Source organism: Petaurus breviceps, unplaced genomic scaffold (assembly GCF_028583685.1).
Source record: "Petaurus breviceps papuanus isolate PSGF00001 unplaced genomic scaffold, PetGlider_PUasm1.0 90591, whole genome shotgun sequence".
Classification (NCBI taxonomy): domain Eukaryota; kingdom Metazoa; phylum Chordata; class Mammalia; order Diprotodontia; family Petauridae; genus Petaurus; species Petaurus breviceps.
Genome location: NW_027187280.1, coordinates 2,193,656 through 2,265,744, shown reverse-complemented (window position 1 = coordinate 2,265,744; position 72,089 = coordinate 2,193,656). Strand labels below are relative to the sequence as shown.

General features: G+C 41.7%; 2 protein-coding genes across 2 annotated transcripts in view; both read right to left on the bottom strand.

Moving 5' to 3' along the window:
- Positions 1 to 661, bottom strand: part of ACTR5 (actin related protein 5) — a 37,611-nt gene extending 36,950 nt beyond the window's left edge. Inside the window, exon 1 of the mRNA XM_069063555.1 lies at positions 262 to 661. Within this exon, the coding sequence (XP_068919656.1) occupies positions 262 to 633 (372 nt within the window). The 5' untranslated portion in view covers positions 634 to 661. The remainder of the gene's footprint in view (positions 1 to 261) is intronic.
- Positions 662 to 14,055: 13,394 nt separating this feature from the next.
- On the bottom strand, positions 14,056 to 18,612 carry SLC32A1 (solute carrier family 32 member 1). The gene is made up of 2 exons (XM_069063496.1): positions 17,862 to 18,612; positions 14,056 to 15,742 (listed from the first exon to the last, which is right to left on the bottom strand). Exons 1-2 carry the CDS (start codon positions 18,240 to 18,242, stop codon positions 14,555 to 14,557), a joined length of 1,569 nt encoding a protein of 522 aa, XP_068919597.1. The 5' UTR covers positions 18,243 to 18,612; the 3' UTR covers positions 14,056 to 14,554.
- Positions 18,613 to 72,089: the final 53,477 nt, after the last annotated feature.

The following is a 72,089-nucleotide window of genomic DNA, read 5'->3' as shown; positions in this document are numbered from 1 at the left end:
AGAATGGGTGGAGGCATGAGAAAGTGACAAGAGACTAAGCACTAAAGTTAAGTGGAAAGATCGGGGGATGCGGGCGGGGCAAAAAGGAAGAGGGGAGGATATGGGAGCAGCAAAAGCATAGTAGGAGAGCAGAGAGTGGAGGATAGATGTCTGAGGGGTGGGAGAATGAGAGGAGTCAGAGGGCTCCCAAAGGTGCGTGTGGGCGGGGCCTGAGGGGCAGGAGCCAGAGGGTTCCCGGGGTCAAGCTACGGGGCCCCTCACCTGCGAGGCGACGCCGAGGCGCTGGAAGCTGTAGTCGAGCAGCAGCTCCTGCAGCTCCAGGTTGACGGGCACATTGCGGTCGAAGGGCGAGCGGAGCAGCCAGCGCAGCGGCTCCAGGCTTCCCAGGTCGTTGCCCACCTGCGCGCCGCCGCCGCGCGCGGCCCCGCGACTGCGCGCACACACGGACCGGAAAAGCAGGCGCGGATCGGGCTCGGCCCCCGGGCAGGCCCAGCCCACACGTGCTTGGAACGAGCCGTTGTCTATCACTAGCGGCACCGGCTGCGGCACTCGCACGGCCGGAGGGGGCTCCAACACTGGGTCCGGCACCGCACGAACGTCCCGGAAAGCGTAGACGTTAGAGGCCGCCGCCATCTTGAAACGATCCGGCGGCGTCGGGGGCCGTCGCTTTTCCCTTCCCCCTGGCGCTACGGCCACCTCTGCCCCAGCGCAGACGTTCCGGTCTCGGTGTGTTTAGAGCGCGACTGCGTCTGCTTACTCCACGGCTCGCCATTGGACTAAGATCTTCGCCGGTCTTTTTGCTTATTGAAGCCAGTTCCACTAGAGGGCGAGAGGCGCTCTAGCCACTACTCTGAACAGTCTTTCCAGTGTGATGCACCCCTCCTCTTCCTCTGCCGTCCAGTGACACTGGAGTCCTGACTGTTCCAGGAACGAGACACTCCATGTCTTGGCTCTGGGCATTTTCCTGGCTGTTCCCCATGCCCTTTCCTCTGCTCCAATTACTGACCTCCCGGGCTTCCTTTAAGCCCCAACTAAAACCCCACCTTCTACAGGAAACCTTCACCAATCTTTCTTAATTCCTGTGCCTGCCCTCATTTAATTATTTCCTGTTTGTCCTGTGGGTGGCTTGCTTTATATATGTGTGTTTCATTACCCTGTTAGCTTCTCGAGGTCAGGAACTGCCTTTTGCTCCTTTTGTATGCCCAGCACTTGGCACAGTAGGTGCTTAGTAAATGTTTGGGATGAAATCGAATTTTTAAAAAATCGACATTTTCATAATCCTTATATACGAGAATCCAAGCAGGATGGACAGAACTTGAATTTGGCATTTTTTCCACTGATAAAACGAAAACTTTCATTTTATTTATTAGATTTTAATGATTTTTTGCCCCCTTTTCCTCAGACCCAAACCCCATCATCAGCATCATAGTTAGTATTTATATTGTTATAGTGCTTTAAGAATTACAAAGTTCTTTACATATCTTTATCTCATTTCATCCAGATATGAAAGAGTCAACCCATGAACTAGACACTCACATGTTTAGTTCCCCGTGGTCAAAACATCTTGATGAAGATCTGAATTTTTTTCATGCTTAGTCTCAGATGCTTTGATTTTGAGTTTGACAACCTGATTCAGGTTCTGCTACTTACTAAAGTTCTTTGCCTTGGTCAAATCCTTCTCTGCACCTCAGTTTCCCTTAAAATGAGAGGGAGTAGCTTTATCCAAGATCAGATAGCAAGTAATAAAATTCCAGACTCTTCTCTGCTGCACCATTATGTTTATCAAAGAATATATTTCTAACAAGTAGGACGCCCATTAATGGAATGAGCTTCCTTCAAAAAAGGACATCAAAAAAGCTGAATGATCATTTATCAAAGATATTCTAATCTATAGATTTTTGCTTCTGGTAGGGTTAAACTAGGTGGCCTCAGGGTGTGTGATTCTGTGAAATCTTAAAGGACTGGTTCCCCTCCTGAGTCACTCTGCCTTTTTGAAATGATCAACAAACACAATTCAGAAATACATCAGATGCTCTGTTTTTTAGCAGAGATATCTCCACCATATGTTAAGAGAGCTGGTCTCCCATCAGTACTATAGTCTGACTTTGTGCCAGTTTTGTGTTTGTGGTAAGAAATCGTGTTCATAACTCATGGACGTAAGAGCTGGAAGGGAACTGACAAGGTCGTCTATTTAAGGAATCATTTCATTTTGCTGATGGGGAAACTGAGGTTAAGTGACTTGCCACCCTCCATTTAGCTGAGTGAACAGTATTATGTTCATCTATCAATATGTCATTTTATCTCCATATATATAGCTTGTGTTCATTGAGTTGCAGTGATTTGAATCCATACAGTTTTGTTCCTTCCAAAGCTGCTTCTCTCTGATCTCTGTAAGCTGCTTTTGAGTATCGATTTCATCTATTGTATTTGTATACCCATCCCCTAACAATGCCTGGTATATAACAAGAGCTTAATTGATTATAATTATATTATTATTATTATGAATTATAAAAAGAGCTTACTTGGTTGATGTGTTTCTTTCAAATAAAACATACCTATGAGTTGCATGTTGCAATCATGAGTCCCACCTCATTACCTCTCAGTGACACCTGTAGGATTTATTTACCTCATATTGAATTTCCATTTAGTTTTAACTGGAACTCTACAGTATTTTGTACTGTTTTGGTGTCTTAAGATATGTTGAGACTTTTCTCTTATGAGTTATTCCATACTTCTTCCACTAGGTGGCTTTTTGTATATCTCATGCATTTTCCTCTGTATCTTTTTTTTTTTTTTAGTTTTATCTGGGCTCTTTTTCTTGCTCCCCATAACTCCAATTAAAACGTACGTGCTCAGATGAGTAAAACTCTAGAAAAATAATTTACATTCTATGTGAGGTGCATGCTATTTCTTGTTACATATAATTATAATGCAAATATTTATTACTCCTATTTTATAGAGAAGGAAATGCAAGAGGACAGAAACTGGTACACTTTTCAGTGACTTGTTTCCAAACGTCAACCTCTAACAGAGTTTGTTCTAAGAAAAACAAATTAAATTAGACTGTGTGTCCACATTTTATCTCTCTCAAGCTGGTTTGACACGCATTGCATGGGAGTACAGTCTAGCACTGGACCCCCCCCTAACGGGGCCATTCCAGAACTGGCTTGATTTGGGATTTGGGGGTGCAGGATTATATACCTTTTCAACAGGGGCTAATATCACCCACCATCATTCTACCTTCTGGACCAAGGAAGTATCTGTTCTATCAGACCTCCCACTATATCAGACCACTCCCAGTCGTGGGCTATCCAGGCAGAAGAATATAACTCTACCTAAACCTAGGCAGATTAGAAGTATATAACTCTTTAGAATTAGAAGTTTTAGAAGGAGAAGGAGGGGCCTGAGTCTGACTGGAACCCTACCGTGTTCCAGTCAGACTCAGGCCCCTCCTTCTCCTTCCTAATCCGTGTCCCTCTCCTCACCCCATAACTCTTTAGAATTAGAATTTAGAATTAGAAGTATATAACCTAAACCTGGGCAGATTAGATCACTTCAGGCCTGGTTTGGAGCTTGGCCAGGATAAGACTCAATGAAATCTTATTATCAGTCATGTTCTAGTGAAGAAGTTTAGAGAAGGTGGCTGGGGGGTGGAGGTGGGGGGAGGTTTTGATAATCATTTTTCACACAAACAATATTATTATCCAGGACTTGGAAATTGATTTTGTGAAATGTGAAAAGTCAAACCTCGGGGTGGCTAGGTGGCACAGTGAATAGAGTCAGGAGGACCTGAGTTCAAATATGGCCTCATAATACTTACTAGCCATGTGACTTTGGGCAAGTCAACTTAACCCCAATTGCCCCTCCAAAAGAAAAAGTCAAATCTCCTTTGTTAAAAGAGAAGGTGCTAATCAAATTTTCAGATGGGGGCACAACTTTCAAACCTTGATGAGGATGTACAAACCTCAATGCTGAAATTATCTAGTTTCTCCTCTTATTTTACAGTTGGGGGAATTTCTTTTCTAGGTTCTACTCCTTCCAAATATAATTCAAATCAATCTTACTTTTCCCCAACACACATATACACTCACACTCATACTCATTCACTCACTCAGTTTCCCCAAGAGCCAAAGATAAAGACATTCTAACAATACAGAGTCTGCTGAGTATTCTTCCCAGATGAGGCAACAATTTCCAAACTCTCAAAAGGACCCCGTAGTAAATGAGCAGATTTGTCTCCAGTTTTGTTTTCTCACCAGTCTCCAGGGTGGAAGGAAGTCCTAGAGTTGGGTAGGGGGTGGAGATCATGGTCAGCTCTCATCTGTCTTCCTCCCTGGTAACTCTGGACCCCTCCTTTCCCTCAGCAGCAATCACAGGGCTCATGATTGTGGCCACATGAGATCTTGCTAGCCCCTTCATGACCTTTCTTTGGAGCTGGGGTAAGGGGAAGCTCCCATGCTTAGGGTGCCATGCTAAACAGGGAGCAAAAGTGAAGGTTGGTGGCTATGAGCTGGGGACTCTAAATCATTCCCTCCACTTAGAACTCCTGTGGAACAGAAAGATTTCAAAACTCTTCTCTCCAAATGCCTAAATATTACAGAAGCAACTCAAGTTGTAAATTTCTTTTTCCTCACAATACCCTAGTAAAGAAGGTAGTGCTAGAACCACTGACTCCCATTTTGTAGCTGTGCAGAGGGGCTCAGAGGCTAAAGGGATTAGGGGCAGAGTGGATATCATGTTAGGATTGGAAGCTGAATGGGAATCCTGCCTCAAATGCTAGCTATGGAACTGGGGAAGCCACTTAATTTCTCTCAGCATCAGTTAACTATCTAAAAACAGGGGACAATTATAGCACTTACCTCAAAGAAGTTAGGTGCTGAAATGGTACCCAGCCTGGAGTGACTTATCTTCCTGAGTCCAAATCTGGCCTCAGCTACTACTAGTGTGACCCTGGGCCCTGTTTGCCTCAGTTTCCTCATGTGAAAAATGAGCTGGAGAAGGAAATGGCAGAACACTGTAGTATCTTTGCCAAGAATGCCCCAAATGGGGTCAGGAAGAGTCAGACAGGACACAACAACAACTCACAGAGATGTTCTGAGGATCAACTGAGGTAATATCTCTTATTATTGGCCGAAGTCATATCAATAGTATGAGAAGGAGCTATGACTTGAACCCACCCAGCTCTCCTAATTTCTAGGGTGGCCCCCGTACTTGTAATGCATTCCCTCCTTTCCTCAGCCTAGTAGAATCCCTAGTTTCCATAAAAGCTCAGCTGAAGTGCCACCCTGCCATAAGGCCTTTCATGACCCCAAAATACTTTGTATTTACTTATAGGTATACATCTTGTTTCCTTCCATGAAATGTAAGCTCCTTGAGGGTAGGGACTATTTCACCTTTTTTCTTTTTTTTTGTATACCCAACTCTTGTAGGATTTAATAAATGCTTGTGGATTGATTGTGGATTGATCAGCCTTTATAGGCTGATACTCTATATAGCTGTGGAAGCCCTTTTCAAAATTAAATTGTTAGACTCTTAGAGGTAAGAATAGCCACATCTGGGGATGGCTAGGTGGCCCAGTGAGCAGAGCATCAGCCCTGGAGTCAGGAGGACCTGAGTTCAAATTTGGCCTCAGACACTTAATACTTACTAGCCATGTGACCTTGGGCAAGTCACTTAACCCCAACTGCCCTGCCTTCCCCCCTCTAAAAAAAAAAGAATAGCCACATCTATGTAAAGGCTATATTGCTCCCTGTACCCCTTCAAATGGTACTTTACTGAGGCCTCTAATGTTGATTCATATTGAATCAAAGCAAAGAGGTAAAGTGACTTCTGCAACTGTATAGACTCACATCCAAGGGTCCTGGGGATTAATCACTATGGGCAACAATACAGAGTTCTGGACACTTGCCAAAAGCCATATTAGCATATTATCATAATGTCAGAGATGGAAAAAATTCTAAAGAACAATCTATTTATTTTCCGAAAAAGGGCATTGAGATCCAGAGAGGGGAAGGTGCTAACTCACACAGCAAGTCAAAGTCTAGATTAAAATCTAGGTTTCCAGACTCCTATCTCAACAATAAATTTCATATATAAGGTGCCTAATAATTTTTTTAATGAGTAAGTGAATGAAGGAATAAAAGTAAGATAATGTGCCTGTCAATTGGACCTACTCTTTTAAGAAGTTTTTGCTAGATTCATCTGTGGGGTAATTGAATAAAATCTGATAGTGAATTTTTATTAGATTTTTTTTTCAGCTCTGTATCCCAGGAAATAACATACAACCTTACATTTGTAGTAGGTACTTAATCAGTGTTTGTTGAATTCAACTCAACACCTAAAGAAGCAGCCTACTAACAGCTAAAAGAGAATCTGCTCTGTGAGCTGGGTTCTGGCACCAACATTTAATGGCTTTCTGGACACTGAACCTCAGTGCCCCAGTATCTCTGTGACTTCCAATCTCCACCTACCCTTCAGACATCTTGAACTAGATGTCCAGTAGCTGTCTTAACTTGAACATGTCAACAACCAAACTCATTATCTTTCCACTGAAACCCTTTCCTATGACTATCAAGGTCTTGCCATCCAGATGTTATCCTTAACTCCTTACTATCTCTTTACCCTCCATATCTAATTTGTTTTGAAAGTCTCTGGATTTCATCTTTGCAATATCTCTCTCCAGCAGGTCTTCTTCTCTCCTATGATTCTCTGCCACCCTGGTGAAGTCCTTCAACACTTAATGCCTGGACTACTGCAATAGCCTGCTGGTGGGTGTGCCTGCTTCAAGTCTCCCCACTCCAATTCATTCTCTATTTAGCCAAAAAAGTGATTTTCCTAAATCCAAGGTCCAACCATGTTACTCCCCATCCTCTCCCACCTACTTCCATCCCTCCAATGCTTAATAAACTACAATGGCTCCCAATTTTTTTCTAAGATCAAATACAAAATCCTTTGTTTGGTATTACAAATCCTTCATAACTTAGCCCCCTCCTATCTTTCCACTTTTTTTTGGAGAAGGGAAGGCAAGGCAATTGGGGTTAAGTGATTTGCCCAAGGTCACACAATAGTGTCAATGTCTGAGGCTGGATTTGAACTCAGGTCCTCCTAACTCCAGAACCAGTGCTCTATTCACTGTGCCACCTAGCTGCCCCCATTCTTTTTATACTTTATTCCTCACCTCATATTCTTACATCCAGTGACATTGGCCTCCTGCCTGTTCCTCAAACAAAACACTCCATCTCTTGGCTCCTGGCATTTTCTCGGTCTGTCCACCATGCCTGTAATGTTCCTCCTCCTGACTCTGCCCACTGCCTTCCCTGGCTCCCTTTAGGTCCCAACTAAAATCACATATTCTACAGGAAGTCTTTCCCAACCCCTCTTAATTCTAGTGCCTCCCCTCTGTTACTCAGACATATTTGTTTTGTTTGTCTCCCTCACTAGATTGTGAGCTACTTGATGGCAGAGACTGTCTTCTGCCCCTTTTTGTATCCCCAGTGCTTATCATGGTACCTGGCACTTTGTAGTAGCTTGGTAAATGTTTATTGACTGTTTCTTACCTGTAAAATGGAGATAATATTCACTATCTATCTCCATGAAAGTGTTGTTGTGATGGCATTTTGCTAAACTTTAAAGTGTTATAAAAAAAAATGGGAGCCACTGTTTGTTGTTTTTAAATCTTCTATGTCCCTGACCTGTTTCAACCCTTCTCTGACTCTTTCTGGATAAAGTAGTCATTTCTCTGCTTCTGTCCACATAAAAGCTCTGTGAACAATCCAGAAGTAGAGGATTATAACCTGTTTCATGGCTATGGCAAATGCCCCAAGAGTAAAAAGGATATTTTACTCATAGAACCTGGTTAAGGAAGCTGGACAAGTAGAACTGAAACTGGAAGGGTTCGAGAATCCTAAGCCTACATTGGGACAGGAGATGGGGAAAGGGTATAGGGGGAAGAGGAGCAGAGAGAGGACTGGGGAGGAAAAGGGAATAAAGGGAGAAGATGGAGAGCCAATTATTTTCTGATCCTTTTTATTAATCAGAAAAACAGAAGCCTGACTGTGTCTGACACTGGTGTAGTAGAAAGTCCACTGGGCTTGCTACCTAGGTGAAAAGTCCCTTCCCCTTCCTGGACCTGTTTTCTCATCAGTAAAACAGGAGGATTAGCCCTCCCAGCTCTAAATCTGCAAGCTTCTAACCTCCCCAGTTTCCTCCTCTGTAAAAGGATCAAGTTAGGCTCCCTTAAGGTCCCTCCCAGCTCTGAATGGATTCCATTTTTTTTAAACATGGTCAGATCTTTATTAAACATCACAACTATTTAGGGGAAAGGAAGATGAAAAATGACATTACTATTGCAAGTATGTATTATCCAGTGGCAGTAGCATATTTGATCTTCATGATTACTATATGAATGTTTGATTATCATGTTTCAGGGCATAGATAGTAAGAAGGGGAAAAAAGTAAGACTGTTCTTATCCATAAGGTTTTTATTCTACCATTCCCAAAGATGATGATCACCTCTAGCTATAATGGTCCAATATTTAGATACTGTTCATCTTTGTGCAAATGACTCATATTTATGTATCTATCCTTAAATAACAGAACCAACTACCTCACCAACTTCCTGCTGTACTTCTCCAACTAGATGTCCCAACATTTCTCAACATTTCAAAACAGAACCCATCTTTCCCCTTAAATATACTTTTCTAATGAATTTCTCTTTCTCTATCAAAGGCACTGCTATCATTCCACTCACTTAGGTTCTCAAAGTCAGAGTTATCCTCAATTTTTTACTCTCCCTCACATCACATATTCAGCTGCCAAGTTTTGTCAGTTCTATATCCATAAAATTTCTTGTCTCTGATCCTTTTTATTCCTATGGATGACACTCTAGTTAAGACTTTTTAGGACTTCTTACTCGGCATTTTCAATAGCCCTCTAATAGTAGATCCCATTATTTTCCAAATAAAACTAGCCTTTATGGCTGGAGATTTGGGCAGCATGGATGAGCAAGATGGAGGGGTTACAGGGTATGACCTGGGGAGAGGCCCAAGTCAGAAGCTTTGGTCCAGCTATCAGGGAGCAAGAGGAAAGGAATCTTCCTAGTTTAGCTGTTCTTAAAAGGGGGCCATTCTTGACTGGCAGTCCCAAGGTCAGCTTGGTTTCTGAAACATTCCTGCTCAGAATCAGGGTCAGAGTTGAAGTTTCTAGTTTTGCCCTGTCACTAAGTCACTGTGTCCTTGGATAAGTTATTAAATTTTTCTGAACTGCCACTTCTTTAACAGTGCATGATATCAAATGTTTTCTAAGGTCCTTTCTAGAGCTAAGTATAGCTTAATCTTAATTCCAAAGTGAACAAAAATAAAAACTTGGTCTCAACTGAGGTTCTTCTCCCCACCTGACTGGGAAACAAAGAAACTGATTGACTTCTATCCCATGGTTCCCATGGGGAATGAAAAAGAAGGGAGAGTGAAGGAGAGTGGTTAGAAGCCCTGGTTCCAGGAACCTTCACAACTCTTGCCCCCTCTGACTTCCACCCATAGGAGCTTAACTCTGGTGGTGAGATATAAGAGAACTCAAGGCCTTAGGCACACACTAGAATTTGAAAAACTGTGATCTAGCCAAGGAATACTTTATGGGAGCTGGGTCAGAGATTGTCACAGGGGAGCCTGGGAAGAGGGTACCCCTCTCCTGAAGCCAAGGCAGTGTTGTAGGACTGGACTGGGAAAGAAGCAAAAGCCTGGCTTCTACAGGATTGTAGCCTTTAGTCAGAGGTTTTCCTCCCCAGAGAAGGAAACACAGGGTACAAGATGGACAGACATTTTAACCTGATTGTCTTCCCCTACCTCAGTAACTGTCCTGTACAAAGGCCTAATTGGATAAAGGGAGTAAAACAGAGAGAGACAAATAAAAGGTCTTCCCAAGATTCTCCAGTATTGTTCAGTCCTTCCTCCAGCCCATGGGTGACTGGTCCTAAGCCCTTCAGGAAGAGATCTCTAGGGAAGGAGCTACTACGGATTCCCTCATTGCTAAGAAGGACACGGGCACAGCATAAGGTTGAAGGAAAATGTGAGGGAGGGCTCTTCCTGAGGTTCTGTCATCCTTGCCCCCCCCATTCCTTTCTACCCCAGAACTGGGCCCTCTCCAAGTCATCTTTACTCTCTTCTGTGGCTGACCTCTCAGGACCAGAGTCTGTAGCCCAGTGAAATTCATTCTGACTTCTCCTCCTCCAGTTCCCAAATTCTGGGGCTCTTTCCCAATCTTAAACCAGGAGCCCAGCAGGTTTCCATGTATCTGGACTTTGCAGGAATTAAAGAGGAATGGCATCCTGGTATAGTGTTTGGGTGTTAGGTTTCTCCTTCCCCCCACTTAGGTTGGTATCTGCCCACCCCGCCTTTATTACTGCATTGCAGAACGTCTGGAACTCTCAGAGGAGGCCTCACCCCAGACTGTGCTGAGATTTGGGCATCCCAAAGCCCAATCAGACAGTCCGATAAGCGGGTGCGTGGGAGGGGAGTGGGGGCGGGAGTCTACCAGCACAGGCAAAAAAATAAAAAGCAAGGACATTGTCTCCTGCAGTTGGTTACCCTAACCAAGGTTTCTTTCACCAGAACGCTGGGAGAGTGCTTCAAGAAGAAAGGCCACAAGTCTTTACACCTCAACCCATCTTTCATTGGCCCACCTCCTCCAATAGGAATCTCCGCCCCCGTCGGCTACTGACCTTGAAAGAAAAGTGGAGCGTGCACAAGATGCCGCCCAGCTCTGCTGACAGTGTGTTTTTGAGAAGGCAGCCAGTTATTTGTGCCAGAATCGATCATTTTTATTGTTCCTTTAGTTTGCTAGATGTAAATCTCAGAGAGAGAGAGAGAGAGAGAAAGAGAGAGAGTGTCAGCTAGGGGCTCTATGAATTGTACCCCACCCCCACTCCATGTTCACAACAGAGAATCTGAGAGAAACAACGAGAGGCTGAGACAGAAAGAAAGACCTAGAACCAGAGAACTTAGAGACAGGCAGCGAGAATGGGAAAGAGAAATCAAGAGAACGAGAGGCAATGAGAGAGAGCCAGAGAGATAGAGAGACAGAAGAGCAGAAAGGGTAGGCAGAGAGACAGATTTAGGAAACAAGAGGAGAAAGAGAGAGAATGAGAAACGAGAAAGACAGATGTAGGAGTAAAAGAGCAATTGTCTACTGAATAAAATTAAAATTCCCTATCCTGTCACATAAATCTTTCACAGCCCGGGTTCAATTTACTTGTCCAGTTCTATTTCCTTCCTACTCTTCCCCTTCCAAGTATTGTACAACATTTTGTACAACCAGTCTTGTATTCTTGACCCATTTTCTCTCTTTTTTTCTTCCTCTTTCTCTCTCTTCATTTCCTAACGCTTATCCCTACTTTCTGAAGTGGACCCCCTCTGTCCTTCAGTTGAAGTTTCTCTTCTTCAAGGTTCAGGTGCCACTTCTTCCTGGAAGCCTTCCAGGACCACTCTATCCCTAGATTAAAGAGACCCCTCCATCTTCAAAATGCTTGTATTACCCAGTCCGTATCTTTCCTTTCCCTTTACCCCACTCTCCTTGGTATTCAGTTAATTGGGGGCATAACTTTCCCATCTCTATTAGATTGGAAGCTCCCTGAAAGCATACCTGAATACTGTGTCTAACTGAATCCAGAGCGGAGTGTGAATAGTAATCCTGATTAATAAACTAAACTGAACGACAGAAGAGATAGGAACAGAAGCAGAGATATGCTGGGAGGGGAGAGTGGGGATTCACTCATTTCTTTGGAATCTTCTGTGAGTACGAAAGACCAAGAAGACATTTCAAACCAGCCTCTCAAACGAGGCACCAAAGCAGTGAAGCAGTCTGGGTGAAGCGGCAGGCCATCGACGAGGGGGGATTCACCAAAGCAACTCAAAAAACGCCTCCCCAGGGGAGGACTTTCTTCCCTTTCCCAGAGAGCTATAGCGAGCTCTCCGAGCTGCCCTAGCGCCCACCCTGCACTCTGTTTCTCATTCTCCTCATCACTGTCAGTCTTAAAAACCTAAAAACGTCTACTCTAGACAATCCGTGAGGGCAGAGGGCGATAACACCGAGACTCCCTCTATGGTTTTGAGAAGGCGAAGGTTGGGGCTTTTGAACTGAGAAGGGGAGAGAAGGAAGGCAGTTTTAAAAGTAGGGTTTCTGAATCTGTCTACACAGGTAAAGAAAAATGGACTAACTAGATAAACCTGGCAAATTGCTCCCTACAACTGAAGAAAAAAGGGATTTGTAATCAAAAAGATGAGGGTTGGTTTTGTAGAGAGATCAAATCCTTTCTTCTTCCTTTTGACCAAAATGAGTGGGGGCGGGATTAGAGAAACCCTATTTCCACTTTGACCCGGCCGTCATGTTTTTTAGCTACGCGTCTAAGATTCAGGGGGAGGAGTTTCAGTGTTTGCATATATCATAAGAGCAAGTGGCAGTGTCATAGATAGTATTTAAATCTAGAAGAGAATGGAGAGGTCAGTTGTTCCCAATGCCCTCTGTTTATAGATAAAGAGACTGAGACTCGGAAAAAATTAAATGATTTGGGCATGATCACTCGAGAGACCCGGGATTCAAACCTCCCCCCCCCCCCCCCCCGCAGTTTTTGTCCGATTTTCAGATACAGAATTCTTTCAACTATACCACATAGCCCCAAAAACGGGTGAGTAGAGTTAGAGAGAAAAAGAGTGACAGCAAGTTATCTAGGCTGCAATTTCAAATTCTGGAGGGTTTCTGCAAAGGCTACGTGAACTCTCAATCATTCAGTCAACAAGCATTTAAGTGTGCAGAGTAGCGTGCCTAGGTACTGAGGCGGACGAAAAATTTAAGTAAAACAACCCCTTTCCTCATGGAACCCCTCCTCTAGAAGACAATTTTCCTTCTGCCCATCTCTTTTTCCATTTCTTTCTATTGACCAGCTAGACATCTCCCTATTGATGTTTTAGTCATAACCTAAATGGTTCATCCGTTGACTTTAAGCATAGTGCCCTGCACTAAGGAAGTGTTTAATAAATATTTCTTGACTGAACGACGAATGAACTATTTTTTTAGTTGAAGTGGATCTCACCTTACTTTTTTTTCTAGCTGCAGGATCATCCTGTCGCAACAGATAGAGGCGAAAAATAAAGTGCTGGGATCAAAAACAAACAAAAAACACTCCAAGTCACAGGGTCATTGTTTCCTCTTTATTTGTGGATATAACTATGAACCACATCTTATGTTAAAGATAGATTTTTTTTCTGATATACATTTTCATCTCATTTACCACAATTACACCACACGCACATTTGAACAGCTCCACAATCTGATAGGTTGCACAGAATGGGGTGGGTTTTGTTTCCTGAAATCCAACAAGTTGCAGTTTATGTTCACCTCCCCCCCACCCAAAGAAAAGAATGAAACGTAAAAGAAACAAATTCCAGTTTATGTTTTCAGCTGAAGGCAAAATGTCCTCAGAAACGGGAAGCTTGCTGGCGATGGGGGAAAAGCGGAAGATTCTGGGCATATTTGTTGATTGGGAATTCCTTCCCATTCCCCATCCCCAGTCGAAACTCAGAGTCCCTGGACAGTTTCTCCCTCCCTAGGCGCCCCTACCGTAATATGTGCTGCACGTCCTAGAACAGCCTACAAAGTGCAAAATGCGCTTGGGACGAACCCACCCACACTGCTCTGGGATCGGTGCCGGGGGGGGGGGGGGGGGGGTGTAGGGGGAGGAGGAGACTCACAGACGGGTTAGCCTGGGCCTTGTCTATTGCATAGAGTCCTCGTGATCTCCTGCTGGAGCAAATCCCAGGAAAGGGGTTTTAGTGGGAAAAATTCCCTCAAATATTGACTCGGGTTTCCCTGTCCTCTGATGCCTCACCCCAACCTAACCCCCAGCTTTATTTTTAAATAAATACACGAATCCAAATTAAAACAAAATAAAGGCTTTGATTTAGGATTATTCCATTTCCCTCCAGAATAATTAAAAACAAGAAAATAGATATTTAAATTTAAAACTTAGATCGAAAAACTAAACAAAAAATCTAAGACTATGGGAAAAGAGAGGGGCAGGGGGAGGGGGAGGGGGAGGAGTGAATGGGATAAGAGCTTGGCCAGTGGCGATACAGTCCAAAAGCCTAGACACGTCTAGATAGACAATGTAGATCCTGCCTACCCCAAATGAACGGGACTGGATGGGGAGGGTCACAGAGATGCAAACAGCTGGACTGGGCAAGGCTTGGGGAGGGTGGGATGGGGAGGATTCCATAGGGGTGTGGGATCTGGACTGGGTGCGGCCGTCTTTGGGCCACTCACCCCAGCCACCCAAGCCCAAGACTGGAAAGGCCTGGATAGGAAAAAATACAGAGATGGAGCCTGGGGGAACTGGCAGAATGGGACTGGATTGGGCTGGATGGGATGGAACTGGGCAGAAAGCAGCCAAGGAACCTGTGGGACCGGAGAGAGAAGGCTGGAAGCAGTGCAGGTGTCCATGAGAGAGGGGAAGTTGCCAAGAGGACGCCCGCCAGCCCATCAGCCTTTCTGCCGCTGTCACAGGGTTTTAGTCTTCTGAATTGGTTCGGTAAGCCTCGATGAGCCCCTCCAGGGAGTGCACGAATCCGGACACGCTGCAGATGCCGCCAATGAGGAAAATGGCCGCGTCGAAGAAGACGTGGTGCCAGAGTAACTTCCGCCAGAGCAGCTTGAGATGGAAGAGGCTGGGCAGCAGGAAGCAGAGGCCCGCACCCGTCAAGCTACCAGTGAGGCCCATGAGCAGCGCAAAATGCGGCACGTAAATGGCCATTAGCAGCGTGAACACCACGAGAGCGCAGCGCAGCGTCAGCCCCCAGGGCTTCAGCCGTCCGTCGCCCCCATAGCAGTTGGGGAGGAAGGTGCGGCTACCTTCCTGGAAGAGGGACTTCTCCAGTACTTCCACAGCAGCAAAGAATGGCAGCGGGTAGGATAGCAGCGCCTTGGCCACCAAGAAGATGTTTACCACAGCACGAATGGTGGATGGCAGGTTATCGGTGATGACCTCTTTGGTCTCGTCGGCCCAGGTCAGGTAGGCCACTAGCGCAAAGAGGCCCTTCAGCACGCAGGCCGCGATGTGCGTCCAGTTCATCATGCAGTGGAACTCCTTAGGCTTCTGCATATTGCCTTCCAAGGACGGGAGGAAGATTTGTGAGGTGTAGCTAAAGACGATGATGCCTATAGAGATGGGGAACTTCTTCACGTCTATGTAAAACTTGACCTTCTCCCAAGCCCAGTCCCGGGCCCTGGACAGGCAGTAGGCAATGACAAGGATATTGATAACGAAGTGGGCCAAGGTGCAGAGCAAACTGAATTTGGAGACGGCTTTTAGATTTTTCAAAAAGGCGCAGGGCAATAACGCCGCAGTGGCGATGATAGACCAGGACTTCTGAGAGACCGGCAAGCTGGGAAAGCTGTTGTACATCAGATTGCCACTGACCACTACATAAAGGATGCACGTCATGACCAACTCGATAATCTGGGCCACATTGACTATCCTCCCTCCCAGTTTGGGGAACCTGGGAGAGCAGCAGGCGTTCGCAATGTCCACGTAGGAGTCCCTCACCCTGACTATCTCCCCGTCTTCATTTTCCTCGTAGAGGCACGCGATGAGGATTTTGCCAGTGTAGCAGCAAACCACAGCGGCGAAAATAATTAAAAACAGTCCTAAATATCCTCCGTGCAGAATCGCATAGGGTAGGCCCAGGACAAACATTCCCTACAAGAGACAAAACGGAAACGAAATAGCTTGGTGGGCCTGAGCTCAGCTTTGGCTAGGGAGGGGAGGGGAGGTAGAGGAGGAGGAAGGAAGGAGAAGGTGTGTGTGTGTGTGTGTGTGTGTGTGTGTGTGTGTGTGTGTGTGTGTGTGTGTGTGTGTGTGTGTGTGTGTGTGTAACACTGTAGACTGCCATCAGAGCCTTAATGCCCCAGTTCCCTTCTCCCCAGAGTTCTAGCTTCGGGGCTTCGGAAATAGCGGGATTTGGAAACGGAAAGAAACGAAATTGAGGGGAACTAAGGTCCTCGAGTTTTACCTTTCTCACAGTGCGTCCCCTACTCCTCCCTCACCCCCAACAACTAGTCTTGTCCTCAATCCCGAATTCAAAGCCTTTCTTCTTCCCACTAGGAAGGCAGCGCTAAAGTGAGCCTCAACAGAAACCTCCTCGGGCTTTGGGCTGCGCGACCTCTTGGCGGGAAGTGGGCAGCCAAGCCTGTCCAAGAGTCTTGACGAGGACTGGGACTCTAGATGCCCGCCAACCTCAGCGCACCGGGGGGAAGGCCGACTGGCTAATCTATAGCGAGGCCTCTCTGTAGGGGGAGGTCCTCCGTACAGGGAAGTTTGCCAGTGGCGCTACGTTGCCGGGGATCTCGACCAACTCGCTCCTCTTGGGTCTAGTAGCCCTGAATACAGGCTTCGCCAGGTCGCAGATTCAGCTTTCAACTGGTAACTGAAAAAGCTTTCACGAGGACATTCAATAAAAGGTCTGACAGCACCTCCCTACTTTCGTCTGCTCTAGGAGAATTAGTCCCTGCTGCCAGAGCCATAGGGAGAAGGACAAGACAGAGAATACCAGAACAGAACCAGCAGGGTAAGGGAGGCCTCGGTCTCTAGGGGCAGACTGTTGGAAAGCTCCCTGCTCCGCCCCTCCTCTGAGCCCCCGCCTCTCTTCCCTAGCCCCCTAGCCCGCCCCTAAAGGCCCAGGACTCCGAATTCACATCCTAGAACCTTAGAAGGGACGTTCCCCTCTCTAACTCTGTGAAGATATTTAATCTCTTTGCCGCTCTCCTCTGCTTAGTTTTCCGTCGGAACCGGGATTTGCATTGAAAGAAAAGAGGAATCGAGGGTGGTATGAGATTGCGTGTGTGTCGAATCTGTACTTGGTCAGATTTGTCTCTCCTAGAGATCTGTCTGTCACACACACACACACACACACACACACACACATCTATTTCGGTCATTGGCTATCTGCCCCACAGGGGGTCTGTAGGCCAGGATCCATGACAATGCGTGTTAATGTCCGTTTGTGATTTTGTTTGACTCTTGTGTATTGCTCGGGTCTCTATCTGTCCCGGAGCTCTGCGTGGGAGAATCGAAGGCAACCAGGGGGTGGGGAGTAGGTTGCGGGGAGAGGAGATTGAAAAGAGCTTCTAGGTCAGATATTTCTCTTGCAGCTTTGCCCTGAAAGTGGATCCATTCCAGAACGACTGACAATCCCATGATTTCTCAGCCTTGTTTTTTTCTCTTTTCTGTCTCTCAGCTTCCCCTCCATTTCGTTTTCTCTCTTCACACCCCCCCCCCTTAATCCCTGAATCTTACTTATGTCTCTGCCTATTTTTTTTTTTTCAGTCTGTTTCTACGTTCCTGATAGACTGTGTCTGTTTACAGGATCCTCTGTCTTTGTCTCTACTCTTTCTGGATCTCTCTAGAGCTGTGTCTCTGTCTCTCTTTTCGTGTATGTCTCTGTCTCTGCCCGTTTACCTCTGCAATATCTGCTTTTCTCTCTCAGATTCTGTCTCTGTGACCCTCCGTCTGTCATTTTGCCTCTGTCCTTGTCCACGTATGTGTCACAGCTTCGGTGATGCTCTGCCTCATTTTGTTTGCCCCCTCACCGTTCCCTTATGTCATAACTTCAGTATCTATTTAACTCCCCTTCTCACCACATCTCTGTTTCTATGTCTATCTCCATGTCCTCCTATCTACTTCTGTTTCTGTTTCTGCTTCCCCCATGCCCTGGTTTCTCTGTGTATATATGTCCCTCCGCGCTTAGTAAATCAGTAAGTGCTTCGCTTCCTCAGTCACCGCCGCAGTGTCCCTGGAGGGGAGGGAGGGTGGCGCTTACCTGGATGGCGTTGGTCACATTCCACCCTGCTTCCCAGGCAGTGATCTTGGGCTTGTCCTGGCCACCCCCGAATTCAGAGCACATGCCCTGCTCCTTGGAACCCGAGGGGGGCAGGGGCCCGGAGCCATCCCTCTGGTAGTGGAAGTCACCCTCGACGGGCGGCTCAGCGCCCTCCTCACTGGGCTCGGATTTGAGGATGTCCATCTGCAGTCCCTGCCGATGCTCCAGGTCCAAATCGTCGCAATGGGCGAAGCCCACAGCCTCCTCGTCAGTGGCCGCCTGGAAGCCCATCCTGGCGAACATGCCACTCACCTTGGCCTGGGACTTGTTGGACACAGAGGTGGCCACATTGGACAGTTTGCTGCGAATCAAGGTGGCCATGGCTGCAACTTGGACCCGACCCACTCCACGGACAGTTAAGGAGGCTGGAGGTCACCTGGGCAGCCTCCCGGCGCAAGCTATGCACTGGCTTTAGCGATGGCTGGTGAAACCGCTATCTCCACTTTCCCCCCACGTTCTTCCTTCTCCACCCACTGGCACCCTGGATCATGACCTCTCTCTGCGCTTGGAGATCAGGAGGTGGTGGGTCTGGGGGCCAGGCCTGGGCGGAAGGACTGGTAGAGACTGGAGGGAGGCGGCGCCGTCAGCAGCGGCGGTGCTAGTGCACTGCAGAGAAGCCGAAGGGGCGCGGGAGGGGATGGGGGAGCACGAACAGCAGCGTCAGATCTCCAACGCAAGCCTGGCGCGGCGCACCGCGTCCGCGGCCCAATGCGATCATCTGTCAAACGGGAGGGGGAAAAAATCCAGCGGAGGCGGGAGGGGGGAGAGGGGAGTAGGAGGGAGAAGGAGAGAAGAAGGGAGGGGAGGGAGAAGGAGAGAAAGGAAAGGGAGTGAAAAGAGAAGAGAGGAGAGGAAAGGAGACAAGAGCAGAGAAGTCGGAAGAAGGAAAGAGGGAGATAGGGGAATAGAGAAGACAGGAAAGGAGAAAAGGAGACAGGAGAAAAGGAGGAGACGAAAGGTGGGGAAGAAGTGGGGGGGGGGCGTGGAGCGGAGGGAAGAGAAAGTGCTGCATTTCTGGGGGAGGTTCTTCAGTGCCTTAGCCGAGCCCTTAGCCCTTCCTACCATCGACAGACTCCAGAATGGTGATGAGTTTGGATATTTTGGTTCCTCCCAAGTCTCTAATGCTCTGATTTCTGGTTAGTCCCTGAACCAAATCGGAAGCTCTGGAGCTTCGGAGTGGCCTCAAAGAAGCTTGCAAGAATCGGGCCTGAAAGATCCAAGAGGAGAAGAAACATCTAGCGCTCTTCAGTGTTACATCTTCTCTCTGCTTCCCTCTGTGTCTCTGTTTCTTGTCTCTTTCTGTGTCTGTCTCTCAATCAGACACTCACAGAGATACACCCTTGCGCACACACAAGAGAAAGTGCATGGCTCCTTGCCTCATCTCTGTCGGAAGTCTGGGTCATTTATTTCAATCAGAGAGAGGGGACTGGAGTGTCTCTAGAACTGAAGGATCAGGATGTATGTGTGGTGGGTTTCTGTCAGAGGTCTCTGTCCAGTGAGGATCATGGTTCAGGTCTCAGGCCTAGATGCCTCTCGACCCTTTGGGCCGACGATTTAAAGTGAGATCTATTTTCGGAAGCAGCAGTGAAGACTGGAGGTTGGTGATACATGCCTCCCCAATCCTCAGTTCATAGGCGCTCCCAGACGCGTGGCAGCACAGACTCAAGATCCCAAATCCCCTTCCTGCTTCGAATGTGCCTACTTCGTCGTATCCCTCCTATCTGTGTCTATCTGTGCGGCTCCAAGCGAGTCAGTCTGTGTCTGTACGCGCGGTTCTGTGTCAGTGCAATCAACAAGGAGTCCCAGGATGAGGGATGAATGGACCAAGAAGGGAGTCCAGGAGAACTCGGGAGGGAAGAGTCCCAGTAGAAGCCTCTAGAGGCTGACAGAGCTGACTGGAGGGGTTCAGCATAAAATTATTTTAGGGAAGTGTGCCCAGTCTCGGAAATTGTTTTTACAGAAGCAAAGGGCAATTAGCGAAGCAGGTATTCAGACCCCAACCCGACAATTCAGACGTGAACCATTTTCTCCAAATCATCTGGATCTTTCAGGCAAATTTTTTTCTGATCTCCCGGGGAGAGAGAAACGCAGGGAGGTTCAGGAGACAAAAATGAGGATTTTAAGTCTCTACTTTCACTTACATGTATAGATAGGCCTCCTACACCCAGAAACTAAGGGGAGAGAATTATTCGGAACAAACTGGAATAGAACTCAGTAAAGGCTATATAGAACCTGTCTGAGCTAATGCCAGGATCACAACCTCTTATGTCACAGGAGGCCTGAGCTGAGGGTCTGAGCCCCGAGACTGGAGAGGGAGTCGGACTGGGGGGAGGGGGAGGGGAAGAGGGAAGCTGAGAGCTTGTGTTTGTGTCTAGGAGAGATTATGCCTGTGTTCCCATGATACATGATACATGTCTGTATCACTGTGTATACCCCTCTCTATGAGTGTCTGTGTTCCAGTCTCTGGTGTGGGGGGGTGTATATGCAGGCGTTTTTAAGTCTCTGTATACATGCTTTTGTGACAGTGTGTGCAAGTAGATTCTGGAAGGGTGCATTTCTCCGTGTGTTCGTGCTAGCATCTCTGCATGAACGTGTTGTGCTCATGGCGGGTGATGGTGGTGTACAGGTCCAGTTTACCTCCCCAAATCTCTATGACCCAAAAGCCTTATCCCCAAACAGAACAAAACCCAATTATTGCAGCCGGCCTTTCTCCCTACCCTGACAAAACTGAGATTATTCACTGGAAGGGTTGGAGGTGGGGATGACACTGTGTTTCCCCCTAGGAATCCATTTCTCTTTGGGAATTCCTCCCACGCCCTTCACCAGATCTTCGTAGAAAAAGGGGTGCAGAAAGAGGTTTAGAGGGCTCTCCTTTCCCCCAGGCGCAAAAGGAATTAACTCTAGTCAGTGAGCAAAGAGGTCACCGACCACACTAGAACACCTGGAGCATTCTCAGCTCAGGACAGAGAGCTTTACAGAAGACAACCTCTCTTCCCATTCAAGACACTCACATAATCACCCAGGCTATCATACTCACAGTCCCCACACACACAAACCACTGAGAGAGACCATACACAGAAAGATTCATAGAAACCTGCACTGAGATCGGTCCACATAGACACCTCCCCTTCCCATTCATCCATCTCTCACAGAGACCCCTATCTCATCACTTCAGTCCTCCAACAGAAACCCTGGCACACACTTCCAAAAATCCTCCAGAAATATCCTCCTGTACAAAGACCCATCTTGCAAGAAATCCAAAAGATACCTGGCTGTCTTTTAACTTTCTTAATAATATTCCCTCAGAATACTGGGATGGGCTTGGATCCCTTCCTTGTGGGAGCCTTCTCCTTTTGACATGTTCCTGGATGGCATTTATCTCTAACAAATTAATCAATGATTTGCGTGTGTTTGTGGATTCTATAGTGTGTGGACTTAACTGAATTCCACATGGTCCTACGGTTCCTCTAATGCTTTCTTCCTTCCTGCACCTCTCCCTCTCACCCACCTCACCCATCTGGACTCTGAAACTGAGCAGGAGAGGGGGAGAACAGAGGTGAAGGATATGTGTATGTGGGGAGGGAGGATCCTTCATTCATTCAACAAACATTTATTAAGCAAATTAAATATGTGCACCTTCTCATGCTTAGCACTGCAGGAAATTGAGCTGATTAAGAGGTGGTCCGTGTTCTCCAGGATCTTACAATTGCGTCCAAAGACATTTGGAATCCAGTTCTCTCTATGTAGGTGTGCACTCACCTGTCACTGTGAAAGTGAGAATATCAGCACAAATGAGTTCCGCAGCTCGGAGTGAGAGTGAGTAGGTCACTGCGTGTGAGTTACACGTGTGAAAGTGTGTGAGTGAGAATGTTAATGAAAACAATAGAAAAAGGAGAATGGGAGGAGAGAACAAAGGAAAAAAGAAAATGGAACATGGGACGAATAAAAAAGAGGAAGAGTGAGAAGAGGTAAGCGAAAAAGAAGAGGCTGAGAACAGAAAATCCCCTTTTGCAAGTCAATCCCCTGCCCAGATGCTACGATCCTCTGAGTACCAGTGACAGGCTGTCTAGACCCTGAGAACCTAAAGCATGGACTCCGCGCCCAGGGTACCTATCAAGTCCTGCTCACTAGGTCAGGATGTGGTCTCCCAGCAGAAACTGAGTGACGGCTTGTCCAGGATATTGACTGTGGGAAGCTATGGACTGGATGTTGTGGCGGAGTCGCTTATGGTACAGGGATTTTAGAATCCACCCCGAGTCCACACAAGGTTTACTGAGCAAGGGGAGGGGGGGGAGGGGCGTCAAGCTCCACTGGATGGAGAGGCACGAAGGTGTGGACCTCTGACTTCTTACAGCAGCAATTCAGAGACAGAGGCGAATCAACGAGGCCTCGGAGGAGGAGCAGCGGGGAGACCAAGAGTGTTAAGCGAGGGACACCGGCACTCTGTCCAGGTTAACTCTTCATCTTTCCTGATTTTGCAACACGACCAGAGTCTGCTTGCAATCCTACACCAACTATCCAAACTCACCATCCCCCTTCCCACCCCCACCCCTCGCCTCCCACCAGGCATTTTAGCCCCCAGTTTAAGGACAAATTTGGCGCCTGGAGGTCACCTTGTGTTAACAAATGGCACGCAGAGGGTTAATTGTTTGCGGAGGGTCGGGGAGCAACCTATTTAAATGGAATGAATAGGGTTAAAGAGGCTGAGCTTATCTGCGGCTCACAGAGCCGACTCCGGAATTAACAGCCTGGAAAACGCGAGCATCAGGACGATCATTGAGGGGCAGAGAGAGCATGACGACGGGGCGTCTCCGCAAAACCCCTAGGGAATCTCCAGGAGACTCCATCTTCTGAGCATCGAGGAAGACAGTTCCCCTCAGGGGGGTTGAGGGGGGGGGTTGGGAGGGTTGGAGGCGGCGACAGATTCCCCTGTCTGCGGGGATTTGTGCCAGCTCAGAAGCAAACGGAGAAAGCCTGTTTCTGTTTGAACCCTAAGATGTTTCGGGCTTCTCAAACAGCAAAGATCAGCAAGCAAGATAATTGCACAGAAGAGAGTAGTTAAGAGGGCAAATATTGTTCTTAATAAGAACTAGTATTTCTTTGGTGCTTTCAAGGTTTATAAAGCACTTTTCTCTCATGAAGCCTGTGAGGTAGATTGGTTCAACTTTAAGACTCAGTTGAACAGAAGTGCCCGCTAAGAGAAGTGCTGCGCCATCTCCTAGTAGTTACTTTGTGAGAATCAGATTTACCTTATCCATGAAGGCATTGCAGCCTTCTCCTCCCAGGATAATGGGGGCTCCTTGAAGGCAGGGACCGTCTCACTTCTCTGTTTATATTGGATCACCTAGCACAATGCCTGGCATATGGCAGGAAATTAATCAAAACTCGTTGATCGATGAAGATGTTGGAAATGTAAGCATTATTATTTTCTCTCCATTTTATGGAGGTGGAAACCGAGGCTCATGGAGGGGTATCTCTCTTGCCCACAAGTACACAGATAGGAAGTGTCAGAATTAGGATTTGAACCCAGGTTTCCTTACTCTAATCTCATTTCTCTTTTCACTATAATTGGGAACACACAGAAGGTTAATTTCTTAAAGACTGTAGAGGTACATAATTCATTCTCAATCATTGTAAGTGTTCATTCAAACAGTATTTTGGAGACACTCTGTACCCCATAGCCAGGGGATGGTGGAGTAGATTCCTGCAGTGGGAGAAAGGTGGGACCAGATGTGACCTCTGAGTTCCCAGCCAGCTATGAGATTTGGAGATACATTTTGCTCATACCATCCTGGTACTACAGAGACCTCTTTGCAAACCCTAAGGGGCTCTAGAAATAGAAAGGATTATGCATTTGTTCTGGGAAATTCTTTTATCTAATATGGGAAAAGCAGGAAGCTAGAAGGTTAACAGGAAACTGATTATCCCTCCCCAATTCAAGCAGTTCTCTACCTCAGTTTTGAGAGGGTCAACTTAGCACACACAAAACAGAAATCAGAGGAGGAATCCCTTAAAAAGGTGATTTCCAAATAGAATGAGGCACTGACTCCCAGTCTCCCTATAGCAAAGCTAAGAGATTTAGAATTATAGCATATCAACAGGGAAGGGACCTCAATGTGCAAAAGGGCTCAGAGAGAAAGAACACTCCAGGATTTATAAAGCTCCTTTAAAGTCATCTGGTCTAATTCTCTCATTTTATAGATAAGGAAACTGAGGTCCACAGCAATGAAATGATTGGCCCAAGGTTATACACAATGAATAGCAAAACTGGGACAGGAACTAAGAATTTGATTCCAAATCCAGTGCCCTTTCTATTACCAAGGATTCTGGGGTCCACGAATGGAGTTCAGGAGGGTTAGGAAACTTGGATGGGGAAAAAAATGACACTTTATTTTTTTATCATCCCCTACCTGAAATTTAGCATTTCTTTCAACCACTTAAAAACATTCTTCTGAGGTGTCCATAGGTTTCACCAGAGTGCCAGAGGGATCCATGACATACCAAAAAAAGGTAGGAACCCCTGAACTAGATCATGCTTGCTGATATCAGAAGATTACACAGAGCAAGTAACAACTTGAAGGCAACCAACCACTCCCCTCCCAATATCACACTTTTCCTGCTAGGACTTTGGACAAATCCTTTGTTCAATTCCTCAAGAAATACAGGAAGTCATTTCTGCCTCTGTCAGACTTCATCCCAGTTCTTGTCACATCTACATAGCACCAATAAGCCAGTAAATGCATTTTATTCTCTAACCAGTATTATCAAGCAGATTTTTCTTTCAGATCAAGGGGTCTCTTGCTTTGGTTTCACAATGTTCTCTCATTTCCCTCACAGGTTCATGTTTATACTAAGGCACAGGGTAAATTCTACATTTGCAGGTCCTGTCTTGAATGGCATAATGGATGGAATACTGAACCACAGATTCAGGATTTCCTGAGTTCCAATCTTGCCTCAGAGCTACATGGCTCTGAACAAGTCACTTAGTTTCTTTGAACTTCCATTTACTCATCTTTAAAATGGGCATAGCAAAACACCTACCTCACGGGCCTGATGGGGGATCAAACGAAATAATGTATATACAGTGCTCTGTAAATCTTAAAGGGCATATGTATTTATATGTATGACTATACAAACAATTATTATTCCTTTTCCTTCTGTCCTGTTTTTGGTTTATCAGTAGCTTATAGGTTGCTGTTGCTATTTGTCCTTCATTTTCAAAGAGGACCATGACATCAGGGGGGGTGATGCCCTGACATGAAAGTGAATTGGATTTAAGTGAGAGAGGGCTGTGCAAAATCACCAGCCTCACTTCCTCCTCCAGAGCCATCTGGGTCCAGTGGCCAGATATGGATCAGCACAACTGTCAATGACCTAGGATGAAGTGGGGGATCTTGGCCTTTTCAAGCTAAGATCTTTAATAAGTTTCAGTTTGATTGAGGGAGGTAGTACCCATTCAGTGATTAAGGCTTAATTTTAAAAAAAGAGGCAAAGAATGGCCTCTTTAAAAACAATAGATCTGGAAGGGGAAGACCCTCAGGGTTTCTAGCCCAAAGAGAAAACAGAAAGTTAGAGGGTTTGAGATATGTAAATATAGAAAGGGAAACCTGTCAACTTCCTAGTGATGGAATCCTAATAAAGCTGCCCCCGGCCCCAATATTCTAACTTCATCATAGGCCTGGTCCCACTGAACAGCAGACCCACTGCACCTACCTAGGCTCCCCCTCAATGCCCTAACTTCTTCATATATGCCTCACTGCTCACTGGAACAACAGGTGTGTCCCTGAACTCTAAGTTCCCACAGAAATAGCAGGCGTGTCCATGTGATGGGAACCCAGCTACCGCCTCTACCTGGTTACTAGCCCCCAGACTCATTCCCACAGAAACAGGTGTGGTCTTGTATTCAATCACAGTCACATCATCCATCTAGGCCAAGACAGGACCACAATACCTAACTATCTGTCTTAATCAGACAGGACCACAATAGCTAGCCAGTTGGAGGGCAGAATGACCAGAATGTTTAACCACCGAACCACAGATGGGATCCCTCCTCCATTACCTAATCCCTTAACAAACTCCTCCTGCCTATTTAATGTTAATGATATTCCTCTATTCTGTGTAAATTTCTGTTATGTAATTGCATCAATACTTTATAAAAATCCATCTTGCTTTCTCTAAAGTTGCTGATTCCTCTTGGAATTTAGCCCACTTCATGAGAGGTGTCAATCTCATTAAATGCCTATACTTGGATTAGAGGTGGTCTGACTCTGAATTCTTTGATATGCTTCCACCACAAGACATCATGAAACCTCAACAACTTTTTGGCGTCCCTGAGTTTAAACCAAAATACTATGTTTAATGGTGACTGAAGGAGCAACTAATCCTATGATGTCCTCCAAGAGAGTGACCTTTCTGAGTTCTGGGGAAAGCTGACCATGAAACTAATCTACATCAATCTTCTGACTTCAGATTAGAATCTTTTTTGTTGCTTTCCTCATGATTAAGTCATTGCCCACCATTAGGACCAGTGTTCAATGGCTTCCTTATTGCCTCCTGAATAAAGTTCATATTTCTTTGTCTCACATTCAAGTCTTTATATAATCTGGTACTGGTCCACCTTTTCAGTCTTATTTAATACAAATCTCTTCCATATACAAACTTAAACCAAATTGGACTATACCCCGACCCCCATCTTTCCCCCCCCATTTGCCCTGTCCTTTCTCACCTCTGGGTCTCTGTTCATACAGTTCCTTAATCCAGATTGCCTTCCCCTTCCCCTCTTTTCCTGCTGAATTCCTGTCCTTTAAAGTAATTCAAATGTCACTCATCCATGAAGTCTCCATGATCATCCTGGTAAGTAATGACCTTTCTATTAAGTCAATACATAGCACTTTATTCTATGCCCCTCTAATGTGTTTATCACATGATAGAATAACCATTATCTGTGTTTGTATCTTGTATTCTTACTAAATCGTAAAATACATTGGAGCAAGGACCCTGTGTCTTCTCCAGCATCTAACACAAGTTTTCTACACAGTCATCATGTAAATGAATGAATGTCACGGTTAATAAATGCTCTTTGGCCAAGAAGAAAGTACCCTTTTCTGTGTCTCCATTGTCCTCAAATATATACTTTGCAGGCTCTCACTCAGCTCTAGGCAGGTGAACATTTCAGAGCCTCAATCTGGAGTCCCTCTTCTCCCCCTCTGCTGCCTTGGAGGGAAAATATGACAGGGTAATGAACAGCAGTACAAAGCTCTATAAAAAGGCAATTAGGTGAACTATTGGATTGGGACAAGCCTGTGTGACCTGGTTAATAGCTCTGCACAGAGTTGGGAATTTCTAGGGGGAAGGGGAAGGAATTGCATTTTGATAGTGGGAGGGTGACAGGCTTTCTTTCAGTCACAGGTACAGGGGACAGGAGCTCCATAATAAGGAGTTTGAACATTCCTGGCCATTGTGTGTGATTACACTTGGTCACAATATTGCCACCTCCTCCTTCTTTTCTGTTTCAAACTTTAAAGGCCCAGCTGTGAACTGTTGGAGACACTTGGAGGAACACAAAGACCTCAGTGTGATTTAGTCCATTAGGCAAGAGATTCACTGAACACTCAGAACTGACTGATTTCCAGCCTAATACATGGAACACCGGGCCCGCCCCCCCGCTCCCTCCCCCCCCACCTCAAACGTCCGAATACAAGGCACCTTGTACACAAAGGATCTCATCTCCCTATGTCTGCAGTACTCTGAGCTGGGATATCCTTTCCACCCAGGAAACAGCCAGCACTCGCAAGCTTTAGCTACCTGCACCCAAGAAAGCTCTGTCCTCTGGACTATGTATACACATAGTTGTGCATATACAAAATCCCAACCTTTCTACACAGGACATCTTGTACATTGGGACACTGGATGTATACAGAGCCCTGGTTCACTGTAACCCAGGCCACTTTGCACATGCAGTCCTGGATCAGGCTTGAAATCAGCAAATGCATAAGGCTTCCTGACCCACTCCATTTCCTTCTTTTCTCCCTGTAGCTCTCATTCCAGATGGAACAATCCGATACAATAGAGCAATCAGGAGTCATTAACAGCTCAGCTTGGGGCTTTCAACGCACACTCAATTATAGGACTGGCAGCAGGAACTAGCCAGCCCAGCAGTCCCCATCATTTCTAGCTCTGTGATTGGTTGGCTGAGGAGGACCCTACCCTGCTCTGTGCTCCCCCCACCCCACTCCCGCAAGTTGAAAAGGATGTGTGCAGAAAGCATACTAATGACCCTGAGCTACGGTACCAGGAACTCTCTGGGTTTTCCCTGAAATGGAGAGAAAAACTGGTCTCTTTCATTTTTCAGGTGTAAAAAGAATGGGTGAACCTTTTGTTGCTGTTGAGTCATATCTAATTCTTCGTGACTCCATTTGGTGCTTTCTTGGCAGAGATATTGGAGTGGTTTGTTATTTCCTTTTTTAGTCATTTTACAGATGAGGAAATTGAGGCAAGCAGGGTTAAGTGACTTGCTCAGGGTCACATAGCTTGTAAGTGTCTGAGGCCATATTTGAACTCAAGTCCTGCTGACTCCAGGGCCAGTGCTCTATTCATCGAACAACTTAGTTGCTCCTAATTGTAAAGATGAATCTTATATACTGTGTTTTCTTTTGGGGGGTGAAGTAGGGCAATATGCCATATGAATAACAGTTCCCTAGCACCACAATCCTCTGTGAGACCTGTAAAAAGGCTTGGCTGGTAATATAAAGGAAAGTCAGGTACTTGGTAAGAACACAGTCTCATCCCCTATATATATGGCTGTACTGCTTCCGGATTTCTCTGATTTCTTCCCGAGGGACCTTATCATTAGAAAAATTTCATCATCCTGTGAGAATGAATCAGTCTTGGTATTCACAGCCCATGACCCCCCCCCCCCTTCGTCTAATTGGAGAGCAGAACCATGAACTCCAAAATCTCCAATTAAGGAAGGGCCTTAGAACAGAAGTTCATTCCTCACCTGGCTGAACTTCTTTGGGATTTCTCTCACTTTCCTCTCACGTCCTCAAATTAGGTATCATTCAGTCCCCCCTCCTTTTTCACCTGCCTTTTTTGTGTTGCCAACCCTCATTAGATTGTAAATTCCTTGAGGTCTGGAACAGTTTTTTTCCCCTTTCATATTTGTATCCTCAGTGCTTCGCACAGTACCCGGCACATAGGGTGCTTAATAAATGTTATGGTGGAACCAGGATTCAAACCCAGGTATTCTGACTCCCATCTCAGCATTCCTTACAAGTAAGTAGGGGCAGGTCACTTTGAGAATGCTGTCTACCCTGCTGCAAACAACCTTTTAATGACCCTACTTTCTCCTTAGTCCTTAGTGATGGTCCTAGGAGATCATAAAAGCAAAGAATTAGAGGTGACTCTAGAGGCCAAATTGTCCAATTCACACATAAACAAAATCCCCTTAGAGCTGGAAGGGATCCTATAGAGGATCTATAATTTTAATAATGAGAAAACCAAGGCTTAGAGATGCTTTGCTCAAAGTCACATGGGTAAGGAATAATCAAGATTCAAGTCTAGATCCTTGGAATTTACATCCAATACTCTTCCACCTCCTCTTCATGTTTAAGTTCAATAATTTTCAGTTGGGTCTAATTCTTCATGACCTCATTTGGGGTTTTGTTGGCAGAGATACTGGAGTAGTTTTGCCATTTCCTCCTCTGGCTCATTTGAAAAATGAGGAAACTGAGGCAAACAGGGTTAAGTGACTTGCCCAGGGTCACACAGCTAGTAAGTGTCTGAGGTCAGATTTGAACTCAGGAAGATGAGTCAGCAGTTACCATAAAAACCAACAGAGAAATTTCCCCCCTGTTTGTGATATTGTTGCTTCAATTCTTGCTTTTCTGGCTTGTTTTTGTTTACAGTGTTGTTGTCCTTTTATAAATTGATTTGCTTCTACTCACATCAGTCTGTGTCATTCCATATGACCTGGCATTCCCTAAGATAGTCTCTTTCATAATTACTTGCTCTAGAGCTTTTATTTAATTTTTTTTATCTTATTTCATTTTTTAGAGTTCATGTAGTCCTTGCAGAAAATCCATTTTATCCTTTTGAGTCTTTGGCTGGAAGAAAGCAACAATCAATAAAAATTAATTGACTCACTCCTATATGCCAGGTAGCAAGGTGTAGTGGATAGAAAGCTGGCTTTGGACCTCAGAAGTCTGGGAGTCAAGTGTGGCCTCTGACATATATTGACTATGTAATGGTGGGCTGGTCATTAGGGACAACTAGGGATCAGTGGAGAGAGGGCTGGGCAGAGTTACTCTCCTTCTTTGGGGTAATTTTCTTTGGGGAAATAATTTGCAACAGTCTTTTAATACTTGGTATTTTCTTTTTCTACTTCATCTCTCTAGCTTTAGACCCTGAACCATGGCTTTATATTAGAGCTAGGCTCTGCTCCCTGCTGTCTTTTGGGTGAGGTGAGCTTTGGGTCCCCTGGGTTCTTGGACTGACTTCCAGGTTCCTGGATCTTTGAAGTTCAGACCAAGGTGTTAGAGATCTTAGCAGGCTTTTGTGGAGTGAATACTGTAACACCATGCTTTTTGCTCATTATTGCTTGATGTTGCTCCCTGGGACTTTCTTACCACCCTGGGGCTTTCCTAGGAGAACCCTCTGCTCTTGCTGCCTCTGGTTACAGAAACTTGAAGGCTATAGGTATTCATCTCTGATTGTACTGGGAACTTACTCCCGGCTGGAGCTGGCTTTGCTGAAGGAGTTCCCTTTTCTATTGCCCTCTGACTTCTGGCTGACTTTTTGTGTGGTTCTGGGGGTAAAAGAAGTCACTGTAATTTCTTATTGGATTTCAGGATCATTATTTGGTCTGGTGAAGGCTTCAGGGTTTTGCAGGAGTAGGTTTATGGGAGCTGGACAGTATGCCTCCCATTCAGGCTGCCATTTTGGAAGGAAATCAATTCAATTTAACAGACATTTATTAAATACCTACAATGTGTCAAACACTGTATTAGTCACTGGGGATTCAAAGACAGGACAAGTGCCTGCCTATAGGAACTTTATTCTATGAGTATGCATGTAGGAGCTTAAATTCCATATGTATGCAGGTTCTTTGTTCAATAGGTTTAGTCATGCCCTGCTCTTCGTGACCCCCATTCAAGGTTTTCTTGGCAAAGATGCTGGAAATATTTGTCATTTCCTCCTCCAACTCAATTTACAGAACTGAGACAAACAGGGTAAAGTGACTTGCCCAGGGTCACACAGCTAGAAAGTGTCTGAGGCCAGGTTTGAACTGAGGAAGATGAATCTTCCTGCCTCCAAGGCCATCACTTTGTGCACTATTGTGCCACCTACTTCAGGTGAGTAAATACAAAGCATTATAAAGTAATTTCAAGAGAAAGAAAGCTTATAATTGGCAGGATCAGGAAAGACCTCTCCCAAAGGAGATAGCCTTGGAGCTGTGCTTTGAAGGAAGTTAGGAATTCTGGGAGGCAGACAGGAGGGGAGTGCATTCCTTTAGAAAAGAAGGTCCTTGAGGACAGGGACCATTTCATTTTTGCCTTAGTATTTCTAGTGCCTAACAAAATGCCTGATGTGTGAGTGCATACACACACTTTTTGGGGGGAGGGCAAGAACCAGACCTGTGATTTGATTTTCATAAGGAGTTCTGGATGAGGAACTTGTACTAGCTCAGATCAGTACCTTTTCTGCAACTTAAGGTCTTAGAGAGTTGCCTCGGACAGTGAGAGATTAAATAATAGTTAATAATAAATACTAACATTTATATAGCACCTACTATGTTCCAGACAGTGTGCTAAGAGCTTTACGAATATTATCTCATCTGATTCTCACAACAACCCTGGGAGATAGGTGTTATTATTATTATCATATTTTACAAATTAGGAAACTGAGGTGAAGGTTAAATGACTTGCCCAAGGTCACACAGCTAGTGCCTGAAACCGAATTTGAAGTCAGATTTTCCTGGCTCCAATCCCAGCCCTCTCTCCACTGAGACACCTAGTTGTCCCTAATGACTTGCCCAGGGTTACATAGTTAGTATGTATCAGAGGCCACACTTGAGATTCAAGGTCTCAATGACTCCAAAGCTAGTTTTCTATCCACCACATCACACTACCTGGCACACAGTCATCACTTAACTAATCATTATTGAGTGTTGGTTGTTTTCAGCCAGTAATAGCTGGTTTGATTGAAATGGAAGATGTTGGGAAATAATGTGAAATGACTGTAAAGATGGGCAGGAATCACATTGTGGAGGACTCTAAATGCCAATATGAAGATTTTTATATTATATTATATATTTTTTATAAATATTTTATTTTTTTCAATTACATATAAAGATAGTTTTCAACATTCATTTCTTTATAAGATTTTGAGTTCCAAATTTTTCTCTCTCCTTCCCTCTTCTCAAGACAGCAAGCAATCTGATATAGGTTATACCTATATGATTGCCCAAGGTCACATGGCTAGTAAGTGTTAAATGTCTGAAGCTGGATTTGAACTCAGGTCCTCCTGACTCCAGGGCCAGTGCTCTATTGGTTGTGACACCTAGCCACCCCAAACTTTTTTCTTTTCTTTTTTTTCTTTTTCTTTTCTGCACGCTCTATTTCAATAGTCCCCAATTGATCTGTCTGCCTTGTCTCTGCCTGCTTTAATACATCTTCCATAGACCTACCAAATCAATTTTTCTAAAGTTCAAGTCTGACCATGTCACTCTCCTACTCAAATCCACTCCAGTGGCTCCCTATCACCAGTTTGAACAAATATAAACCACCCTGTGTGCCATTGAAAGCAGTGGTGTCAACCTCAAAAACAGGGGCCACTAAACTGTTCATAAAGTTCCCTCTTGACTTAGAAAACCCCTGCTAACATTGTCTATGTTCTATTGTATTTTTATTTATTTTGTTAAATATTTCCCACATACATTTTATTCTGGTTCAGGCTGCAATTGGAAATGCCCTCAGAGTGTGCGTTTGACACATTTGCCACACAATTTCTTACTTTCTGAGCTTATTATACATTACTCCTCTTCATGCATCCTATGTTTCAGTCAAACTGTTTCAGGATTTTGGCTTTCTTTGTATCCCCACTGCTAAATATAGTACCTGGCACATGGAAGGTGCTTAATTAATACTTGTTGACTGACTGACCATTCCTGTGCTTTTGTACAGGCTGCTTCCTGTGTCTGGATTACACTTCCAATTCATGTGCTCCTGAGAATCCCTAGTTTTTTATATAATATTTTACCTTTTTTTTTCTTTTTGGAGGGCAGTTGGGGTTAAGTGACTTGCCCAAAGTCACATGGCTAGTGTGTCAAGTGTCTGAGGTCACATTTGAACTCAGGTCCTCCTGACTCCAGGGCCGGTGCTCTATTCACTGAGCCATCTAGCTGCCCCAATTATATTTTACTTTCAAATGAATATCCACTTTCTCTCCTTCCCACCTCCCTTCTACTCTTCCACTCCTTTAGATAACAAGAAAAATGTACTGTTACAAACATGCAAAGTAGAACAAAAGAAATCTGGTGGAAGCTGCTTCTATACCAACTAAATGACAGATTCTTGGAGTAATAAAATAAATAACAAGCTCTCTGTGACTTATATACCACCTTGCCTTTTGACCACACTTGGTGGGAGATGGAATCTGTTTCTCATAAGGGCTTTGAAGGAGCTACCATTGCACCTTCTTCTTGCTCCAGTATCCCTATGAAAGTTTTGCTTAACTAAGCACAGGCACTCAGATAGTTTCTAGCACTGATTTTATTTTTATATTTCTGCATCATAGAGGAATCATGATACAGCAGATAGAGAGCTGGCCAAAAAGAACTGGGCTCAAGTCTCACCTCTGACCCTGAGCAAGGCACTGGTAGTCTAAGCCTCCAAGTTGCAGAGAAGATGTTGACTTCCATTGGTAGAAAATGTTCTCACCTGAAAACTTCCTATGCCATTGAAACCTAGGTCCCATTCCTATTCCCTGTTAGTACAGGAACCTCTACCTGCTTCCCAGTATCATTGTGAATCAAATACTTTCTGATATTTAAAGAGGTAGAGAAATTTGAGCTATGAAAATCATCTTTATTCATGCAGGGATAGTTCCTTCTTCTCTCCCTGCAGTTTCTAACTTTTGTTCCTTGGTGCTTGGTTTTTGACAGTCAGTACCTCAGATTCTCATAAAAGGTTGGAACTAGAGGGGCTTTAGGGCTCATTGATGAAGATGATCATTAACATTTTACATATGGGGAAACTGAGGCATGGGAAGAAGAGGTCACTCTTGCTGAAGGTGATGGGAAGCTAGCACCAGATCTGGGACTGAGCTAACATCTTCTGTCTTAAAAGCCTTTCCTACATGATTCTTTTGCTACACTATTCCTTGTAGTATACAGAATTTTATGTCAGCAATTGGGATAGGAGGGAAGGATTTGAACTTGGGTCTTTTTGACTCCAGACCCAGTACTCTAACCACTGCACCACCTGGCTGTCTAGGTAGGTCAGAATCTTCTTGGAAATATAATCTTAGAGACATGCCTGGAGTATTGAGAAGTTAAATGACTTGCCCAGGGTAATAGACCCAGTGTGTGTCAGAAGCAAGACTTGAACTCAGGTCTTTCTGTTTTGGAAGGTGACTTTCTATCCACCACACAATGCCACCTGACATATAGTAGTCATATACACTATGCTGCCTTCCCATTATTCTTTTTTCCCCAAAAATTTTATTTTAGACTCAAACACCAGAACACAAATAGAGAACAGAGAAAAGAAACAAAAACTTATCATGAACTTAAATATTGGAACTTAAATACAAAGTTAGAAGGAAATAAAAGCATGTCATGTGCATAGCAGAACATAAGAGAGGATTCAAAATATGTAACAATAGATCTTCATTTCAAGAAAGCCTATATGGGAGGGTGGCTAGGTGGTACAGTGAGTAGAATGCCGGCCCCAGAGTCAGAAGGATCTGATTTCAGATCCGGCCTCAGACACTTCACACACACACACACACACACACACACACACACACACACACACATGCACACACACACACACAATACTAGCTGTGTGACCTTGGGCAAGTTACTTAACCCCAATTGCCCTCCAAAAAAAAAAGAGAGCCTATATGATAAATAATACTCATTATGTTGAGAACTGTCCATCTTTTCTTTGCTTCCTTGTGAGTTTTCTTGTGTTCTCGGCTGCGCATTTTTTTACTTTGTTCTTTTTTCCCTCTTCCATGCCCCCGCACCACAATAAAGTTTAGATATGTTTCTCTATAGTTATAGATATATACGTACCCTCCCCCAACCCCTAGAAGGCTACAATAAAGTTTAGATATATTTCTCCATAGTTATAGATATATACATACACATATACATATACCCATTACTCTTAATAATTAAATATACATAGCACTTGAAGGTTTGCAAGATGTTTTTCCCATAATAACTCCATGAAGTGGTTAGTACAAATACTGTTATACCTGTTTCATAGAAGCAGCAAGGCTCACAGTGAATAGAGCACTGTCTCTGAAGGCAAGAGAAATCTGAATTCAAATCCAGCTTCAGATGCTTACTAGCCTGTGACCCTGGAAAAGTCACTTTCACTTTCTCTGCCCCAGTCTCCCCATGTGTAAAATGGGGGAGATAATAATACCACTTACCTCCCAGAGTTGTTGTATGGATAAAATGAGATAATGTTTTTAAAGTACTTTGTAAACCTAAAAGCACTAAGGAATGAAGCTAAGGAATGAAGAATGAGACTCAGAGAGGTGACAACTGCATGATGTAGTAGAAAAAGAACATGGGATTTATAGTTAGAGGACCTGTTTCTGCTACTTCCTATTGGTGTGACCTTGACCGAGTCACTTAACTCACCTTCCTGGGGTCTCAGTTACTTCAATTGTCAAGTAAAAGGACAAGACTAGATGATATCTAGGGTCCCTTCTGGACCTAATCCCTATTGTCCTGTACCACAAACTTGGACCTAAGTCTCCTGACCCCAGGTCTGCTGTTCTTGCTACTGCCTCACTTATTAGTCCCCAAGAGCCTGATCACTAGGAATACAGATGATGGAAAAAACATTCTGAGCTCAGTACTTTGTTCAGGGATCCTGGTCACAGAGAGGGTCCTTGCCTTCCCTACTGACCAGAAGATGCATTATTACCAGCCTACTCTGGCTGCAGCAGGGAAATGGCTTCCAGAAAGGCTCCGACGACCTTATGGAGCATATCTAAATTAGGACAGAGGAGATTACAAGGCCAGAGAGGAAGCAGAGGGAGGGTGCACCCTCCCACCTAGAGAAGAAAAATGGGAGAGATCATTCCGCCATCAGTAGTGTCTTATTCTTTCTAAATGAACTCATTGACTCACTCTTTCTTTGCCTGACCCTCCCTCGGTCTGTTTTCCCAGAGCTCATCTTTCACTCAGTTGTGTGATTCCCCCTGGGCCAGTCGAAGTCTGTTTCATTCCTCCTTTTCATTACACACTCGGCTGATCTGAGGGGGACAGGAGCCAGGATTCCAGTAAGATAGTAATTAATAGACTTTCTACCCTCGTTGCTATGCAGCAAAGGGCCCTCTCTAGCCCCAGTTGATTAGCTGTGAATGACACATTTAGGGAGGGGGTCACCTACTGACATCTCTTCTTCCAGGCAGGTCTGTGCACGGGAGGTGCTGCCTGGAACTCAGTGAGGTAGCCCACTGGGCTATAGTGCTGTTTGTCTGGGAGGCCCAGAGCAAGGGAGTTATAACAATGCAACAACAACAATAATAATCAGTTAGCACTTATATAGCAGTCAAAGGCTTGAAAATTGATTAAGATGTGTTACCTCATTGGTAGTAACAACAGCCGAATGAAGTAGGTGCTATATTGTTCCCATTTTAGAGATAAGGAAGCTGAAGCTGAGAGGTTGACTTGCACAAGGTCACACAAAGAGTGTCTAAGGCTGTATTTGAACTCAGGGCTTATCTGGCCCTAGGTCAGCTGCTCTACTGCAGAGTTATCCTGATTACAGGGCTTGCAAGGGCACAGTCTCACCATTTTCCATTTTCTTAGATAGTCATAGGATAAGTGAAGATTTGCCAAGGGAACAAAAGCCCTGGAAAGGCCTTCCTAGCTGAAAATGATTATAGTACAGGGCTAGTGACCAATTATGTATGTGATGTGTGATTTAGAAGAAAGGGAACTGAATTTGAACTCAGAGAAACAGAGCTAATTGTAAAAAAAAAATAGCATTTACATAGCAATTTTAGGTTAGCAAAATGCTTTAATACATGATTAAATTTTATTAATCAACAAGCATTTATTAAATGCCTACTATGTGCTAGGAACTATATAAGGCACTAGGTACACATAGACAAAGAGTGAAACAATCCCTCCTCTCTAGGAGCTTATATTCTAGTGGAGGAATTCCATGTATTACTTAGCATATCCAGAATAAATATAAAAGAATAAATACAAATGTAAAAGTGAGGTTGAAACCAGCCACCTCATTTAGCCACCATAACTGGATGAGAACATGTTTCAATCACTCAGTCACTCATAGGTCTTAGACTAAGTGCTAAAAGGACTTTGAACAAGAATGAAGTTTCCCAAGAATTGGGTTTGGAGAGACTGAGGAAACTTGGCCATGACTCAGTGATCATCTACAAATTATCAAAAGATTGGGAATAATCTAATGATTATTAGACCCAGGAGCAAGTACCGTTTTCTAACACCCTTGAAGAAAGGATGTGGGGTAGGGAAGGAGGCCTGACCAAGGCTGAAGCCAAGGTCTTTCCTTCAGTGAGAGTTGGGATAAGTATCCTTAAGGAAGAAGAGCATTAACAGTTCATATAGAAGGAAGCAGTTGAACTATGTCTGGAAGGAAGAGAGGGATTCTATGAGAAGGAGTATATTCTACACATGGGTGAAATTAACCTCCCAAGCCTGTGAGAGAAAAGACTATAGGTATCATTAGCTCTAATTTTCAGATAAAAAAAATTGAGGCTCAGGGGCGGCTAGGTGGCACAGTGAGTAAAGCGCAGGCCCTGTAGTCAGGAGGACCCGAGTTCAATTCTGGCCTCAGACACTTAACACCCACACAAAAAAATACTAGCCGTGTAACCTCGGGCAAGTTACTTAACCCCAATCGCCCTCCAAAAAAGAAAAAAAAATTGAGGCTCAAAAAGCTTACCAGATTTGTCCATGATCAAACAAATAAGTGTCAGAGAAGGAATTTAAGCTCAGGTCTCTCCTGATACCCAAACTAAGCACTCTTTCCACTCTATATGGGAGGAGGTAGCTTTATTACCAGGTGACCTTAACTTACTTAGTCCTCAACATCCTACTCTGTAAAGTGAAGAGTTGAAATAATTGTGTGTAGGGTCCTTGTAGCTCTAAATACTATGACCAGCCTAGATGAGTGCAAAGAGGCTCATTTCTAGAGGGTTGGCCAAGAGATAATAAATTTTTTTGCAAAAGCAACTCATGAAATTTATCAAGGTATGGAAGGGCTACTACCTGTGCCAGTATAGAATCAAAGAATTTAAATATGGAAAAGATATTAGAGATCATCTAGTCTAACTCCTTATTTTACAAAGGGGGAAAGTAAGACCCTAAATAAGGACATGAATTACTCAGGGCCCATACTTACAAACCATGGATTCTTGAAGTGTTAAAATAGATGAAATTGATAAATTCCAAGAGTCCAGCAATCGGTATGACACTTTGAGTCAGAATTGAAATAGGCATTAGAGACCATTGAGAACAACTCTGTTATTTTGCTTTTTACATTTATTTTCTTGATATCTCAACTTTACATTATAATCAGTTCTAGGAGGAATGCCCTCTTCCCTGCCGTTGATCCCTCACTTGTGACAGAAAGTAAAATAAATTAACAAAATGGAAAGTAAACAAAACATTGAGTTAACAAAAAACCCAAAATTCATTTAAAAATAATAAAATGGATAAGCTGTTCGTTTATATGATTTTTTAAAAGAGGAATGCTAAATTGGCAATGTAAAAAATGAAAAAGGAGGATTCACAACAAATAGGGAGGAAATTATTGGAAACTATTTTGCCCAATCATATGATAATAAATGAACTGACAAATGAAATGGATGACTATTCACCAATATACCCAGATTAACAGGAAATAATAGAACATGAAGAAGAGAATTTTAAAACACTTGGCCTCAAAAAAAGAAATTGAACAAGCAAAAAGTAAATTCCCAAGAGGGGAAAACCCGGGCTAAAATGAATTTAAAAGTGAATTCTATCAAATAGTCAAAGAACTACTAATTCCAATATTACACAAATTCTATGCAAAATTGTGAAAGAAGTTATCCTACCAAACTCCTATGAGACAAGTATGATCCCAACACTTAGCAGTTAAAAAAAGAGGGGAGGAGGGGAGGAACTATGGACCAATATCCCTAGAAAAATATTAGCAAAAATATAAGTAAAGAAAAAGTTAAGATATCAACAATTAAATCCAGATTGGATTTGTACTAGTAATATAGGATATGTTTAGAATTATAAAAACTGGGGGTGGCTAGGTGACACAGTGAATAGAGCACCAGGCGCTGGAGTCAAGAGAACCTGAGTTCAAATGTGGGCTCAGACACTTAACATTTATTAGTTGTGTGACCTTGGTCAAGTCACAACCCCAATTGCCCATCCTTCTCCCCTCCAAAAAGCAAAATTTAAAAAGAGAATTATAAAAACTATAAATGTAACAGACATCTCAACATTAACAGTCATTAATAACAACAGTAAGCATCACTTGATTATATTAATAAATGCAGAAAAAAAGATTTTGACAAAATATAGCATCCTTTATGGTTTAAAAAAGGAAACATGCGGCCTCAGACACTTAACATAAAAACTAGCCATGTGACTTTGGGCAAGTCACTTAACCCCAATTGCCCTCAAAAAAGCAAAAAGATAAAAAGAATGAAAAATATAGGAATAAATAGATCATTCCTTAAAATGGTAAATATCTAAAATCAAGAAGTAAAATGATCAGTAATGGAGAAATGCTAGAGGTCTTTCCAAAAGAGATCAGGGGTAAAGCAAAGATGTCCATTGTCACCACTATTATTTCATATGCTTGTAAAAATGCTAGTTATAGTACAAGACAGGATAAAAAATAATTGAAAGAATAAGCATAGGTGAAGAGAAAATAATCACTTTTTGTAGATGACATGATGATTTGCTTAAAGAATCCTAGAAATTCAACTAAATGTTAATTGAAACAATCAATAATTTCAGTAAAGAAGCAAGATATATGCTTTATTTGGCTTCTCACAGCTCACATTAAAGTAAATACCTGGGTTCAATAGTTCTAGAAAATCCCTACTTAAGACATTCATTCATTCATTCAATAAATAATTAAATAAAGGCCTACTTTGTTCCAGGCACTGTGCTAAGTGGAGGGGATGCAAAAAGAGGCAAAAGGCAATCTCTGCCCTCAAGGAGCTTATGATCTAATGGGAGGGACAACATATAAACAAATATATACAAAGCAAACAGAAAAGGTAGCCAAGGGGGCTGTGTCATCAAGGGAAAGTCAGGATTCAGAAAGAGTTGGTAGATGGAAGGAGTAAAATAGAAATAGATTTAAGATGAAGGGAAGTTTGTTGCCTATGTAACAGGCATTCCAGTGAGCTGTGGAGTTAGGATGAAACTTCTGGATGGGAGAGTTGAGGGGGATGGGAATGAGGAAGGAGGTGGCAAAGAGTGTTGAGTATAGATAATGATATGCAGGATTTCAGAATCACTGGGATGTGAGGAGTATAACCAGGTGTGAGAATGTTCATCACTGAGCACAGGGTGCCACTCCTCTCCCTTCAATGGACAGGTACATTAGAAGATGGGAGGTCAGAATTTGAATGGAAGGTTGCTTTTCTTTGCACCAGAGGATTTCCACATCCCAATTGGGAGACTAGACTGGCAGCAGGTAGTGGAAGACACCTTGTGTTGGCACAGATAGAACTGTTTGCTTTGGATTAGATGGAAGATGCCTGGCCTGGCTTCAAACAGCCTTTGCTCAGGAAACATGCAGGAGATGGAAGGCATAGAGCACCAGCCCACCCAATGTCTGAGGTCTTCTCACCTGAGGAAGCAGCAGGAAGCCTTAGACTCCCTGTGTAGATGGAAGACATCAGCCCGGCCCTACGTAGCCTTTTTTCAGGGGATTCTCTGCACCCTAGTTTTATTGTTATGCAATGTATCAAGCAGGCACTTAAGGTACACACATACACTAGGGCATACACAGAAGCAATATAAACAGACAGAAGTTTTTACCCACATGCAAGAAACTCACTCCAGTCTAAGGGTGAATGGGATGTATATACCCTGAGAATAGGCTTGATTGAGAATTAGGTAATTAGTGCCAGATGAGGGAGGGGACATTCCTAATCAGATCTGATGTGATAGAAAAATTAAAAGGGTTCTTTATTAATAACAGACTGAAGTAAGAAGAGTTTCTTAGAACCACAAACTGGGGAGGATTTAACATTAACTAAGGTAGCAAAAATAGAATGACTTAAGGTCCCTGCAGCAAGTTCATTCCATTTAAAACTTCAAGCCCTATCTACCTGTCACAGAGTTAACAGTGAAAAAGTACAAACTGTTTTGCTTATCTATGATTATGGACACGAGGCCCACTTAACCTTAGTGACTCCATATTAGAATCTAAGGACTCTAGGACCACTTAGCCTAAGTAATTCCATGTTGGAGTCCTACCACTACAGTATGATATCAGAATACAATAAAACAGTAACAACAAACAACATGAAGTTTATGATTATTGTAATATAAAATAAACAGGAGGGAGAATATTACAACTCTTTACTCCTCCAGCAAGTGAAGTCAGTTTTGCCTTAAAAGATATTTGAAACATCCTCAGGACTTGATTGCCTTAGGAGACTAATGGTTCAAGCTATTGACATAATTTCATGGTTACCTGAGTTTAAAAAAATCAACCAGTTATCAGGATCTCTAGGAAATGTCTGATGCTTACCTGGCAAATTGTGATGGAAACTCAGAAAAGGACAGCTTTGGTCAGCTAAATTAATTTGTGATCTCCTCGATGCATAACCTTGTTGAATATACATCTGTTATAACTCAATAAATCTCCTTTTGTTAATTTTTGAATGACCTACAAGTATCTCATTTCATTCAAATATTGAACGTAAATTATCAGGGGACTGACTTGAAGTGGGCCTAGCTCTGAGCACCCACAAAATTAATCAGCCTTTCTGAAAATTATCAATAAACTCCAGCATAGAAGTAGAGAACATAATCCATTCAAAATAACCACAGAATGTATAAAATACATTGGAGTGCAGCTACCAAGACACACACAGTGATTATGTGAATATAATTACAAAATTCTAATTATAGAAATAAAGGCAAATGTAGAAAATTGTACAGGTATTAATTCCTAATGGTCAGGTTATGCCAATATAATAAAAATTACGATACTTCCTGAATCAATTTACAGATCCATTGCCACAAAAAAACTGCCAAATGATCATTTTATGAAAAGAAACAGAATAATAAAAAATTCAAACAAAAGAACAAAAAGTCAAGAATCTCAAGAAAAACAATGTAAAAATTACCAAGGAAGGAGACCTAGAAACACCAAATGCAAAACTATACTATAAAGCAGTAAACATAAATACTATTTGGTGCTGGGTTTAAAAGATTAGGTACACAAAACCCAGAAATAATTAAACATAGCAGCACAGTGTTTGATAAGCCATAGGTCTATAACAACTAAGAATTCATTCTTTGGTAGATATTGCTGGAAAGCTGGAAAGAAGTCTGACACAAATTAGCTTTAGACCTGACATTTCACACCATATATACAATAAGGCTCAAATGGACATATGATGTAAGTATAAACTACTATATCATAAACAAACTAGAGGAGTAGGAAAGAGAATAGTTTTCATAATTATGGATAAGGGAAGAGTTCTTGATGTAACATGATGTAATATGGGATAGAGATGATCATAGGATATAAAGTGGACAATTTTGATTAAAATGGAAATATTTTTGTACTAACAAAATTAACAGTTAATATTTGAAGGGAAACAGGAAAATTTTTCTGATAAAGGTCTCATATCTATGAAATTGATTCAAAATATAAGTACAAGACCCATTTCCCAATAGATAAATGTTCAAAAGATATGAAAATGCAATCTTCAAAGGAAGAAATCCAAGTTATCAACAACCATATGAAAAAGAAGCTGTAAAGTACTGATAGAGAAATGCAAACCAAAACCACTCTAAAGTTCTGTCTCACACTCATCAGATTAACAAAGACGACAGAAAAAATAGCAATTTTTGAACAAGCTAGGGGAAAGCAGGCACACTAATACTATCACATTGTTGGTGGAATTGTGAAGTGCTACAACCATTATGGAAAGCAATTTTCTAACTATACTCAAAAGGTCATTAAATTCTACATACCCTTTGACCAATAGATACAACTACTAAAGAGACCAAAGAAAGAGGGGGAAGAACCAACACAAACATATCTATATTTGTAGAGTAGTATCTTTTACTGTAGCAAAAACAACAACAGCAACCGAACCCAACCTGGAAACACAGTGGGTGTCCATCAATTAGGGTATGATGAACAAATTATGGCATATCGATGAAATGAAATATTATTATGCCATAAGAGGATCTTAAAAGAAGAGATTCAGAGAAATCTATGAACTGATGGACAGTAAAAAGAGTAGAACCAGCAAAACAATTTATACAATGACCACAACATTATAAAGTACAACAACTGTGAAAGTCTTAAGAATTATGTTCAATACTGTGATCAATCACATCTTCATAAGATTTATGATGAATCATGCTTCCTATGAAGCGAGCTGATGGAAGAGAGGAACAGAAAGAGACATACATTTTCAGATGTGGTCTGTATGTAATATTGCTTTGATTGGCTATATTTATTTGTTATGAGACAGGTTTTTTGTTTTGTTTTTAGGGAGAGAGCATTAGAAAGGGATTAGGAAGGTAATTATAATGATACCAAAAAGGGGAAAAAGATAGAAAAGAATATTAATAAATCTTTTAAATAAGAAGAAGGCAGAAGAAAGCTTAGAGGAGAACACAAATAAGCAGTATTATGGTAGTGTTGGAAGTACTGGGTTAAATTTGAGATGAACACAAAGCCAAGCAGATGTGAGTAGTGGAGATGCACAGTTTCATAGGCAGTTCTCCTTTCTGTTTTTCTTTGTATATAGAAATGCTTATATTTGTTGATGCTTGTGAAGTTTAGAATAAGAAGAGTATTGTTTTAAAAGAAAAACAACTAAATATACTTATTACAATGACAATGTACACAGCATTCTGCACTAGTAACCCCCTACCTCTGCCACAAGGAGGGAGGTATGTTTCATTATCTGTTGTCTAAGACTTCCATTTTTCCCCCTGGGGAAACATTGGCAATTAGAGAGTGGGAGGAAGAAGAACCCCTGAAAGAGAATAGACAAGAGTGGTCAGAGGGTAGAGAGAGAACCAAGAGAAAGCAATGTTATAGAAGCTAAGAAAGAAGAAAGCATCTGGAAGGAAGATCTGTTTGACTATGTCAAATGTCAAATGCAAAAAGGTTGGGGAAAGTGAAGACTATGAAGGGGCCTTTAATAATTAGATCACTTGACTTGAAGAGAACAATTTGAGTGGAATGATTGGGACAAAATCAATCAATTTAATCAACAAGCATTTATTAAGCATATACTAAGTGACAGGTGATATGCTAAGTACTGGGGATAAAAAGGAAAAAATCAAACAGTCTCTATCCTCAGGAAATTTATATTCTATTGAAAACCAAATTATAAGGTTTAGGGAATGAGTGGATGGTGAGGAAAGAAGGGAGTGAGTGCTGACAACTCCAGATTACAAGATGTTAGAGCTGAGAGGGATATTAGAACAAAGAATATAGGAGTGGCCAGGTGGCTCAGCGAGTAAGAGCACCGGCTCCAGTGTAGGGATGACCTGGATCAAATCCGGCCTCAGATACTCAGCACCACACCCAGAAATAACTGGCCGTGTAACCTTGAGCAAGTTACTTAACCCCGATTGCTTATAAAAAAAAAAAAAGAACAAAGAATATAGACTGTCAGCATTGGAAGGAACCTTAGAACATAGACTATCAGAGCAAGAAGAGACCTTAGAACCTAGAACATTGGATGTCAGACCTATGAGGCACATTAGAGATTTTCTAGTTCATCTGCCTCAACTTACAGATTTGGATACTGAATACCTGGGGTAGTCCTCTTTCTAGGAGTTGGATTGTACAGAAGAGAAAAAGATGATCATTTGAAAGATAAACAAAGTTAAGGGAAGATTTTCTGGCTTTTGTTTGTTTTAAGCAGAGGGGAGGAATATAGGCTAAGGAGAAGGAGGCAGAAAGGGAGGGGTTGAAGATAAGGACATCAATTGTGGGGGCAATTGATGGAGCAAGATCTCAGAGAAGATGAGAGGAGTTAATATTTTCATAAATTAATTAATTTATTTTTAATTTTCAACATTCACTTCCATAAGTTTTAAATTTTCTCTACCTCCCTTCCTTCCTCCCCCCTACCGCGACGGTGTGGAATCCAATATAGGCTCTACATATACATTCTTTTTTTTTTTTTAGTCTTTTTGGAGGGGGAAGGCAGGACAATCAGGGTTAAGTGACTTGCCCAAGGTCACACAGCTAGTAAGTGTTAAGTGTCTGAGGCCGGATTTGAACTCATGTCCTCCTGACTCCCAGACCAGTGCTCTATTCTCTGCACCACCTAGCTGCCCCCATATGCATTCTCATTAAACATATTTTCACATTAGTCATGTTGTATAGAAGAATTAGAACAAGTGGGAGGAACCATGAGAAAGAAAAAAAAAGAGAGGGCAAACAGTATGCTTTGATCTTCCAGGGGATAATATTATTGAATGCAAAAGTGTCAGTTCTAGCCTTGGCAAGAAAAGAACTATGTCTTCCTCTGAGGCAGGGGGGCAAGAAGGCAGACTAGATGATAAGAGAACGTACAAGTAGAACAGAGAACTGAGAAGTTTCAGTGCATAGAAAGGGAGATGAGAAAGCTCATCTCAATGAAGTAGAAAGTGATTTTATCTGCTAAACAAGAAGGGGCTGCGGGCTGGTGTATAAAAAAGGATTTGGAACTGCCATCTAGCGAACAATGTTCTTGCCAATGCTGAAACAGATGGTGGAACCACCCTGGAGAAAAGGCAGGCTGGATTTAAGCCTCACATTTGGTTACTTTCTGACAAAGAGTAGCAACATCTGATGGTATTTACTACTGTCTTGTGCACACAGTCTGGAGTAGCTGGATTTTCTCCAGATTGAGATAGAAGAAAGCTTCACAATTTCACACCTTTAGTTTCTGCCTCTGACCTGCATTCAGTCATTCTACAGATGCCTTGCAAATTTATTGGTCTGTGCTGGGGCTTGGGGGGGAGGGACATAACAATTTCCTTCTGCACTTGAGCTGTCATTCCACAATAGAGGGCTTATTTTATGTAGTTAGGTCTGTGAGAGCTCCCCAGGGGACTGAGCCCTTGTCTGCAAGCCCAAGAGACCCCCTGCCTCATTCTGGGAACAGTGAACTTATCAGCCCTTACCTGTCCATACTAGGATGACTAGTTAAATCAAGGCAGAGGGCAATCTGCCCTGCATTGGGAATAATCAGATCTTAAATCACAGAAACACGGAACCATTGAACTTCAGAGCTGAAAGGAGACTTGGCACAAAGAATGTTGAATGATAGAGTTTGGACCTAATAGACTAACACTGGGCATGGAGTCATAAAGACCAGAGTTCAAATCCAGCTTTAGACACTACCTGTGTGACCTTGGGCAAGTCACAACCTATTTGCCTTAGGCTACTGGAGAAGGAAATGGAAAACCACTCCAGTATGTTTGCCAAGAAAATCCCACAGATAGTATGATTCATGGGGTCACCAAAAGTTGGATATGACTATGACTGAACCAACAACAAGAAACCAAACACCTTATTTTACAGAAGTGGAAAACAAGGCCCAGCTAGGAAAAGTGACTTGCCCAAAGTCACAGAGTTAGTAAGTGTTAAAACCAGAACTTGACTGTAGGTCCTTCCACTTCCAACACAGTGCTCCAAAAATGTGATCCTCACTCTAATGTTACAGGACTACAGGACTCTACAACTGGACAGTATCATATTAGACATCAAGTTCAGCTCCGTCTTTTACTTCTTACCCTCCCAGTTTCCTTGTGCTCAATTTGAACCCTGAACCTTGGCCAGTGACAGGACACTCTGACTCTACTCCTATTCATTCTCTTACCCGTCTTGGCTCTCTGCGACTTGAATATAGAGACTCTCTGACTCCACAGTCACTACTCTCCACTATACCATGCACAGTAAATGATCCACACTCACAAAGGCACATGTAGCTCTCACCTACACTTAGGGAATCAGTTACGCATACAGAGAATTACACAGACACATGGTTGTGAACATGCTTACCCGTAGGGACACATACATACACAGGCTTTCACATTCATGTCATTCATATGCACAAAGTCACAGACACACTCAGTCCTATAGACCCAAACACTTGAAGTTAGGGATATCACCTCAAACTTGCACATTCACATCAGACATTAGAGAAAGTTGACAATCTGTGTGCCAAAGGTTGGCTTTGTTTGGACAGATGTTACTCTAAAAAGCCACGATGTTATTTAGCTACTTCATCAAGATAATGGATTTTCTTGACTCTGGAGTTTAGGGGATTCATTAGTCTTCCCTAGAGCATGAGGCTCCTCCTCCAAAGTTCATCCACCCTTAATGATTTCTTACTCCCCTACAGTGCCGGCCTCAAACCCCCAGAGCCTACTGTAGTATTTATACAAAGAAGGGCAGAAGCAGAACAAATATTTGCGTCTTCTGTGTCTCATTCAGAGCTTCACAGGAATGGAAGTTTTCCTTCTAGGAAACTAAGCTTCTGTTTGGCTTCTCTCCTCCCTGGCCCAGGAGGCAGGTGAGGGTATGACACCTGCGAAGGATGGGATGTGTTTCTGGGAAGTTCAGAGCAAGTTAGATACTGACCTAGACCAATCCACTGGGCATCAGCCATATACTCAGCACCTGGTCATTTTCCCCTTCCTAATGCATATATGAATATTAGCACTTCAAGGACAGGCACAAAGGTCCTTTAAAGAACAATATTTTATTGAGGCTTTAAAAATGTGTCATTGTCATTTCCCAAAAATCTCACCTTTTCAATGGAACTCTTTATTATGAGAAAATAAAGTGAAATAAATCAATACATTGCCTGCTAAGAGGCTGAAGGCATACGATTCACCATCAGTCCTCCGGTGTCAAGGTTAGCCACTGCATCGATGATAGTTCTAAAATCTTTCAGTGTTGTCTTGTTTTGCATTATTTTGGTCATCATGTAAACCATTCTCTTGTTCAGATTATGTTGCTCTGCATTAATTCACAAAGTCTTTTCATTTCTTTGAATTTTTCATATGCATTGTTTCCTAACAAAGATTAATATTCAATTACATTCATATGCCATAATTCATTCTGTCACTTTCTGATAGATGAGGACACACTTGCCTTGTTGTTCTTAAGAAATAGCCTTTCTCATATTCATCTTTGGTGGGAGGTCCAGGCTACCATATTGAGCCTATGTAGCAGAGTGTGTGCCAGGTTCTGTAATGAATCAGGAAAGCATGTTACTCTTAGTTCTGAAAAAAATGTTTGATCCCAGTCCTCTTACCTCCATTCTCATATACTATCAATCAGTCAGTCAGTCAAGTCAGTAAGCATTTATTAAGCCCATAATACCCAGATACTGTGCTAAGTGCTGCGAATGCTAAGAAAAGCAAACACACAATTCCTGCCTTCAAGGGGGCCTCACATTCTAATGGGGGAGACAACATGAAAACAGTTATGTGCATACAAAATAGATACAGAGTAATGAAAGGCAATCTCAAAGAAAGGCTATCTACTAGCAAAGAGCACGGGGGTAGGTCAAGACTGAGAAAGTCCTTCTAATTGTTTCCCTGCCTCAGTTCTTTCTGCACTCCACTCCTCCACACAACTGCCAAAATGATTTTCTTAAAGCACAAAGTCTAACTACGTCACTCCTCTCTTCCACCTCCTGTGATTCTTTATCACCTCTAGAATAAAATAAAAATTCTTGTTTTACATTTAAGGCCCTTCACAACCTCTCTCCAACCAACCTTCCCAATCTTAGTACACATTATTCCCCTTTGCACACTTTAAAATCCAGCCTTTTTACTGTTCTTCACACCCAAAACGCCACCTCCCCTCTCATTGTCTTAGTATCATTATCCCCCATACCTGGAACATACTTCCTTCTTACTCTGCTTTTTAGAAACCCTAGTTTCTTTCAGAACCCAGCTCAAGCACCTTCTTCCCTGAAATGCTTCCTGATTCCCCCCCCCACCCAGCTGTTATGCCTTTTCTTCCTTATCTTCCCACCAAAATTACCTTGTGTTTCTTTTTTATATATTTAAATATTCATAAAAATGCATATCCCTACTCCACACCTCAGCAATAGAATATAAGCTCTTTCAGAGTGGAGACTGTTACATATTTGCCTTTGTGTCCCAGCACCTAACACAGAGCTTCACACAGAGTGGGAATTTAATAAATGCTATTTTATTGATTGGTTGAACAATGATTTTTTTTTAAAAAATGTGTGTCTGACAGTATAAACAATATTCCACATTAATTGGCCCCCCACTTCTACGGGGCAGAATGGGGGAAGGAAAATTTTCTCAGTTCTTCACTAGCCAATTGGTCATTATAATTATGCATTCTATTTCCTTTTTCTTTTCTCTTTTTTTTCATTTACATTGCTCTAGTTACTGTGAATATTTTTTCTCTGCCTACTCATTAAAAAGTTTTATTGGTACCTTTTATTTTTCTTATAGCATAGTCATTTTCCATATTCCCACTCATGGTTGAGTCTTCCTAATTAAAAAAATATATATACTTAAACCAAAGCAAACCAACAAAATGTTTGCATCTGATAGTCTATGCAACATTCCATTTCTATCATATTCTACTTCTGTACTTAGTGGGAAAGAGTATGTTTCATCATTAATTCTCAGGGAGAAAGATTGGTCATTGCAGATAATACTAAGTCCAGCTCTCTTTTCCTATTGTTCATGTTTACATTATTGTGGTCATTCTGTTTACTGCACTCAGCATGTCTGACCCTGACCAGGGAGAATACTAGGCAACATTAAGTGCCGAGTAGTGACTGTGGTGGTGAAGGTGTTTATGAAATAGCTCCAGGACTGGTCTGGGTTACAGATTAGAGGTACAGAATTTGCTAAAGTTTGAGGTCCTACCAAACAAAAAGTCCTTGTTGTTGTCACCTGACTCTTTGTGACCCCATTTGGGGTTTCCTTAGTAAAGATACTGGAGTGGTTTACCATTTGCTTCTCCATTTTATAGATGAGGAAACTGAGGCAAACAGGTTTAAGCGACTTGCCCAGGATCACACAGCTAGTTAATGTCTGAGGCCAGATTTGAACTCAGGAAGATGAGTCTTCCTGACTTCAGGCCTGGTGCTTTCTTCACTGCACCACCGAGTTGCTCCATACTGTTGCTTGAGGTCCTACCAAAGAGAAGACATCTCTGGGCTTTCTTACCAAGACCCCATGATCTTCAGGTGCTTTTTAAAACAGATTAAACTAAAAATCTCCATTCTGATCCTCATTCCTTTTTGGATTTAAAAGGACCTTGCTTATGTTTAAGACAGATTAGGACAGCAGAAATTAGGGCTCTAGTTGAGGGTGTAGGAGTGCTGGTAAGTAAAGATTATGGTTGGGAAAGGCCCCAAACAGGGGCTATTACAAGGGATGTAAAATCAGAGAGATTTGGGTAGGTAACAGTGGTTGCTTGAGAAGCCAAGTTCTGGTAGCAGCATGGGATCACTAGGCAGTAGGAGAAGATTGGGGCAGCCCCAGAGAGAGACGCATAGTAAAAGCTATAAAGACCCCAGATAAGCTTTACCTCATTTGGGCTAGGCACTTCTGTACCTTTCCCTCCCTAATACCCCAAGCTCCAGGGGTGAAATTCTTTGTTTCTTTATCTCTGGGAGCCAGTGACATGTCTGCTGTCCTCGGAGAACCTCTGGCTGTCACTGACATGACACAGAGCATTGTTCTGACCATGTGATGGTTGTGCAATGTAGTCCAGAGGCTGAGGGAGTGAGATTTCATGGGAACAGAATCTGAAAGCAAAAGGGACTGTTATTTCCACATCTTATCACCATAGCCTTGGGCTTGCTCCTTGCTCCTTCTGTCCCAAGGGGACACTTCTAGATAAGAGGCTTGATGGGAGGGAGATATGTTGTTTCCTCTGTTTTTGTTAGGAGTAGTCATAGTAGACATGCACAGGAACAAGACTGGGGAAACAAGGACAGCCGAGTAACTCAGGTTGGTGATGGCAGAGTACATACACACACAGTTTATTCTATTCCATCTAGTACCCTGGTCAGCGACTCCAAACTTCAAGCTCTGTAATAATACACAATTCTATAATCTCTCCCCGTCTAGTTCTCACAGCCTCATAGACACTCTGAGAGACAAACACCTCAGAAACCATCTGGTTTAACACATACTTGAGTGTGAATCCTTCCGACATCCTTGACAAGAGTTGTGTCTGGACTGACCCTATAGTCACCAGCAATGTAAGGGATCTGTTCCATATTTGGACTATTATAATAATTAAGTTAAGCTGCAGAAAAGGTATTGATCTGTACTGGTAGAAAGAGCTTACTCATAAAGGAGTTTCCTATATCAATGAAAACTTAAGTCCAGTTCCTATCTTTACCTAAATTATTAGGAATTGTCTCCTCATTATAATGAGTCAAAATCTACCTCTTAGGTGTTTCTAACCATTGCTTCTAGTTCTACCTCTGGAAAAAACAAATTTAATCCCTCTTCCCCATGTCATTTCTTCTAATACTTTAACACAATGATTATGTCCCTACCCGCCCCACCCACATGCCTTTTCTTCTCCAGACTAAACATTTTCAATTCCTTCAACCATTTATTCCTACATAGCATATGCTCTCTAGGCTCTTTCCCACCCTGGTCACCCTCCTTTGCAATGTTTCAGTTTATCAATCTCCTTCTTAAAACGTTGCACCCAGAATTAGAAGCAATACTCTAGATATGAACTGACTAAAGCAGAAAACAGTGGAATGATCACATCTCTTGTTCCAGGAGTGTGGAACCTATGACTTCAAGGCCACATGTTGTCCTCAAGTCCAGTCCTCTGACTGAATCCAAACTTCACAGAACAAATCCCCTTAATAAAAGGATTTGTTCGGTAAAACTTGAAGTCAGTCAAAAGGCTGCACCCGAGGACCTAGAAGGCCACATGTGACCTTGAGGCCACAAGCTCCCCACCCCTAGGCCCTAATGATATCTTCCCTATCCTATAATTGGTAGTTAATCTTTTTAAAAATTTAAATGTAAGACCAGAGCCATAATGAAGCAAGGTAAGTAGTACATTAATCCAGAGTCTGAATTTTAGAAAGCACTGACTGTCTTTGCACTCCTTCTATGGCATACAAAAACTTAGTTAAGTGCCTAGTTAATAATAATTAGTTAAAATAGAAAACTACCAGGCAGCTGGGTTTTTGTTATCCTCCTCCATAGCTTTAGACCAGCTAAATTCTTCCTTGGTCCTTTCATCTTGCTCTCCTGACTAAAGGCAGCCTTGTGCTGTCCCAAGAGCATTGAATTTGAACACAACATCATGCAAACATAGCTTGAGCCTTAGAAGTTATCTTTTCCAAGCCTCTTTTTTTTCCAACAGATGAGGAAAAATGAGACCCAGAGAGATCTTAAATGACTTATACAAGGTCACTCAAGTAATAAATACCAGAAATGAGACTTGAACCCATATCTCTATGGGACATTATCCCAGGGTACCCTCTCTCCCAAATGAATTGTCCCAGATGACAAAATTATTAGTTATACCTCTCTGTAGGATTTTGCATTTATCCCTGCTAAATTCCATATTTTTATATTTAGATCATTGGTTCATTCAGCTAAGGTAAACCAGGATCTTATGTATGTCTTAACATCATAGAAAATAAAGCAATTGGAAATCAAACTGGTGCAGCCACAATTTATACTCATTCAGTTGTCATTCAAGTCACTAATTGAAATTCAAGGTAGGGAAGCTCAATCAGTCCATCCATATTTACTGAGCACTTCTGTGTTCAAAGTTTTGTGTTAGGCTCTGTAGGGGACATGGAAAAGGATAAAGTAGGGTATTTACTGATTTCTAAGCTCTGATCTAGGTTAAGAAAAATATCTAAATGTGTTGGAGCTTGGAGAAGAAAGTTTTACAAACATAATAAAATGAAAAACGTAATATCTCAGTGGCTTAGACTTGACTCTCTATGGCATAATAACCAGAGACAACTATGCCATTATGAGCTTGGAATGAAGTCCAGGAATCTGGAATTTTCTAGGATGATTGTGTGGGGACTTTGCAAAGGAACCTGGTTGGGTCATGAGCTGTGCTTTGATAGATTCCATGGGAAAATACTATCTCTGGGGTTTCCAGGTCTTTGGTTTGATGGGTTTCTGATTCCCCCCCCACACCCAGCTGTTATGCCTTTTCTTCCTTATCTTCCCACCAAAATTACCTTGTGTTTCTTTTTTATATATTTAAATATACATAAAAATGCATATCCCTACTCCACACCTCAGCAATAGAATAGAAGCTCTTTCAGAGTGGAGACTGTTACATATTTGCTTGTATTGGATGGTTGTCCAGGTATCAAATGTTTTTACTGATTTGAACTTCAATTCCATCTCCTCACATGAGCAAGAAGCATCAGGCCCTGGCTTTTTGTGTTCTGTGACCTAACACTGATTCCATTTGTTTCCACTGATGAGCTAGTGAGGTGGAAAATAGAGATGATAATACAGCATTAGCAATGAGGCTTCAGGAACCTGATGGGCTGCCCCTCAATGTGGATTTATTTATTGTTTTGTTTTTCACACTCTTATCTAGTTTTTAAATAACAAGCACAGTTCTGTTTGCTTCCTTACTATAGCTCTGTTGGCTGTCCTGTATGTGCATTTGCCATGGCTCACCCAGTGACATTAAAATGCATACCAGCTGTGTGGTGTCTCTTGGTTTGAAGAGAGGAAAAAGATTTGGAGAATACAAGGCAATCTGCTTGTATTTAGAAAATACAAAAGAAGGAGATTTATTGGGAAATTAATCTATGGAGATACAAATATAGTCACTGAAACATGGATACACATAGATTACAAAGTGTCCAAGCAACCACTTGGTTGGGATAATTCAACCAAAATAATCCAATGGTTCCTTTAAAAAACAATCAAATGGGACTTGGACTAAATTGACAGCCTTATATAGATAGAATCCAATTGTGCTTAGGTAGAAGGGATTTTATAGGACAATTATTTTAAAAACTAAATGTTCTATACCCAGATGTCTATGTCCATATGGAAGAACAGTCCAGAAAAATAATTTAATTTATATAACTTCTAGTCACACAGGTTGGTGGAATCAATCCATCTATAGATTAGGAAGTTGTGAGAAACAAAATGGTGTTTCACCATGTGGCCAAATGTATTCTTCTGTTTGGTTGAAATTTGCAGTTGAAGTGTGGTCAGCACTTTTCTGTGTATACAAAGTCCTATATGGCAATGTCTACATAGTGCTTTCTTAGGAGCAATTGTTTGAGCAAGATTTGGGGGATTCAGTTGAACTCAAGTTCATCCTGAAATAAGAGTGGAATTCCAAATACCTAATGCAATCTCGGACTGAGTTAAGAGTAGAATGAGGAAAGTGCTAATCCTTCTGTGATTTTCCCTGACTTGACCATATTTTGTCTAAGGTGTTCAGTTCTAGGTAATATACTTCCTTTTTTTTTAAAAGCAATTGGGGTTAAGCAACTTGCTCAAGGTTACACGGCCAGCATTTCTGGGTGTGGTGCTGAGTGTCCGAGCCCGGGATTCGATCTCCAGGTCGTCCCAACACTGGAGCCGGTGCTCTTACTTGCTGTGCTACCTGGCCGCCCCTAGGTAATATACTTTCACAGAACATCAACAAATAAGTTTACTTAGAGGAAAGTGAGCAGAATAGTGAGAAAAAATGGAAACTGTGCCATATAAGGATCAATTAAGGGAACTATGGGGAAAGTATATGAGAGAAAAATTAGGAGAGAGACATGACAACTACTTTAAATGTTTGGAGCATTGTCATACAGAAGTGGAATTAGTGGTACTGTGTGTGTAGCCCTAGAGGACAGAGCTAAAGGGGAAAGTCACAGAGTGGCAGATTCAATAAAGGGAAGAATTCCCTAACAATTGGAGGTGCCAGTGGAGTGGGCTAGAAAATTACCACTGTACATGTTCAGGCAGAATCTGGACAACTGCTTGCTTTGGGATATTATTGAGGGGACTCCCGCACTATGCAGGAGATGGGATGAGTTCTAAAGTACCTTCTGAGAGTCTGCTGTGCAGGGGGAGGGGGGGGAAGGAGAGGGTCTATGATTCTGTGTCTTGTGTGTATCCTTCCCTTACCCTAACCACATAACTTAGCAGATGGCATTGAATATATAGTAGGTTTCTGATATGTGTGTGTCAATTGAATGGATGAAATTGTATTTTATTTTTAAAATATATTTTATGGATATATTGTGTTTTTACATAGTCTGTATTTCCCTCCTGTGTCCCACTCCTCTTTCCCAGAAAATCATACTTTATAACAAAGAAGTTTTTAAAAAACAAAAAGAAGAGGAACAAGAAGGGAAAAAATCAGCAAAATGGATAAATATATAGGAAAAAAATGTTCAATGTTCTCTATACATGGATGCCCCTTCCCCTGCCTCTAAAAAGGACTGGAGAAGATATCTTCATATTAACTTTTCTTTGAAACTAACTTTATTCTTTGCGATTTTATAAGCTTAATTTTTAATAATTTTGTGTTTGCTGTTCTTTCCATTTATGTTGTTGTTGTCATTGTGTAAATTGTTTTCTTGACTTTTCTTACTTCACTATGTATCAGGTCATGTGACTCTTTCAATTATTTTCTATATTCTTCATATTTGCCATTTCTTTCAGTACAGTAATATTCCATCCCATTCATGTATGTGAATGTATACATTTGCTTAGTCATTTACCAATTGCTGGGCATCTACAGTGTTTATAATTTTTTGATAACGCAAAAGTGAAGCTATTAGTATTTTGATGAAATGGGATCTTTTAATCAATTATTTTCTTGGAATATGTGCCTAGCTGTGGAATCACTGCATCAAAGCATATGGATATTTTAGCTACTTTATAACATTGGATTTTATAATTGGGAAAAAGGTAAGCTTCCTATAATTATGAAGATTTGGTACTTTGTCCCCCTCAGTCCTCACCTGGAGTATTACATTCAGTTAGGGGAATCATATTTTAATATGGGCATTGAAAAACTGGAGAGGGTTCAGGAAAAGTGAACCAAGATAACAAGGAGCATTGAATCCATAGTATGAAGTTCAGTCAAAGGAGTTGGGCACATTTAACCAGGAGAAGAGAAGACTTGGGGGCATCAGGGACATGATAACTGACTTTATGTATTTGAAGAGCTGTTGTGTGAAGCATCACTTAGACTTGCACAATTTGGCCCCAAAGGGCAAAACCAGGAGTAAAAGCTGGAAGTTTTCAAGGAGCAGATTTAGGTTTGATGGGAAGAAAAAACTTACTAATAATTTGAGTTGTCTGAAAAGTGGAATGGACTGCCTAAAGAGACTGTGAATTCTCTGTCCTTCAAGGCATTTAACCACTAGTTAGGTATGTATAGCAGGGATTCCTTTTATATGGTGATTGCACTAGATAACCACTGATATCTCTTCTAGCTCTCAACTTGGTTGGTTTGAGAATGGCATGCAAATGGTCATCTTTTGTTGTTGCTGATAATAATTTCCTTGCATTATTTGAGGGGAAAAATAAGTACAAACTCAGGAAACATGTTCTGAGCCTAAAGAAAGCTAGTACTAAAATCCTGGGAGCACTCCAGGTCGTTCAGCACCACGGACAGCTCAGTTCCCATAACAATTTACTGAAAATGCTTGCTTTGAGTCCATAAATTTGTTGTTCATTTCAAAGTGTCCAGCGCTTCAGGTGCCCATTTGGAGTTTATTTGGAAATGATACTGGGGTTGTTTGACATTTCCTTCTCCATCTCATTTTATAGATGAGAAAATTGAGGCAAACAGGATTAAGTGATTTGCCCACAGTCACACAGCTAATAAGTGTGTGAGGATGGATTTGAACTCAAGAAGATGACTTCAGGCACAACACTCTATCCACTACACTATAGAATCTCAGAGATGGTAAGGACCTCAGAAGTCATCTAGCCTAACTCATAACTGAGGTGGAATCTCCTTAACAAAATTCAGCCTCCCCTTGGAGATCTTCAATGGTGGGAAACTCATTTCCTCCCAAAGCACTACATTCCATTGTTGTATAGCTTTACTTAGGATTGCAAGATTTAGAACTGGAAAGTGACAATAATCTAATCCTTTAATTTTTTTAGATGAGAAAACTGAGGGCCAGAAAGGGAAAATGACTTGTCCAGGTCCACATAGATAATAAGTAACAGAACCAGGATTCAAATAGAGTTCCTCTAAGTTCAAAACTTTGCCACTTGATGTAGGGGAGTGTTGTATTTAGAGTCAAAGGATCCAAGTGCCAGGCACAACTCTTTTCCTTACTACTTGTGTGACCTTGGAACTTTGGACAAGTCACTCAACCTTTGTGAGTCTCAGTTTCCTCATTCATAAAAATGAATAGTTTGGACTATTGACCAATAGTCAATTTTTGGACTAAATGGCTCCTAAGTTCCCTCTAAATCTGTGATTATATAATACTATGGCCAAATATGATTCTCTTTTTACCATTCCTCTGGCCCTTTCATATTCCTTAGAGACACAGCTTGAGCACCAGCAAAACAAGCCAGGATGACAGTTTGGGCTTCCCAGGGCAATGTTGCCAAAATAATAAATAATAATCGAAGGAGAATTAATTGTCAGCTTCAGTTCTTTAATTAGTGTTTTGAGCACCAGGGAGACATTTTAAAATAAGAAACAAGCAGCAGTATCAAAACCTCTTCCCCGTGGCACTTCCCTCTTTTTCCCCTCCCCACACTGTGCCCTGCGTGGGCCAGCCATTTAACACAGTTATTACTCACTCCAACTTATTGAGTAACGAGTAGAAGCCTCAAGAGAGCTTTAAAAGGTCTTCCAAATGGATGCTTAAAAGCTTCCTATTTTCTCAAACAGTCTGAGCTAATGAAGTTTATTACTTGGAGAACAAGCTATTTACATAAAGTGGGATTTTTATTATAATGGTCAGGTGGTTCCCTGTGAGGGGATTGATTCTAAAGGTGAAAACATTTCATTTAAATGAGCTTTTAACATTTCTCACTAAACCTTGTATTCTCCTTGCAGATGAGACTTTCAGCGCCAAAAGTGAGCAGCTCAGAATTAGGCTGTCCTCAGAGAAAGCAAGGGTTATGGAGGTCCCCTTTATTTTTAAAATATCAGGTACTAGGTCCTGAATAATAATTTGTGTTTGTTTTTTTTTTGTTTTTTTTTTTTTGCAAATCCACCATCACCACTGCCAAGACTGGGAACTTCTTTTTGTGCCCCTTGGAAACTCCTATAAAATCCCAGTGGTAGCCATGTCTCTCACCTCAGAAACTGGACTGTTGCAAATATTTTAAATGTGAAGAATTTTAGGAATATACAGTATGGTGCAGAGGCCCTAGGTTCAAACCTATCTCTGATGCTTATATCTGTGTGACATTGGTCAAGTTTCTTAGCAACCCTAACACATAGTGATCATAAGACCACTTTGGGGATGGGTCCAGGCTGACCATCCTTCATTTCATAGCAGCTGAATTGAGTCTCTGGAATTCATTGTCATAAGCACAGTTAAGTGCCACTTCTCCACCCCTCTCCCCTTCCCAGTTCCTTGTGTGTGTGTGTGTGTGTGTGTGTTGCTTCCCCAATTAAAATGTAAGCTCCTTGAGGGCAGAGACTTTTTTATTTGTATTTCTATCCCCAGTACTTAGCACAATGCCTGGTACATCAAAAGTACTTAATAAATGCTTGTTACCTATCTATATACATAACAAAAATACCTGCTTTCTTGTTTTAAATCTATGTTATTGTGACTACAAATTAGATAGAAAATGATGGGTTCTTGAAGTGTTAATCATATCACAATTAATTGGTACACAGTCACACCACAATCTTAGAGCAAGGTTCCAAATAAACATCAAATTAGAAGTGACTGTGGACAAGTCATTTTACCTCTTAGTACCCCTGGTTAACTCGGTACACATTACAGAGTAGCTGTTGGTCTTCACTACTTGAGAGTGTTTCTCTACTAAGAATTTCCTATATAATGAAATCTCAGGTCTAAAACAACAACAGAAAACATATTAAATTAGAAAAAATAGATTTACATGGGAAGACACTATGCCCAATTACAACTTTGGTTTACTTTATACAAATGAATCACCAACACCAAAAAATAGGAAATGGAAAAAGGCAAACATGTTTGCCTTGGTTATCATCATTTCCAGAAATAATTTAAATTATCTACAAGCAATCACTAAAATAAGGGTATCAAAAGAACCTAAATATTCATATAACCAACTAACACTTGCTCTCTGTCCAAAATGGTGAGAGGTGGCAAGCAAGGGCAATACCATTTTAGGAGACAAACTCATTTGAAAAACACAATGGTAGAAAATTATAAGTGGCATCACCTTGAACTGATAAAATACAATGGAACCAAAACCAAGTCTATTAGAACTTGTCAACTGATAACACATGATCCCAAGCAAATTAAAAGATGAAATTGGCAAGTGGGTAACTAAGAGTCAGGAAATGGAAAAGATTTGTCAATGTTTCTAAAATGATCTAAGTTTTTCCATCAATGACAATGGAACCATCACATTTGGACCTAAAAATTTTATCTATAATCTGCTATATGAGAAAGTAAGAGAATCTTAAACAGATTAAGTAAGGAACAGTGGATGGACCAGGTAAGTATTCATTGAAAAAATCTACAAAAAGGGCAGCTAGGTGGCTTGAATAGAGCACCGGCCCTGGAGTCAGGAGGACCTGAGTTCAAATCCAGCCTCAGACACTTAACACACACACACACACAAAACTAGCTGTGTGACCTTGAGCAAGTCACTTAACCCCAACTGCCCTCCAAAAAGCAAAAAAAAAAGGTAAAAAAGAAAAAATCTACAAAGGAGGCAATAAAATCTTGGAGCACTGAGGGATCATATTATAAGATATTTCAGGGAGATAGAAATAGCAAAAGAATGGGGAAAATTCCAGATGGTTTTATTGTTAATTATGCTTTATAATTATATTTTTAAAAGTGGTCAGGAGGACATCAATAAATACTAACTCATATGCCAAATATCTCATCTTTATAAAATATGAGAATGTTCTATAAATGTATTGAGGGCATCCATGATGAAAATATGATATATCTTTCTTTTTTACATCATCTACCTTTTTCTTTGTTCCCTTCTCAGTAATTACTTCTTTAAAAAGAATAAAAAGAGGGAAGAATATTTTGGCAAAACTAACCCACATATTGAAAAAACCTGAAAATATATAACATGTTCTATACTGATTGTCTCCTACCTTTACAAAGAAGCAGGGGAAGGAGCCTTCCTTGGAGCCAAGCTTTATCATCATAGTTCCATAATATTCAACTAGGATTGTCTTATTTCTACTCTTTCCATTTGTGTTGACATAATCCTTGTTTATATTGATTTTCTGCTACTGCTTACTTCACTTTGTATCAGTTCTTCTTCTTTCTTTTTTTTTTTTTTTGCAGGGGGAAAGGCAGGGCAATTGGAGTTAAGCAAACTTGACCAAGGTCACACAGCTAGTAACTGTTAAGTGCCTGAGGCAAGATTTGAACTCGGGTCCTCCTGACTCCAGGGCCAATGCTCTATTCACTGTACCACCTAGCCGCCCCTGTATCAGTTCTTTTATCATCCTTTGCTTCTCTGGATGATTCATATTCATTCTTTCTTATAGCACAGTGATATATTCCATTATATTCATGTGCCAAAATTAGTTTAACTATTCCTTAATCAATGAATATCTATTTTGTTTCTAATTTTTTACTACTATAGAACATGCTGCTATAAATGTTTTGATATCTATTGGTGTTTTTCTTTCTCTCATTGACATTCTACTGTATATACATAACAGTGTAGTTTCCCTAATTATCTCTTATAATTAAGTCTATTTTTACTTTTTTTGCATTGTTTGAGATTTTGATTGCTACCCCTGACTTTTTTTTATCTCATCTAAAGCATATCAGATTCTGCTCCTGTGCCTTATTTTAATTCTATGTGTGTCTCTCTATTTCAAGTGTGTCTCTTATATACAGCATGTTGTTGGATTCTGGTTTCTAATTCATTCCGCTTTCTGCTTTCATTTTATGAGTGATTTTATCCCATTCATATTCACAGTTATGATTACTAAGTGTGTATTTCCCTATATCCTATTTTCTTCTGTTTATCCTCATTTCTTTTTATCCTGTTCTTCCTCAAAAATATGCCAAGTTTCTCTAATAAAGCTTTGTTTAAGTTAAATTTATAAAAACAAGAGCCATTTGGGGTGGCTAGGTGGTGCAGTGAGTAGAACACTGGCCCTGGAGTCAGGAGGTCCTGAGTTTAAATCTGGCCTCAGACAGTTAATACTTACTAGCCATGTGACCTTGGGCAAGTCACTTATCTCCAATTGCCCCTCCAAAAAGAAAAACAAAAAACAAGTTCCATTCACCAACAGGTAAATGGTCAAAGGATATGAATAGTCAGCTTTCAGAAGAAATAAAAGCTATCTATAGTCAGTTGAAAAAATTCTCTAGAGGCAGCTAGGTGGCACAGTGAATAGAGCACCAGCCCTGGAGTCAGGAGGATGTGAGTTCAAATCTGGCCTCAAACACTTGACACAAAAACTAGCCATGTGACCTTGGGCAAGTCACAACCCCAATTGCCCTCCAAAAAGCAAAAAAGAAAAAAGAAAAAATGCTCTAAATCTGTATTGATTAGAGAAATGCAATTTAAAACAATTCTGATATACTATGTAACATCTATCAATTTTGCTGTTGTTGTTTGTCCTTTGTTCTCAAAGTGGACCAGTGACATCAGGAAAGTGATATCTTGAATTGAAAGTAAATTGGATTTAAGTAAGGTAGGGCTGTGCAAAGTCACCGGTCTCACTCTCTCCTCCAGAGCCATCCAGTTTGGTGGAAAGACATAGATCTGGACAGCTGGAGATGACCCCAGATGCAGTGGGAAACCTTGACCTTTCTAAGCTAAGTTCTTTCCCAGGCTCTGTTTGTCTGAGGCAACACTCACTCAGTGATTAAGGTTAGGTAAGGAATGAGGAAAAAATGACCTCTTTTAATTGCTCAAAAGAAAAATCAATCTGGGAGGGAATCTAATGTGACAAAAAGGGAAAATGACAAATGCTGAAGTAAATATGGAAAAATAAGGACACTAATACACTGTTGGTGGTATTGTAAATTTGTTCAGTCATTCTAGAGAACAATTTGGAGCTATGTTTAAGGTTATAAAATTGTACATTTTCTTTCACCCAGCAATACCACTACTAGGTCTATATTCCAAAGAGATCAAAGGAAAGAGAAGAGACCTATACATACAAAATATTTGTAGCAGGTCTTTTGTAGTGTTAAAGAATTGGAAACTGAGGGAATGCCAATCAATTGGGGAGTGAACAAATTGTGTATAATTGTGATGCAATACTATTGTGCTCTAAGAAATGAGAAGTAGGATGGTTTCAGAAAAACCTGGGAAGACCTATATGAATTGATTCAGAGTAAAGTGAGCAGAACCAGGAGATCATTTTACATAGTAACAGAAATATTGTAATGATCATCGATCACAAAATGTTTAGCTACTTTGATTAATATAATGATCCAAGATAATTTGAAAGAACTCATGAAAAATGCTATCCACCTCCAGAAAGAGAATTCATGGACTCTGAGTACAAAATGAAGTATACTTTTTCATTTTATTTTTCATGGCAACATGGCTAATATGGAAATATATTTTGCATGATTTCACATGTATAATTGATATTATATTGCTTGCCTTCTCAATGAGTGAAGGGAGGGACTCTAAGGAGGGAGAGAATTTGGAACTCAAAAAAAAGTTTTTAGTATCTTTTTGTGACTCTTTTATCAATCTGTTAATTCTCCCTTTATAATTTTCTTGCATCGCTCTCATTTCTTTTCTTTTTTTTTTTTTTAAAGCAATTGGGGTTAAGTAACTTGCTCAAGGTTACACGGCCAGTTATTATTTCTGGGTGTGGTGCTGAGTATCTGAGCCTGGATTTGATCCAGGTCATCCCGACACTGGAGCCGGTGCTCTTACTCGCTGAGCCACCTGGCCGCCCCTAAGCAATTGGGGTTAAGTAACTTGCTCAAGGTTACACTGCCAGGTGTTTCTGGGTGGGTGCTAAGTGTCTGAGCCTGGGATTCTATCTCCAGGTGTTCTCAACACTGGAGCCGGTGCTCCCACTCGCTGTGCTACCTGGCCGCCCCTCTCATTTCTTTTCATAATTTTCCTTCTGCCACTCATCTCTTTCTCCAATTCTTCCAGGAATTCTTGTCGGACATGTGTTCAATTTGCATTTTTCTTTGAGGTTTTGCTCATGTTTTGTTCACATTATTGTCTTCTGAGTTTATTTCTTGATCTTCCCTGACATGATAGTAGCTTTTTATGGTCAGATTCCTTTTTTGTTTGCTCATTTTTCAGTCTCTATCTTGACTTTAAATTTTATGTTAAAATTAGGCTCTGCTCATATGGGAGAGGTGATATCCTAAACTTTAGACTTTTTCATGCTGCTGTTTTCAGAGCTAGTTCTGGAGGTCTGCAAGTTTTTCGTACCTCCAACATGATGTTGACCTGGGAAAGGTGTGGCCACTGCTCTTTTGTTCTGTGCTCTGGTCTTTACCCAGGAAGGACCCCTGCTTCTCTGCAGCTACAAGTGCTAGCACTCATCTCTGCCTTGAAACTGAGACCAGGTCCCCTGCTGTCCTGTAGCTTCAAACACTAGTGCTCCTCTCTATCCTGGAACTGCAATTGGGGACTCTGTCCCCTTGTGATCAACCAAAAGTGCTCTTCTCCATTCAGGAACTGTGACCCAGAATAGATATGGTCACTAGAGTTGCCAAATAGCACCCAGTCCTGCAACCATTGTCAGCCCAGGGGCCTCTGTAATCTCTTTCTGACCCCCTTACTGATTCCCTTACTCTCCCTCTTAGCTGAGAGCTCTCAAAGCTGCTGCTGTTGTTGTCACAGCCACCTCCAAGGCCCATCACGTGCACTCCAGGCTGATCCCCATTCCATTTTCACAGACCTCTCCTGTTGATCTCTTAAGTTGTCTTGGTCTGAAAATGTGTCTCATCCCAAACTTGTTGGCTATACTGATCCAGAATTTGATTTGAGGTATTATTTTAAAGTTGTTTTTGGAAAGGAACATTGGGAGAGTTCTTCTGGGTTGCTGACTCTACTCCATCATCTTAGCTCTATCTCTCATTCTGTATCTTGAGCCAACCATCCCTCAATCAGCAGGTGAGTAGCATGTTTTTATCATCAGTAGTAGGGAATTATACTTAGTTATCCCACTAATCAGAGTTCTTAAGTCTTTCAAAACTGTTCTTTTTTGCATTATTGTCATAGTAGAAATTGTTCTCTTGGTTTAACTCATTTCTAAAATGATCCCTTTCTTCATATGTTACAGCACAATCACATTCCATTACATTATTAGACCTTAATTTGTTCAGCCATCCCCCAAATGATGGGTATCCCTTAGCTTCCAGGACTTTGCCACTACAAAAAAGAAATGCTATAAATATGTTTTACATATAGGATATTTTCCAGTCTTTTAAAATCTTTGGTGGGGAGACATAGACCTAATAGCGATATTACAAAATCATAAGGTATATAGTTTTAGTAACTTAGAGGGCATACTTCCAAACACTACTCCACTAACAAACAATGCATTACTGTGACTGATTTTTTGCAGTCCCTCCAAACATTTGTTATTTTATTTTAATGTCAACGTTGCCAACCTGATGGATATGAAAAGTAACCTTAAAATTGCTTTAATTTTCATTTGTCTCATTATTGGTTATTTGGGGCATTTTTTTTCATCTGGCTATATATACCTTGGATTTCTTCCCCTGAGAATTTGCCAGTTCATAGCCTTTGATCTTTTATCATTTGGAGAATGTCTTTTATTCTGATCCTTGTATAACCTGGAAATGAGACCTTTATCAGAGAAATTTGCTACAAATAATTTTCTCAGTTAAATCTTTCCATCCTAATTTTATCTGGAATGGTTTTGCATGTGTAAATACTTTAAAATTTTATATGATCGGGGCGGCCAGGTAGCACAGCGAGTAAGAGCACGGCTCCAGTGTTGAGAAGACCTGGAGATCGAATCCCGGGCTCAGACACTTAGCACCCACCCAGAAACACCTGGCCGTGTAACCTTGAGCAAGTTACTTAACCCCAATTGCTTTAAAAAAAATTTATATAATCAAAATTGTTCGTGTTGTCCCCTATAATCCTCTTTGTTTATATTTGATCCTCAATGTAACAGGGTAACACTGGAGCACAGGTTTGACCATGTTACTACATACCCCACCCACCCACAACTCAATCAATCCCATTACCTCTTTTCTATTTGTCATTTAAAGTTTTTCACAACCTTTCCCCTTCTTATTTTTCTTCTATATTATTCCCTTCTACACATTCTATATTTCAACATACTGGCCTACTTGCTGTTCCTCCCACACCATACTCTATCTTGTGTCTTGATGCTTAGAGAACTTTCCCACCTCACCTCTATTTACTTGAGTCCTGGTTTCCAAGACTAAGTTCAGATGTCAGTTTTTCCAGGGGGCCTTTCACAGTCCTTCTAGCTTCTAGTACTTTCCCTCCTAAGGTTATTTTTCATCTATTCTTTATGTAGCTTCTATATACCTATTTATATACATGTTGCCTCCCTCAAAAAAAAAATGTAAGTTCCTAAAGGGTAGGGACTATTTTGTTTTTTCTTTGTATCTCTAATACCTAACAGCGTTGGTACATAGAAGAAGTTTAATAAGTGAGTGACAGATGGTGGTGGGGGTAGGAGGTGACACAGTCAGATCTTCACTTTAGCAAAATCACTTTGGTAGCTTTGAGGAAGATGGATGGGACTGGGAAAAGAATTAAGACAGGGAGACCAATGAGAAGACTATTGAAATAGTCCAGATGAGACATGATAAAGTCCTGAACTAGAGAAAAAGTTATGTGAGGAGAGGAGGGGACAGATGTGAGAGATACTTGTAGGGATAAAAATGACAAAATTTAGATCTGGAACATCAAATAGAAAGAGAAAGACTCTACCAATCAATCATCTCCTGAAATAGATCCCAAAATGAAAAATCCCAGGAATATTATAGCCAAATTCCAGAGCTCCCAGGTCAAGGAGAAAATATTGCAAGCAGCCAGAAAGAAATATTTCAAATATCATAGAGACACAGTATAACACAAAATTTAGCAACTTCTACATTAAAGTAGCAGAGAGTTTGTAGTGTGATATTCTGGAGGGCAAAGGAGGTAGGATTACAACCAAGAATCAACTATCCAACAAAACTGTATGATACATAGAGGGGGTAGGGAATGGATATTCAATGATATAAAGGACTTTCAAGCATTCCTGATGAAAAGACCAGAGTGGAATAGAAAATTTGACTTTCAAGTACAAACTCAAGAGAAGTATAAAAAGGTAAGCAGGAAAAGACAAACCATAAGGGAGTCAATAAGGATAAACTGTTCATATTCCTATATGGGAAGATGATACTTGTAACTCCTAAGAACTTTCTCATTATTAGGGCAGTTAGAAGGAGTATAGATAGACAGAAGATATGGGTGTGTATTAAATATGATGGAATGATATCTTTTAAATAAAATTTAATAATTTAATTGAGGGGTGAGAAAGAGGAATGCACTGGAAAAAGGGGAAAGGGAGAGGAATGATGGGGGTTTTTTATCTCATATAAAAGAGGCACAAAAGAACTTTTACAGTGTGGGGGAAGATGGGAATTGTGTGGGGGGGCACTTGAATCTTATTCTCATTGGAAATGACTCAAAAAAAGAATAACATACACACTCAGCTGGGTATAGAAATATATCTTATCATACAGGAAAGTAGGAGGAGAAAAGGAGAAGAGAAGGGGGGAGCTGATAGAAGTGAGGGCAGGCAGCAGTCAGAAGCAAAATACTTGAGGATGGACAGGGTGAAAGGAGAGAGTAGGATAAATGGTTTGGGGAGGGAATAGGATGGAGGGGAATACACAGTAATCATAATTATGAAAAAAGCAATTTTCACTGTTAAAGGCCTTATTTTTCAAACATATAAAGAATTGAATCAAATTCATAAAAATGAGAGCCATTCCCCAATTGATAAATTTGTCTAAGGATATGTACAGATAGTTTTCAGATGAAGTAATCAAAGCTATCTTTAGTCATATGAAAAAAATTCTCTAAATCACTATTGATTAGAAAAATGTAAATTAAAATAACTCTGAGGTACCACCTCCCACTTATCTAATTGCCTAATATGACAGAAAAGGGAAATGACAAATGTTGGAATGGATGTGGGAAAATTGAGACACTAATGCATTGTGTCACAGTGGAGCTGTGAACTAATTCAATCAATCTGGAGAACAATTTAGAATTATTCTGAAGGGATATAAAACCATACATATCCTTTGACCCAGTAATACTTCTATTAAGTTTGTATCCAAAAGAGATTTAAAAAAAGAAAAGGATCTATATGTACAAAAATATTTATAGCAGCTCTTTTTTGGAAGGCAATTGTGGTTAAGTGTCTTGCCCAAGATCGCATGGCTAGTAAGTGTTTCAAGTGTCTGAGGCTGGATTTGACTAAGGTCCTCCCGACTCCAGGGCGGGTGTTCTACTCACTGTGCCACCTAGCTGCTCCTATAACAGATCTTTTAGTGGTGGCAAAGAATTAGAAATTGAGGGGATGCCCATCCACTGGGGAATGGCTGAAAAGTTGTAATATATGATTGTGATGGAATGCTATTGTACAATAAGAATGATGAGTGGGATGGTTTCAGAAAAACTTGGAAAGACTTACATGAGCTGATGCAAAGTGAAATGAACACAAATGAGAACACTGTACACAGTAACAACAATATTTATACAATGACCAACTGTGAATGACTTAGCTATTCTCAGCAGTACAATAATTCAAGATAATTCTGGGGGCGGCTGGTGGCACAGTGAATAGAGCGCCAGCCCTGGAGTCAGGAGGACCTGAGTTCAAATCCAACCTCAGACCCTTGACACACTTACTAGCCATGTAACCTTGGGCAAATCACTTAACCCCAATTGCCCTGCCCTCCACCCTCCAAAAAAAAGTAAAAAAAAAGATAATTCTGAAGGACTTATGACAAAAAATTATATCTACCACTAGAGAAAAAACTGATGGAGTCTGATCACAGATCAAAGCATACTTTTTTTTAAAACTTTCTTTATTTTTCTTATTTTTGTTTTGTGTTTTCTTTCATTTCATGATTAATATGGGAAATAAGTTTTGCATGACTGCACATGTACAACCTATATCAAATCACTTACCTTCTCAATGAGGAGTGAGGGGAGAGAGGAAGAAAATTTGGAACTCTGGTGGAGTCAAGATAGCAGAGTAGAAACAGGACTCCCTTGGGTTGGGGGCTTCTACCACCCCCAAATCATGTAAAAGATGACTCTGAACAAACTTTGGAGCTACAGAATCCACAAAATGACACAGAGAAGCTAACCTCCTGCTGAGGACAGCCCAGCAGGCCAGCAGTAAGCAGCCAGCACAGAGCTCTGGGAGTTTACCCCAGCCCCTTGAGCCAGAGGTTTTAGCCCCAGGGTGGCCCGACCAGTCACTGCCTGAAGGGACCTCAGATCACCAGCAACTGTGGCAGTTTCCAGAATTATCACCCATGCCAAGGACAAAGTGAGAGGTCAGTGCAGTATGGACTTTGGGACCTGGGAATTCGGAGTGCGGTTGGGCCTTTATCCCCTGGAGGGAGAAGCCACTGAGGCACCACAGCCCTGAAACCACTGCCATGTGGCAGCTTCAGCTCCTGGCCTGCAGATTGTAGGGGGACCAAGGGACCAGTCTGAGGGGTAATCACTCTTGCTTTAACCTGCTTGGATCTAAATTGTGGTCTAGGTTATAGGTCCTGGGTGCATGTGACCAGCTTGCCAGAGAGTGCAGAGGCTTAAGAGAGGGTACCCAACTAATACCTTAGGCAGCTGAGAAAACTCCAGAGTTTGGGATAAAGCTCCCCTGTCTGGTAGCAGAGTCCTATTGTGGCCAAAAGCCCAAAAGTCAAGTAATTGAGTGGCAACATGAGCAGGCAAAGGAAGCAAACCAAGCAGAGCAATCCAACTTTACACTCCTATTTTGGGGACAAAAAAGGATCAAAGCATGAAACAAGAAGAAGACAGCCAAGTCAGAACTCCTACACCAAAAGCTTCCAAGGAAAGTATAAGCTGGTTACAGGCCATAGAGGAGCTTAAAAAGTATTTTGAAAATCAAAGAAGAGAAGTGGAGGAAAAATGGGGAAGAGAAATGAAAACAATGCAAGAAAATTATGAAATGAGAGTCAACAACCTGACTGAAGAAAATAACACCTTAAAAAATAGACTAACTCAGATGGCAAAAGAGGCTCAAAAAGGCAATGAGGAGAAGAATGCCTTAAAAAGCCGAATTTGCCAGATGGAAAAAGAATCTCAAAAGCTCACTGAAGAGAATCATTCCTTCAGAATTAGATTGGAGCAAATGGAAGGTAGTGACTTTATGAGAAATCAAGATACTCAAACAGATCCAAACAAATGAAAAAATAGAAGGCAATGTGAAATATCTCATGGGAAAAACCACTGACCTGGAAAATAGATCCAGGAGAGATAATTTAAAAATTATTGGACTACCTGAAAGCCATGATCAAAAAAAGAAGTTAGAAATCATCCTTCAAGAAATTCTCAAGGAAAATTGCCCTGAGGTCTTAGAACCAGAGGGCAAAATAGAGGTTGAAAAAATCCACCAATCACCTCCTGGAAAAGATCCCAAAAAGAAAACTCCTAGGAATATTATAGCCAGGTTTCAGAGTTCCCAGATCAAGGAGAAAATATTACAAGCAGCCAGGAAGAAACAATTTCAATATGTAGAAACACAATCAGGATAACACAGGATCTGGCAGCTTCTACACTGAGGGATCGAAGGGCTTGGAATATGATATTCTGGAAGTCAAAGGAGCTGGGATTAAAACCAAGAATCACCTTTCCAGCAAAACTGAGTATCACATTTCAGGGGAAAATATGGTCATTCAGTGGAACAGAGGATTTTCAAGCATTCATGATAAAAAAAAAACAGAGTTGAATAGAAAATTTGACATTCAGAGACAAGAAGCAGGAGAAGCATGAGAAGGTAAACAGGGAAAAGAAATCATAAGGAACTTATCAAAGTTGAACTCTTTATATCCCTACGTGGAAAAATGATAATTGTAACTGATGAAACTTTTCACATACATATATATATATGTCTATATATGAGGGTATATAGGTGTATGAATACATATGTGAATGTGTGTATATATGTGTACAGGTATATATAGATGGGGGGGCACAGGACCAATTTAATGGGAAGGGATAATACTTAAAAAGTGAAATTAAGAGGTGAGAGAGGAATATAATGAAAGGAGATGGGGAGAGACAAAATGGGGTAAACTATCTCATATAGAAGAAGGGAAAATGGTTACAATGGAGGGGAAGAACAGGAAGGCAAAACGGAATGGGTCAACCTTATTCTCATTGAATTTGGCTTAGAGAGGGAATGACATACACACTAAATAGGGCATCTCACCCTACAGGAGAGTAGGGGGGAAGGGGATGAGAGGGGGGATGATGGAAGGGAGAGCAGGCTGGGAGGGAGGGAAGTTGGAAGCACCAACTTTTGAAAAGGGATGGGATCAAAGTAGAGAATAGAACAAGTGGGAGGTGGCATAGGAGGGAGGGAAATATAGTCAGTCTTTTACAATATATCTACTATGTTAATGTTTTGCATTAGCTACACATGTACAACCTATACTGAACTGCTTATCTTCCCAGTAAGGGTGGGTGACAAGGGGGGAGGAAATGAATCTGGAATTCAAAGTTTTAAAATCAAATGTTTAAATATATATTATTAATATTATTTTACATGTAACTGGGAAATAAGATATACAGGCACTGGGGCATAGAGATCCACCATGCCTTACTGGAAAGCTGGAGGGGGTATGGGAGAAGATATGGGAGAGAGCAGATTGGAGGAGGGGATATCCAGTGGGATCGCTGTTTTGGGGTGGTGGATAGGGGAAAACAGGGAGAAAATTTGCAACTCAAAATCTTGAGGAAATGAATGATGTAAACTAGAATAAAGCATTTAAAAAAAGAAAATTTGGAACTCAAAATTAAAAAAATGTTTTAAAAAATTTTATATAAGAAAATATTAAATAAATAAGAAAGAAAGAAAAAGTGAAAGCATTGCCTAGCTTCAGTGAGTTTCTAGTAGAGATTAGACAACATAAATTTGCAATGAATACATTCAGAACAGTTGTTAATTTCCTCCAGTTTCATTTCATTACATATATATAAAAGCAGAGGAGGTAGATGGTGGAGGTATTCCAGAAATGGGGTTTGGTGAAGAATAACAATAGAACAAGGGAGAAAGGGACTCAAGAATAAATGACAAGGGGGGCAGCTAGGTGGTAAAGTGGATAGAGCACCAGCCCTAGGAGTCAGGAGGACTTGAGTTCATATCTGACCTCAGACACCTGACAGTTACTAGCTGCGTGACTTTGGATAAGTCACTTAGCCCCAATTGCCTCACAAAAAATATTTTAAAAAGGAATAAAAGATAAGGTAGAGTTTAACTGGTCAACAAAGGGGTCAAGATTGGGAAG

Bases quoted from the DNA above. Each gene is read 5' to 3' on its own strand.
- SLC32A1 (XM_069063496.1), bottom strand. From the start codon at position 18,242: ATGGCCACCTTGATTCGCAGCAAACTGTCCAATGTGGCCACCTCTGTG. The intron at 15,743-17,861 runs GTAAGCGCCACC...TGTCTCTTGTAG, and splicing joins ATGTGACCAACGCCATCCAG to GGAATGTTTGTCCTGGGCCT.